Below are 63,715 nucleotides of genomic sequence, written 5' to 3'. Positions count from 1 at the left end.
ATAATAACTCATTAAACATGCAATAAGCACACAGCAAAAACACAGTGCACTCATAACCCTACAGTGTCCTTTAATAGAACAAAACTGCTCTGATACCAATAAATGTAACATCCCAATAAATAGTAATTACCATTAATCAGAACTAATCACATTTACAGTAAATACAGTGCAGTCTTAATACTTATAACAGCTGCTCCAAGAGAAAACAGCACGTACAGCAAATTACAGCGTTCAGAATTCATGATCAATTCAAAGACAGTGCTGAATAATCTATTCTGCAAAACTATATACAGAACTGCCAAAATACAGCACAAAAATCTAATATCTACTACGGAACGAGCCTCTACTGCTCAGCTTTGACTTCAACTTCTACCAAGTTGGCATCCTCCAAATTTTCTTCTTCTAGCATTGATTCCAGGAGTACCTCTCCATCTGCTCACATCCACAACGGATGATCATTGCATTGACAAGACGGACATCCAGATACAGTAGACAACACAAGGAAAATTGCAAGGGTAAGCTTAGGTAATTTAATTCAATACAATCATCATAATTTTTAACATAGTAAATCAATCATACCATTCATACATCATTAGATACATATATCCACGCATACAGTAACTCATGCAAATTCTCATAATTAAAGACTGTCCGGACTGTATGATCCATGTAACCGCAGGCGTTCGTGCACCCGGGTGATGTAGTAACTGGAATTCGCATCAGCTGCCACCCGAGGTTAACCCTTATCAGCCCAAAGTACTATGTAGGACTAGTGCCTCCTGCCATTCCCACGCATGAACTACTCTCCTCTACAGGAGGATGAGCAATCACGGAATATCAGGATGAACAGCCATCAGCGATTTTACCATGGTCATACTACACTACTTCTCATATTCACATCATGGAGACGTTCCTCCTTGAAACGCTCATTCACAATCCAATCCAATAATTCCATTCACACTATCATTCGCACCTTGTTAAACATTCCTCTTATTCAGATTTCCATTCTATGTTCCACTCTCTTAATTTAAACCATGTTTATCGTTTAATCGATCCAGACGAATGTATTACAGTACTCTGATGTCACGTTTCTGAACAAAAGAAACGAACCATTACCCATTCACGGACGTTAAGACAAAGGAGTAATGTAACTGAGATTGAGTTTAAAATATCAGAATAATACTTAGGAAAATTCTAAGTATAAGGACTTGAGGTTAAATGAAAAGGACCATCACGGTTTAAGTGAATCCAAATAAATAATCAGAGTATTAATAAATTCGGAAACGAGCACTGCCAGTCAAAGACCGAACGTTAATTAATAAATTGAACGAACACTATTGACGTTCGCTCACGAAGCAATGATAAGGACGAGCGTTCAGTATAAACCGAACTCTCCTTAGGACGAACGCTAGGTCAATGACCGGGCACCAAATAGAACGAACGCGCATTTGAACGATCGTTCGGTATCAGACCGAACGCTAACGATGACGAACGCTCAATCTAAGATCGAGAGTTCATTTGGACGAACGCTCAGTATAATACTAAGCGCTGCTTATGACGAACGCTGGTAAACAAAACCGAGCGTCCTAACTACACTTCACTTTATTTTCAATTGATGGACACACTAGGCTAAGCCGAACGCTCACACCTAACTCTTGACACCAATAACGCTCGTTCTTAATCAGAGTCCTTTCCAAATGAAAGAATCCTTATTCTAGGTGATGTTCCAGGGAAACCGAACGGTATAAGACCGTTCGATAACGAGCGTACATGATCAATCAGAGAAGATAAGATTTCCAGATTTTTCATTCATATTAACTTCACAGTTTTCATACGAACCATAACTTAGGATTTATCTCCAACATAATTCTCATACATTACAGAATTCATATCATCATCTCATCAATACAGAATTTTCCATTTTCCAGTTCAAACATATCCTCAATACAGTTCAAAACACTTTCATTCCAAACCATACAGAAATTCAATCATATTCAACCTCACACATTTCATTCTCTGCATACAGTTCAAACAACATTAATAATATACATCCAGTGCAACCATGCTCATTCGCGCATACTTAAACATCAATTGTTTCATGCAGTTCAGACATCCAATACATTTCATTGCTTTCATACAAATCAAACAAGTATTAAATTAAATTACTAAAGCTTCCCTTACCTGGTCTAGCAGTGCACTTCCAAATGCTTAAGGTTTTCTCTCGATCAATAACAGCTTTCTACCCAATGAATCACTCCACGACTTTCACTAAATCAGAGATACCAAAAAGGACATCAGATTCAAACCTATAACCCATGCATGCAACCAGGATTTGGTTCGCATGAACTAAAACAGACCAAGTGCAGGGACGAGAACTTACCAGATCAGTTCTCAGTTCTGTTCGGATCAAAATGATGCTCACAGTGCTGAGGAGGTTTCTACGGTGTCTGAAATAGGATTGGAGGAATTGATAGTGAGTTATCTTAGAGAGAAGATGGAACGGTTTAGAGAGAAGTCAGAGATGAAGAAAGGCTAGAGTTTCGTAAGGAAGAAGGTGATTGCATGCAGAGAATGGGAAGAGTTTTCCTGAAAATTCACTTCCTTCCTTCACAGAAACTAACTCCCATTCTCTACACACCACTTGTCTTCCACTAACATTCTCAGAGTGCTCTAACCGTGACACATGGCAGGCGCATGCAGTGTGAAGGTGAGTGGAGTTTTGACGTGGCACAGTGCATTAATTGATGATCAGAGAATGAATTAGTGTGTATTAATTTATCAGGTTCTCACAAACGGCATAACTAATTATATATATAGATTAAAGACTTAATTAATTTTTAAAAGTGTAGATGAGCTATTATTATATTATAAGCTTATATTTGATTTTATATGGAAACCCAGTTTGTTTCATTCATCTATTTTTAAAACTTTAAATATATCAAGTATTAATTTTGAGTTATGTCATTATATTTACTGGATATTTAATAAGTTTATATAAAGAGCGATAAATTTATTGAATATTCAAGAAAAAGAATTATATGCAAAACAATTTCAAAACAATGTTGTTTTAGTTTGGGGTTGTCACGCCCCATTTAATACCTCTGTGTTTCATTAATGCACCCACGCCCCTCCACGTGCTGTGCCATTAATGTGCACTTTCATTCTCTGAATATCTCTGACATGTGTCACATCGGAAGGTTCTGCACTCAATTCTGGAAGCCAGGTGTCAGCACAGGAAGGAACGTCCGTATGAATGGGTAAGAGAATTAAATTTCTCTGAACAACTCTTCCCCCCTCTGCGTACACCTTCTTCTTCCCCAGGAATTTAAAATCTCCATTTTCTCCTCCTTCTCTCTAGAACCTCCACCTTCTCTCTACCATAACTCACTTTCCTCTCCTCCGATTACGTTTCAGAGATCACAGAAACGTTCCCTGCACCAAGAGCTTCAGACTGAACCGAACAACTTACGGTTCTGGTAAGTTTATTTGGACGTTCGTTTCTAGAAGTTCCTGCAAACCCTATTCCGTTGCATGCAAAGGCGTGGACTAAGTCCTTTCTTTTTCTTTGGTTAGTTTAGTTGGAAAGCGTAAGTGAAACGTTGAGGGAGTCTCGGTTAGACGAATCAAGATCCACTCAGTTTAGGACGTTCACTACAATCCGGGTAAGGGAAGCTTTAGTAATTTAATTTAATACTTGTTTGATGTGTATGAAAGCAATGAAGTGTACTGGATGTCTGAAATGCATGAAATATTTGATGTTTAAGTATGCATGAACGAGCATGGTTGCACTGGATGTATATGATGAATATTGTTTGAACTGTATGCTGAGAATGAAACGTATGATTCGGAGTATGATTAAATTTCTGTATGGTTTGGTATGATAATATGAATTTTGTAATGTATGAGATTCATGGTGGAGAGAAATTATAAGTTATGAATCGTATGAAAACTGTAAAGTTATTGTAAAATGAAAAATCTGGAAATTTTCATATTCTCTGCTTGATAATGTACGCTCGTCATCGAAAGGTCTTATACCGTTCGGTTTCCCTTGAAAAGGACTTAGAATAAGAATTCTTTCATTCGGAAAGGATCCTGATGAAGAGCGAGCGTCCTTTGAGTGAAGGGTTAGGTTTGAGCGTTCGGCTCAGCCTAGCGTGTCCAACGGTTGAAATAAATTGAAGTGTAATTAGTAACGCTCGGTTTTATATTCCAGCGTTCGTCATAGGTAGCGCTTAGTCTTATACTGAGCGTTCGTCCAAATGAGCTCTCGGTCTTAGATTGAGCGTTCGTCCTAGTTAGCGTTCGGTCTAATACCGAACGTTCGTTCTAAATAGTGTTCGTTCTAATTAGTGCTCGGTCATTTACCTAGCGTTCGTCCAAAGCAGAGTTCGGTTTTATAACTGAACGCTCGTCCAAATGAGTATGTGGTAAAGGAACGCTCGGTCCTATACCGAACGTTCGTTCATTTCTAAATTATCAACGAGCGGTAATAGCGTTCGTCCCAAATTTGAAATAGCGTTCGTCCTTACTATCTAAATAGAGTTCGTCCAATAGTTCTATTGACGTTCGTCCAAGTCCTCAGTGACGTTCGTCCAAGATTTATTAAAAGCTTATTTTCGCGCTCGGTCATTGACTGACAGTTGTCTCCTGGATTAAAATCTTGTCTAGTTTATTTATCTAAACAACTTGAAATTTCACCTATCCATTGGATTCGTTCAAGTGTTACTGAACTTAGATTTTTCTAAGTATTATTTGGATCGTACTGGAATCAGTTCATTTAACTGATTCGATGGAGTCTTTCTTGGTATAACTCTTAACGTTCGTCCTCGTTATGAAGGGGAGTGAACGTTCGTCTTTTTATGCAAGTGGAACATAGAATGAAAATGTATTTAAGAGGAAGAATTAAGATGTGCGAACACTATAAGAGTTGAAATTATGATTATGGATTTTGAACGAGCGTTCCAGGGAGGAACGACTCTTGGTTGAAAATTGAGATGTGTAAGTATGAACGTGGTAAGCTTAGATGGTGGTTCATCCTGATATTCCGTGAGTGCTCGTTCTCAAGTAGAGAGGAGTATGTCATACGTGGGAATGGCAGGAGGTCTAGTCCATAACTGTAACTTGGACAGAACAGACTAACCTCAAGTGGCTACTGATGAGCATTCCAGTTACCCCACCTGAGTGCACGGACGCCTTAGCTACACAGGTTTCATACAGTCCGGACGGTCGGTCTAGCATCAGGGTTTGGATGGAATTATTGTATGAATTGTATGTACATGTTTGTGAATTTACTTGCTGTATTTGATAAGTATGAAATATATGTTTTACTTAAATTAAATTCAATAAGCTTACCCTTGCACTTTCCTTGCGTTGTCGGTATATGTGTATCCGTCTTGTCCTTGCCATGATCATCCGTGTGGATGTGAGCAGAAGGTGATACTTCCCTGGAGCAAACACTTGAAGAAGAAGTCCTAGCTGAGGAGAATCTCGTTGAAGTGGAAGTGAAGGCCGAGCGGTAAAGACGTTCGGTTTTCAGTTAGTATATTTGGGTAGCGAGCGGCTGTGAGCGAGCGCTCTTTTGGGGATTGTAAATAGTTGAACGTTCGGCCAATATTTTGTAAACCGTTCGTTCTAATTCTTTTGTGAACGCTCGTTATTTTTGTGTGTATATGTAAGGCCGTTCGGCCATTTTTGCACACTGCTCTCTTTAATTGTAAAACTGCTATATAATATTAATACATGTTAATATTCTATTATATAGTTGCTGACTGTATAATTTTGGGATGTTACATTATTGGTATCAGAGCAGTTTTGTTCTATAAAAAGGACGCTGTAGGATATGAGTGCACTGTGCTTTTGCTGTGTGCTTATTATATGTTTGGTGAGTTATTGTTTTTAACTCTTAAACATTTCTAACGTTCGTTTTTCTCTGGCTTAGAGAACAAATGGCGCCTAGACTTCCTCCTCCTCCACCACCCAATGGACTAGATACGTCCGACAGTGCCAGGTTGTTGGAAACTGTGATCGAACGGTTGCAACAACAAAACGCTACACTAATGGAGCAGAACGCAGCTGCTTTAAGAAGTCTTGAGGCCGCACGCGAGAACTCTGAAGCCACTCAGAGACAATTAATGGAACTCATCGCCGCCACAAGGGGCACACCAGGAGCGTCCTCTTCCAATGCCGTTCATCATGCCGAGTGGAGTTTGGAGAGTTTTCTTCAACACCATCCGGCCAAGTTTAGTGGGAAGGGTCTTCCGGATGAGGCAGATCAGTGGCTGCAGGATATGGAACGGATTTACAACGCCAAGAGGTGTCCAGATGAGAATCGTTTGGCTTTCACGGAATATTTGCTTACTGGAGAAGCAAGCCATTGGTGGGCGAGCATGAAGGCTTTATTGACGGACGCTCACAGTCCTATTAACTGGGAAATATTCAGAGGCAAGTTCTATGAGGAGTACTTTCCGGATAGCGTTCGTTTTTCTAAGGAAGTGGAATTTTTGCAATTGGTACAGGGAGGAAAGTCAGTTTCTGAATATACGAACAAGTTTAAACACTTGGTTCGTTTCAACACCATGGCAACCAGTGAAGAGTGGCAATGTAGAAAATTTGAGAATGGGTTGAGGAGCGATCTAAAGGTATTGATCTCCAGTCTTTGCATTCGGTCTTTCCCTGCAATGGTCGAGAGGGCTAAAGTGTTAGAGAAAAATATGGCTGAGGCAGCACAACATAAGAAACAACAAGCGTCAAGGGGACCAGTTCTGTCGAGGCCCAATCTGAACCGGAACAGGACACCGTACGCTCGTCCAGCACAGGATAGTGGGTCTCAAGCTTTGGTAGTTGCTGGACAGTCAGGACAACAGGGGCCGGTTAGATGTTTCCAGTGTGGAGGACCCCATTTCAGGTCGTCATGTCCTCAGTTGATCGGAGGGAAATATTGCACTCGATGTAGAAGGAACGGCCATCTGGAGAATGAGTGTAATATGGGCAGACGCGCAGTGATGAGGCCGCCGAACGCTGGAAGGAATCAACAAGGAAGAGGTGGACGAGCCCAAGCTGTTGGGCGTGTGTATGCGATCACTGGGGCGGAAGCAGCGAGCTCAGGTACGCTCGTCACTGGTACCTGCTTAATTCATGGAATACCTTGCTGTGTGTTATTTGACTCGGGGGCGACACACTCCTTCATCTCGAAGGCGTGCGTTGCTAAGATGGGAATAGCTGAGAGCGAGATGCAGTTTGATCTGGTGGTGTCGACCCCAGCAGCTGGCGAAATCAGGACATCTACTGTGTGCGTTAGATGTCCTATTGAGGTAGAAGGGCATAGATACAAGGTGAATCTCATCTGTTTGCCTCTCAAAGACTTAGAAGTAATTCTGGGAATGGATTGGCTGAATACCAATCGCATTCTCATAGATTGTGGAGCTAAGGAGTTGATTTTCCCGGAAGAAAATGAAGAAGAGTTGGGGGTGACGCTCGGCCAGTTGAAAGAAGACATCATGGAGGGCGCGAGTTGCTTTTTGATCATGACGCATGAAGACCGAGAGGGTGCGAATAAGAGCCTTGAACGTTCGTCCAATAGGTACACTGAAGGACGAACGGTTGTGGACGAATTCCCGGACGTCTTTCCGGATGAAGTGCCAGGACTACCTCCTGTTCGTGAAGTGGAATTCACGATTGATTTGGTAACGACCGCGGCTCCCATATCCGTTCAACCATACAGAATGGCACCTGCTGAATTGGTTGAGCTTAAAACGCAAATTGAAGAATTGATGGACAAGAGGTTCATCCGCCCAAGCGTGTCACCTTGGGGAGCGCCCGTATTGTTGGTGAAGAAGAAGGATGGCAGCTCACGGCTATGCATTGACTATCGTCAATTGAATAAGCTGACCATCAAGAACAAATACCCATTGCCTCGGATTGACGACTTGCTGGACCAATTGCATGGAGCGAGCGTCTTCTCAAAGATAGATTTGAGATCCGGCTATCATCAAATTCGAGTTAAGGAAGAAGACATTCAGAAGACGGCCTTCCGTTCACGCTACGGACATTATGAGTACGTAGTCATGCCGTTCGGTGTGACGAACGCTCCAGCAGTCTTCATGGACTACATGAACAGGATCTTTAGGCCGTACTTGGACAAGTTTGTGGTAGTGTTCATTGATGATATTCTCATCTACTCCAAGAGCTGTGAAGAGCATGAGGAACACTTAAGGGTGGTACTTGGAGTGTTGAGAGAAAAAGAGCTGTACGCTAAGTTGTCTAAATGTGAATTCTGGATGAAGGAAGTGCAGTTCTTGGGTCATGTTGTATCCGCGGGTGGAATTTCAGTTGATCCGGCTAAGGTACGAGCGGTTTTGGAATGGGAGAGTCCACGTTCGGTCACGGAAGTGAGAAGCTTCGTGGGGCTCGCAGGCTACTATAGGCGGTTCATTGAAGGATTTTCTAAGATAGTAGCACCATTGACTCGTCTTACAAGGAAGGATCAACCGTTCGCATGGACTGATTTGTGTGAAGAGCGCTTCCAAGAGTTGAAGAATAAGTTGACGAGCGCTCCAGTTTTGGTGATTCCGGACACTGCCAAACCCTTTGAAGTCTACTGTGATGCGTCTCACCAAGGGTTGGGGTGCGTTCTAATGCAAGAAAGACGAGCGGTGGCGTATGCCTCTCGGCAGTTAAAGATACATGAGAGGAATTATCCAACGCACGATCTAGAGTTGGCAGCGGTCGTCTTTGCATTAAAGATTTGGAGACATTATTTGTATGGATCCGTCTTCCAAGTCTTTAGCGATCATAAGAGCCTCAAGTACCTCTTTGATCAAAAGGAGTTGAATATGAGACAGCGGAGGTGGCTCGAATTCTTAAAGGATTATGAGTTCGAATTGCTTTATCACCCTGGTAAGGCGAACGTTGTGGCGGATGCTCTAAGTAGGAAGGCGTTTCATGTCTCGGTAATGTTGGTTAAAGAGCTAAGTTTAGTGGAGAGTTTTCGAGACCTAAGGTTGCAGTTCGAGTTGGAGCCGAACAGTATTAAATGCTGCACCTTGAGAATATCAAGTGATGTGTTCGACAGAATCTGGATGAAACAACGAGAGGATGAAGAATTGATGAAGATTTTAAGCGCGCTCGGTACGGATCAAGCCAAGCATTTCAACGCTGGAACGGACGGCATGTTACGTTACATGGGACGGACGTGCATTCCCAATGATGGCGAGCTGAAGAGGATTATCTTGGAGGAAGGACATCATAGTCGTCTCAGCATACACCCTGGCATGACTAAGATGTATCAAGACCTTCGACGTTCGTTCTGGTGGCCAGGAATGAAGAATGACGTTGCACGTTTTGTGGCATCTTGTCTGACCTGTCAGCGAGCGAAGGCGGAGCATCAGAGGCCGGGCGGCCTACTGCAACCTTTGGAGATTCCTGAATGGAAGTGGGACAGCATTTCAATGGACTTCGTGACTCACTTGCCTCGCACGGTCAAGAATCACGATTCTATTTGGGTAATAGTGGATCGTCTAACGAAGAGTGCTCACTTCCTACCCATCAACCTGAAGATGTCGTTGACCAACTTGGCCAAGCTCTACATCAAAGAGATCGTTCGCCTGCATGGAGTGCCGTCCAGTATCATCTCTGACCGAGACACAAGATTCACCTCTCGGTTTTGGCAGTCGTTGCAAAGCGAACTGGGCAGCAAACTCCAAATGAGTTCAGCGTACCATCCTCAGACGGACGGTCAATCCGAGAGAACAATCCAGACGCTTGAAGATTTGTTAAGAACGTGCGTACTTGATCACATGGGCGTTTGGGATGAAGTCCTACCATTAGTGGAGTTCACCTACAACAACAGCTTCCAATTAAGCATTGGAATGGCTCCATTCGAGGCTCTTTACGGACGCAAATGCCGCACACCACTTTGCTGGTTCCAAGAAGGAGAAAACATATTGACTGGACCCGAGCTCGTTCAACAAACGACTGAAAAGGTGAAATTAATTCAAGAGAGGTTGAAGACGTCCAGAAGCAGGCAGAAGTCCTACGCAGATAAGAGGAGACGACCCTTGGAGTTCGAAGCTGGCGACCACGTTTTCTTGAGACTGAATCCAACTACTGGAGTAGGCAGGGTGTTACGACCAAAGAAATTATCTCCCAAGTTCGTGGGGCCGTATCAAATTCTAAGGAAGATTGGACCTGTAGCGTACGAGCTAGCTTTGCCTCCTCAATTATCCAACCTTCATCCAGTATTTCATGTCTCGCAACTCCGAAAGTACGTGGCCGATCCCTCGCACATATTGGAACTGGAGAACGTTCGTCTTCGACAAGACCGAACGCTAGAGATGAAACCGATTCGCGTTGAAGACGAACGCACTAAGTTATACAAGGGAAAGGACGTTCGGTTAGTTAAAGTAGTGTGGGACGAAAAGACGGGCGACTCTACCTGGGAAGTGGAAGACGCTATGAAGGATTTATACCCTCACCTCTTCTCCGGTAAGATTTAATTTTCGAGGACGAAAATTTTTGTAGTTAGGGGGATTGTCACGCCCCATTTAATACCTCTGTGTTTCATTAATGCACCCACGCCCCTCCACGTGCTGTGCCATTAATGTGCACTTTCATTCTCTGAATATCTCTGACATGTGTCACATCGGAAGGTTCTGCACTCAATTCTGGAAGCCAGGTGTCAACACAGGAAGGAACGTCCGTATGAATGGGTAAGAGAATTAAATTTCTCTGAACAACTCTTCCCCCCTCTGCGTACACCTTCTTCTTCCCCAGGAATTTAAAATCTCCATTTTCTCCTCCTTCTCTCTAGAACCTCCACCTTCTCTCTACCATAACTCACTTTCCTCTCCTCCGATTACGTTTCAGAGATCACAGAAACGTTCCCTGCACCAAGAGCTTCAGACTGAACCGAACAACTTACGGTTCTGGTAAGTTTATTTGGACGTTCGTTTCTAGAAGTTCCTGCAAACCCTATTCCGTTGCATGCAAAGGCGTGGACTAAGTCCTTTCTTTTTCTTTGGTTAGTTTAGTTGGAAAGCGTAAGTGAAACGTTGAGGGAGTCTCGGTTAGACGAATCAAGATCCACTCAGTTTAGGACGTTCACTACAATCCGGGTAAGGGAAGCTTTAGTAATTTAATTTAATACTTGTTTGATGTGTATGAAAGCAATGAAGTGTACTGGATGTCTGAAATGCATGAAATATTTGATGTTTAAGTATGCATGAACGAGCATGGTTGCACTGGATGTATATGATGAATATTGTTTGAACTGTATGCTGAGAATGAAACGTATGATTCGGAGTATGATTAAATTTCTGTATGGTTTGGTATGATAATATGAATTTTGTAATGTATGAGATTCATGGTGGAGAGAAATTATAAGTTATGAATCGTATGAAAACTGTAAAGTTATTGTAAAATGAAAAATCTGGAAATTTTCATATTCTCTGCTTGATAATGTACGCTCGTCATCGAAAGGTCTTATACCGTTCGGTTTCCCTTGAAAAGGACTTAGAATAAGAATTCTTTCATTCGGAAAGGATCCTGATGAAGAGCGAGCGTCCTTTGAGTGAAGGGTTAGGTTTGAGCGTTCGGCTCAGCCTAGCGTGTCCAACGGTTGAAATAAATTGAAGTGTAATTAGTAACGCTCGGTTTTATATTCCAGCGTTCGTCATAGGTAGCGCTTAGTCTTATACTGAGCGTTCGTCCAAATGAGCTCTCGGTCTTAGATTGAGCGTTCGTCCTAGTTAGCGTTCGGTCTAATACCGAACGTTCGTTCTAAATAGTGTTCGTTCTAATTAGTGCTCGGTCATTTACCTAGCGTTCGTCCAAAGCAGAGTTCGGTTTTATAACTGAACGCTCGTCCAAATGAGTATGTGGTAAAGGAACGCTCGGTCCTATACCGAACGTTCGTTCATTTCTAAATTATCAACGAGCGGTAATAGCGTTCGTCCCAAATTTGAAATAGCGTTCGTCCTTACTATCTAAATAGAGTTCGTCCAATAGTTCTATTGACGTTCGTCCAAGTCCTCAGTGACGTTCGTCCAAGATTTATTAAAAGCTTATTTTCGCGCTCGGTCATTGACTGACAGTTGTCTCCTGGATTAAAATCTTGTCTAGTTTATTTATCTAAACAACTTGAAATTTCACCTATCCATTGGATTCGTTCAAGTGTTACTGAACTTAGATTTTTCTAAGTATTATTTGGATCGTACTGGAATCAGTTCATTTAACTGATTCGATGGAGTCTTTCTTGGTATAACTCTTAACGTTCGTCCTCGTTATGAAGGGGAGTGAACGTTCGTCTTTTTATGCAAGTGGAACATAGAATGAAAATGTATTTAAGAGGAAGAATTAAGATGTGCGAACACTATAAGAGTTGAAATTATGATTATGGATTTTGAACGAGCGTTCCAGGGAGGAACGACTCTTGGTTGAAAATTGAGATGTGTAAGTATGAACGTGGTAAGCTTAGATGGTGGTTCATCCTGATATTCCGTGAGTGCTCGTTCTCAAGTAGAGAGGAGTATGTCATACGTGGGAATGGCAGGAGGTCTAGTCCATAACTGTAACTTGGACAGAACAGACTAACCTCAGGTGGCTACTGATGAGCATTCCAGTTACCCCACCTGAGTGCACGGACGCCTTAGCTACACAGGTTTCATACAGTCCGGACGGTCGGTCTAGCATCAGGGTTTGGATGGAATTATTGTATGAATTGTATGTACATGTTTGTGAATTTACTTGCTGTATTTGATAAGTATGAAATATATGTTTTACTTAAATTAAATTCAATAAGCTTACCCTTGCACTTTCCTTGCGTTGTCGGTATATGTGTATCCGTCTTGTCCTTGCCATGATCATCCGTGTGGATGTGAGCAGAAGGTGATACTTCCCTGGAGCAAACACTTGAAGAAGAAGTCCTAGCTGAGGAGAATCTCGTTGAAGTGGAAGTGAAGGCCGAGCGGTAAAGACGTTCGGTTTTCAGTTAGTATATTTGGGTAGCGAGCGGCTGTGAGCGAGCGCTCTTTTGGGGATTGTAAATAGTTGAACGTTCGGCCAATATTTTGTAAACCGTTCGTTCTAATTCTTTTGTGAACGCTCGTTATTTTTGTGTGTATATGTAAGGCCGTTCGGCCATTTTTGCACACTGCTCTCTTTAATTGTAAAACTGCTATATAATATTAATACATGTTAATATTCTATTATATAGTTGCTGACTGTATAATTTTGGGATGTTACAGGGGTTAAGGTTAAGTTTTTTTTAAAAAGGTTTTCCTGTTCGATCGAACCAAAGTTCTACCTACAAAGAATATTTCAGTGTTTATTTGAATGTCCTATATTAAAAGACAATCATTTATTAATATTGATTATTTATTACCTAAATAATAATAATATGACATAGAATTGTAATTATTTTTAGTGTAAATTTTACTTAATTCAACCAACCGATTTATCACTGTTTATATAGAATTAAAAGACTGTTTTATATAGAATTAAAAGAATTATTGACTGCTCAATGATTAACAAAGACATAAATTTTATTTCTGAATTAATATGTCACCTTAGTAAGAATAAATAGATAAAAAGAACGAAAGTATTATTACTTTTATTTATGGTAATTGACCATCACCGTTCATCATATATATTGAGTAATGATAAAGTAAAGTAATATATTTTAGAGATTTGGTTTGGCTTGGTTTATTGTGGTTTGAATATAGTTTTGATAAAAATAATGAAACAACCTTTTACTGTCTGTGGTTTGAAACCCAGAAGACCAATATGAGGAATTTAAATTCCAGAATGATGATTTTGAAAAGGAAAACTTTATCACTCACTGTGTTCATGTGGGTGTTGAAGATTCCTCATGTGAGTATTGAAGACTATGAATAAAAAAAACATACTTTAAATAAGATGTGTTGAAGGAAGGTGCGATGTGAAGGATGATGGGAGAGTCAGCAGAAAATAACAAATGTAACACATTCTTTCCCAAACATGAACCTTCCAAACTCATTCGTTCACTGTTTATTGAAAATATGAAAATGTTGGGTTAACAGTGAAATATAAGCATGTGTTCACAGTTATTGATGTTGTAGGGTTTATGGTTGTTTCGTGTAACATCCCAATTATATACGTCATGCATATATAATAAAGACGTCATCATGCATAATATAGGAAAGCAGTCAAGAGTTAATCAAGGATTACAGTCATCCTTATTAAATAGTACGGAATTGGCAACTAGAGTATTGGAATTTTCCATGGAAATTACGGAAAATTTAAAACTTAAAATACAACAAATATAATTAAACGAGTCCACGAAATAAGAACTAGTAAATCTAGGTTGCAGCACTGCCGTCTTCATCAAGAGCTGCTCCTAAGGTATCCTCCCCGCCAACTGCTCCCATCCAAGTGGATGATCATCGCCAAAGAAACATACCCAAACAGCACACAACACAAACAATGCAAGGGTGAGCTAGATATAAAAAACATGTTATCATACATAGATTCATATAAAAGAACGATTAAAGCATACTCATTAAATCATAATTCATACACTCACACGACATGTGAAAGTTCATCAATCATAGTAAATTGACATTACAAGACTTGTTACTTTATACCCCGACTTGTTCCTTTATAGACCGACTCGTCCGGACTAGAATGATTACCGAGCTATGGCGGGTCTTGCACTCGTGGTGGCTTTATGAAATTTGGGCACTCCCGCCCTGGCACTACCGCCTTGTGAAACTTTGGGCACTACCGCCCGGTGGAACTTTGGGCACTCCCACCCGGCCACAATCACGAGGTTAATCCGTTATCACTCACCTTGGATCATATGGAAGCATCCAAGACTAGGACCTCCTGCTACTCCTCACCACATGTTCAATCCTCTCTACATGAGAAGAAAGACCATTGGAGTTTCAGGATGACCCCCAAAACTGAGCTACCATGTAATCATTCTATACAACCCCAAAACACCACCATGTATCCTCTCCTTGAGGATCATGGAATTACGTCCATGAATTATACTGCTACTTTAAACCTTATCCCAAGTCATGAATAACCAGATACCTCCAAAATATCACAATAAATCCAACGTATTGCATACATTCACATAAATCCCATCACAGTATATATTTTCCAAACATTTTGCACATAATTCAATTCAAGAGGAATGAACTTAACACCCAACATTTGCATAATACTATTTGGACGAGCACTGCTCACCGAACGAACGCCACTGGACGAACGCCATTGGACGAACGCTATTAACACCATAGACGAACGCTAATTACCAAACACCAGGCCGAACACTGTTTGGACGAACGTTATTAAATCCTACACTATCAGGCCGAACGCTAAGTCCGAGTACAATATTAAATTGCACACCATTTGGCCGAACGCTGAGATTAATACTTAGGACGCACGTTGGGATCGCGTACTTAGGCCGAACACTATTTTACCAATTACCATATTGATTTAAACACTATTGGGACGAACGCTACAATTTCTAATACACTAAGACCGAACGTTCATGATCCAACCTTAAGAATATCAATTTACATTCGAACGTCCCAGATCTAAATTTAGGAATATCAATTTAAAACCGAACGCACACTAACACATCTAAACCGAACGTTCAAGATTAAATCCTAAGAATATCAATCTAACACTGAACGCTTACGAACATCCGTACACCAAAACGGATCACTCAAGATCAAACACTGTTAAATTCAGCATCCTTAGAACGAACGTTTATACTTACTAATACACAAAGGCCGTACGTCTAAGATTCAGACTTAGAATACTAATTATAACGAACGCTCACAATCAGAATTAAACCATTACCGAACGCTCACAGAACAAAACCGAACGCTCCAGATTTAAACTTAAGACTATCAAATTATTACCGAACGTTCACATCACAATTAACCAAGGCCGAACGCTTACTAATACACCAAAACCGAACGTTTAAAGATCCAGACTTAAAAGTATCAACTTAAGGTCGAACGATCAAGATTAAACTTAAGAATCCATATCAAGGACGAACGACTGCAATTTCTAATACCCAATGTCGAACGCTCAAGATCACGTAAATATCAATTTAGGGACGAACGCCTAAAATTTCTAATTCCCTGTATACAGTTGGGACGAACGTCTAATATATCACTGATAACGAACGAACGCTCGTTAACACAAAACCGAACGCTCATGCTATTTTGGCCGACCACTAATTGGTCGAGCCATTTGGACGAACGTCCAATTTGGCTTTCCAAATTGGACGAACGCGCGATCTGCAGAATTCTGCAGAATCGCACCAGATTTCCAGAGAGAACCCAGAAACCCCATTTTCATCCCCTTCTTCCCAGATTTGCTTCAACAACAATATTCTACCATCACTCATACAGATTCATACACGATAAAGTCACTCTAAGTACAAAATTTGTTCATCAACGACACTAAATCATAGATTTCAGTACACACATACATGGTTCATACAATCCAGAGAAAAGGATCTAGCTCCCCTTACCTCTTGAAGACTTCCTTGGAAACCTTGAATCAATCCCTGAGTTCTTCTTCTGCCCTTCTAGTTCTCTGCTACAGTGCCCACCTCTCCTTCTCCTCTCCCAGATTGCAGCAAGCCTCTCACTCCTCCAGAATTTCAGAATCCCCCAAAACCCTTTGAATCCATGGCTTTTACCTTTAAGAAGGAAGAAATGGTGCTCCCCACAGCCACTCCTCAGTGCTATGCCCACCAACGAAGGAGATGATGGTGTTCCTTGGTGGTTGGAGCACTTCCAAGTGGAGTGACTCACCCTCCACCGGCAGCTGCACCATTGCTGAACATGGAGTCCCACCACTATGATAATGCTAAATTTTACCATATTTTAAGCATCAATTTAGTAGCAAAATCAACTCCTTTCTAACTTATAACTTGCTTAATCCTCTTATTTTGTCTTGTTTTCTAAATAATTGTGTTTTTGGCTACTTTGATTTACTTTCATCAATAATCCCTTATTTTGTAGCTAAAAATGAGCTTGGAAGAGTCTCCAACAAATTATAGAACTGGACCAAGAAATGTGCACGCAGACGCTCGTCCAAGGTTTAGGACGTTCGTCCAGCAAAGAGAGAGGACGCTCGTCCAGAGTGGAAGCACGAGAGGACGCTCGTCCATGCAGAAAGGGACGCTCGTCCAAGCCAAGCAGAGTGGACGTTCGTCCAGCAGAGAGGACGCCCGTCCTGGTGGAAGAGGACGCTCGTCCAGACAAGACGCTCGTCCCGAGAGGGTTAATATTACGCTCGTCCAATGCAGGCAGAAGAGGACGCTCGTCCAGAGAGGACGCTCGTTCGGCCAAGCAATCAGAGAACGATCGTCCAGCAGAATTGGACGTTCGTCCGTGCAGACAGAAACGGACGCTCGTCCAGAACGGACAAACGCACGAGTGGGCGCTCGTCTATGCAAAAGAGGACGCTCGTCCAGATTTAGGACGCTCGTCCATTGCAGAGAAGAGGACGCTCGTCCACTTTCAATTTTTCCAGAGAATTTCACGCCCGGGCGTGAGAAATGGGGCGCCCGGGCGTGACTTTCCAGTGAGTTTCGCGCCCGGGCGCGAAACAGAGGGGGCGCCGGGCGCAACTTTTGCTGATGTGGCTATTTAACCCTAAAACGCGAAGGGGAAACGGTCTTTGGTTCGTTGGAGGCGCGATTTCACTGAGAGGAGAGCTTGGAGGGCTGCTAGGGTTCGTGGGAACACTCCCTTCTTCCTCTTGGGTTCTTCATCTTCTTCCATGGCCATTTTGTAAGCTTAAAGGCTCTCCATGGAAATGGAGAGCCAAACCCATCTTGTTGGGATTAGTTGTAGCCTTTGAATTCTTGTGTAATTGTTGAATGATTTGAATATATATATGCCTTTTCTATCAATTGCTAGTATTCTTGTTTCCGATCTTAAAGCTTGCATGTAATGGGGACGTTCATGACTTGATTTTGGGGTTTTATGGATTATGGGGACGTAAGATGAAACCCAGAACTGAAATAGGAGTCCTTGTGGGTCATTGATGTTACCAATAAGGAGTATTGGTAAATCTTGAAGAAATTTGTTTTGATGATGCTACAAGAAGTTTTAGTTGAAGAAGATATTAGAATTAGTTAAAAGCAAGTTGTAGAAATTAAATGTAGTAGGAAATTCTTGTAAACCTTGTAAAACTTGCATTTTTAACCTGCAATAATCGATTATGATTAAGCAATAATCGATTATCACAAGTCATACTTGAATAATCGATTATCACTTCCTATAATCGATTATCACATCTTTGAAAACCTGTAACGGACTTGAATAATCGATTATCACTTACAATAATCGATTATTCATGGCAGTTGGGAGCTGTCCTTTGGCATTCAGTGTACTTGGTATATATTTTGATTTGGAGAAATCAGAAGGTAACGTTGTTGAACAGAAGCTCTTGTAGAATACTGTTTGTCAGAGGAAGTTCTCAGAAGCTATAATTCAAGTTCCCTTGCTTGGTCTCGTGAACAGGAGAGGCTCGTGTGTCGTGTGTCGATAGTCGGAGCAAGCTCTCTTCGAGTTAGCAAGGTGCTCTGCCTGGTCTCGTGAATAGGAGAAGCTCGCGTTTCGTTTGTCGATATTCGGAGCGTTTCTCTTCGAGTTGGCAGAGTGTTCTTCTTCCTGTTCGTTCGTCGAAGGAAGGTTTATTTATCTGCTTTATTCACTATTTGTTGTAATCTGTGAAACCATTTTTAGTGAAAAAGGTTAATCACTATTTATAGTGATTAACGACTGGAAGTAGAATCTTTTGATTCGAACCAGGATAAAAATCCAGTGTATCAATTTTTCTACTCTCTATACTCTTTACCTTTTACGCATGTTAACTGTTTGATTAATTTTCTCTAAGAAAATTGTTTTTCTAAAACGAACCATCAAAACTTGATTTGTGACCGTAACACGCTTTCCGAATATTTTATTCCGCTGCGCAACTCTATAACGGTACCGATTGTTCCAACAATTGATTCTAGGGATGGAAGATGATTCACATGTTGTCTTAGATCCCAGCTCTTTAATGCGGGTTTTGCTTGTTAGATTGTCCAAGGGATTGGAGTTTGATAAGGAAAACCTAGGCTCTTTCACCTAAGGGATTAGGGCTAGAGTGTTTTAGTGGATTGACTTTAGTAAATTGATAGAGAGGAGATGAAATTGGTCATACACAAGAGTGCATTGGTGAAAACTAACCTTAACAATGTCATTTCATACCATTTTTAGTCTTTTCCATTTCCAAGTGCCTTCAATACCAAAGTCCAACCTTGTAATTACTTGTGAAGTTATGTTTCTGCACTTGTTTTGTAAATTGATGTTATGTTATTGAGTCTATATGAGTTGTTAATCGCACAATTCTTTAGTATTACGAGTCTCTTGGGAAAACGATACCCGGTCTTACCGGTTTATTACTTGAACGATTCGGTACACTTGCCGAAATCTCTTAACACACTACCAAAAGGGAGAGAACGTGCGGTCATTACAGGAAGTCTCTCCACTGCTTGTGAACGTGCAGCCGCCCACTTGAAGTCCCTACCCCACCACTAACATTAAAATGAACGTGCAGGTCCTTACATTTCGTGTTGAGGAATGGGTGTAGCAAACTACCTTCTGATGTAGCCAACTACCACCGTCCCACATATCTCATCCTTTTAATGTCCACTATTCAACGACATTGCTTTCCATACATGTCACATCTCTCACACCACACCCACACAATCCTCAATCTTCAATTCTGCTTAATACTTATATTCTTTCGAAGATAACGATAATCTAAAAATGATATTTTAATAATATTTTAACTTTATTTATGTATCATTATATAATTAATTTAAAATTATTTTATAATTAATAATAATAATTATAAATATTAATATAAATCAATTACAGAATGATACATAAATAATATTAAAATATTATGAAAAAATATTATTGAAGTATTATTATCTTTGTCTTAATAATTCCCGATAACATTTTAGATCACTCCTTTCTATAAAATTTGGTTTGAATAGTTATTATATTTTCTTCAAAATATAAATTTTAAATCTAATTTAATTTAAAATAATTGATATTTAAATTTAATTTAATTTTATAAAATCAATATTATTTTGATAGAATAGTTAAAATTAATTACAGTTTAAATATTATTTTCTATTGATGTCGTTTGTAAGGACTTGGATTTGAGTCAGCAAAAAGGGAATGACAAGTGACAAAAGATGAGAGGTTGAGTACTTTAAAATAAAATTACATTAGTTTTGAAACATTGATTTTTAACTCATTCCTCTTGTCTGAGAAACCATTCCTCTTCCTGCAAGCTCTCTCCTCCCCCTATATCTTCTCCATTTCCCTTCTTCACACTGAACCATTAAATTCTCGATTAGGTGCTGCCCCAACGATCACAAAGTTGCGGGTCTTGCTCTTAGTCGATCAATTTCTCTAATCAGAACCGGTAAGAAAACCCCCTTTCTCATGTGCCCTAGGGTTGTAAGCATGTGATTGAACTTGTTGCATGCAACCCATTTCGTTTTCTTCCGTAATCTAGCTTCTATTGGGTTCTAAGATTCGTTTTCTATCATCAATTGATGATTTATAGGTGATTCTAACATTTTGAGAGTGCAAGCAAGTGGTCTAGGGTTCCTACTTGAGCTTGGTTGTCTACACTAGAGGTAAGGGGAGCTAGTTCTACTTTTGATTTTACTGTGTGGAGTGAATGCATGATAAAATTTGTAGTGGTTTGTGGTGGAAGCATGAACTTGGTTCTAGCTAAACTTGAAATGCATGTATGGAAGTGTGTGTTATGTGTATTTGGTGATTGATGTCTATAAACTGTTTGGAATGACTTAGAATGATGGAATTGTGTATGTTGGAACTGTTTTAGCGTGAAAATTCTATGGTAGTGCTGTTAGAAAGGAAATAAAGTGTCTTTAGGGTCAATTTTAGGCCATTTTAGAGGAAGTGAGGTAGGGATTTTGAGTAAATGAAGGCTGCAGTGTTCCTGGACTGTTTGGGCAGCCTAGACAAGTCCATTGTGACTTGTTAGAAACATAAGAGTGGTCGGAAACATGTTCCAAGTAGTAGAATCAAATTTGAGTCCCTAAGTTGTTGAAGTTAGTGTTTTGGAGCTGAAAGTGAACTTTAATCACTTAAAAATGGTAGTAGGAATGCTTAGAATCAGTTGGACAAGTTTAATTAAGTCTAAAACGAGAATTAAGAGTCTAAGAAGTTGAGAAAAGTGGTTAGAAATGGTCAAAGGGAGGTTCTGTTACCATTCTGCAGAATTCTGCATAATTCTGCAGAATTCTGCAGAATGCGCAAACTGACCGTTCGTCCATGTCGGATTTGAACGCTCGGTCATGCCATGTGCTGAGTGACGTTCGGTCAAATGTTGGTTTGATTAGCGTTCGTCCTTGTCTGGGGAGCGTTCGGTCTTAGGGGATGATATTAACAGCGTTCGGTCATTGGTTTAAATAACGATCGCTCAAGTTATGGTTTAGTAACGATCGCTCAGGTGTTGGTTAGTAGCGTTCGTTCAGTTGATGGTTTAATTAGCGTTCGGTCAGAGGTTGAATTAGTAGCGAGCGTCCATAAGTAATAGCGAGCGTTCATGTTGGTGGCGTTCGGCCTTGGTTTAGTTGCGATTGTGAGCGTTCAGCCTTAAGTTTGTATTCTTAGGGTTGAATCTTAAGCGTCCGGTCTTGATATTGGTTAGTGATCGCTAGAGCTCGGTCTTCATGTTTGATCGTTGAGCGTTCGTCCAAACAAAGTCCGCCCAAGGGATTTTGACGTTCGTTCAAACAGTGTCCGACCAATGGGTTTTGGACGTTCGTTCAAACCGTGTCCTCCCAAGGGCTCTTGGCGCTCGTCCAAATAGTGTTCGTCCAGTGGTGATATTTTCTGTTATGTTTTCTCTCATTCCAGTAAGTTATGTTATTTAAATATTTCGGTTACAATTTATGAATGCATCTTCATGTGATCCAGATTGGTTGAAAGTGTATGGTTATAAGTGGTTTATGATGTACATTGTTGATCCAAAAGGAATATCATAAGATTTAAAATGGTAGGATTGAATCGGAAATTTAGATCTCTCGGTGGGATCAGTTAGTGTATTGAATGAATGTAAGAGGCTTCCATATGGGGGGTTATTCCTAACACTCCAACGGTCTTTCATTCTCACTTAGAGAGGATTGACGCGTGTGGTGGGAGTAGTGGGAGGTCCTAGGGTAGACGCTATCACTGGAGGTCTATTCCGCGGTAACGGACTAGCCTTGTGTATGGTCGGGTGGAACCCCTCGGCAATGGCTTTGCAAAGTAGTAGAGGCCATCACAAATGCACAACCCGCCCCAGCTCTACATACATTCTATGTCCGGACGTGTCTAGAGTCTTAACATGATAGGATGCTTGTCTTGATGAATTTTATGAAATAAATGCTTATGTTTATGATGACTAAGGTCACTACAGGAAAAAGCGTTATTATCGACGGTTATTTACCGAGGGCCTTTAGACCTTCGGAAAAATTTTGTGGACATAATATACCGAAGGCATGTAGGCCTTCGGTAATGTCAGTTATAGGTTAAATCAGAAATTTGGGTTTTTTTGCCCCAAATTCTCAAATTTCAGAATTCCCCCTCTCCCCTTCTCTCGTCTCCCCAATTTTAGAGATCCCTCTCTCCCCTTCCCTGTCTTTGCCCTAAGTTGAGGTTGGTCACCGTAAGCCATTGTTGTGTTCCTAACGCGGAGGTGGGTTCGTTGGTGGCTAGGGTTCGTGGCGCTTGCGGTAGGGTGGTGACTCGTGGAAGTTGGCGTTTACGTCAGGAGTGGTGGCGGTCAGTCGATTCAACATTGCGGTTTCACGGTGCACGTTTGGTGGTGTGGATGTTGATGGAGGTTCGTTGGTAGGTGGCGCTCTTTCATTCCCTGCTCTCTATTCCACCACTGCTCGTCGTGCTCAATTGCCACAAGAAAAGGTCGTGTTTTTGTATGATGTGAGATTAGTCTTCAACTTACTGACTAGTTGTACTAATGTAATGTTGTTGTATCCTGTGTTGAGTGCATAATTGCTTGTGGTAGATTGTATATTAGATTTGGGTTGTATGTGAGGATGTTGGCTGGTGCATACTTCATCTTGGGTGTGAATGCTTTAGTAGTGAGTAAATGTTATTTGATGAGTGTTGCCTGTATGTGATATTACAAAGTGCCTTTGTACCTGTCGTGGTGCCTCATTAACCTATTAAGGGTGTCTCTATTGTGCATCCTTCCTGTCTATTCTAGTGGTTATTTATGGGTTAATAGTTAGTGTATTTATGGATTAAAGTTGACTGAAATTAACTAGATGCTATCTTGGGCAGTTTATTTGGAGACTGGTACAATTTTGATTGGTGACTGATGTTTTTTATTTCCTGTTTCTTAGAGATAAGAAATATAAAAGTGAATATGTGTACTATGTTCTACATGTACAATGATGATAGAATGTGGAATGATTGGGTTAAATCGTGTAAAATTGTTGCTGGAGTCATGAAATAGATGTTTTAAATGTGGAAGTGATAAATGCCAAGATTTAATCCATGTGTATTGTAATAATGTGCTTGAAAGTGAAGAGAGCATGGTGCTGTGAGCAATATTGCGTTATTGGAATGTTGTCCTGTCACTTTTAAATGCATTAAATCAATTGATGGATGATAATCAAATGATAAATGTTGTAGTATAGGTAAATAAAACTGAGTTATAGGTAAGTTTGAATAAAGTTGCATGATCGATGTACTGTGTCTCTTTATATGTATAGTTAATATAAGTTGGCTATGGATGCTTTGGTTGTGTGTGATCGGTGCAATCATAAATGTTGTGAGTACTATAATATGACATGAATGGTTAATCTTTGGATTTCATATTAGATGCTACACATCAGTTATTGTGACTGCATGAACTCTGTTGCTGAATAGGATAATGTTGACCATGGAATTTGAAGGTTATTTCATTTGGAAGTGGCAATGAATTTGGGCAAGATTAATAACCTATTGAAAATTATTCCAGTTGTTGAATGGTAGATACTAGGTTTAGAGGTATGTTTGAAAAGTAGTAAGTCGTTGGTGTTAAAAAAAATTTGAATTAGCCTAGATGATGTGGGCCATATGGTGGGATTAATAGGACATTGACAGGGGAGGGATTTTGGTACGTTGGAATTAATAAGGGGTGGGACCCTTTGTGTACTTATGATGATATAGATTTAATGTAATTAATAAAAGGCCTAGGTAAGTACGTAAACAAATGAGGTTGATGATAGAAAACGAATCTTAGAACCCAATAGAAGCTAGATTACGGAAGAAAACGAAATGGGTTGCATGCAACAAGTTCAATCACATGCTTACAACCCTAGGGCACATGAGAAAGGGGGTTTTCTTACCGGTTCTGATTAGAGAAATTGATCGACTAAGAGCAAGACCCGCAACTTTGTGATCGTTGGGGCAGCACCTAATCGAGAATTTAATGGTTCAGTGTGAAGAAGGGAAAGGGAGAAGATATAGGGGGAGGAGAGAGCTTGCAGGAAGAGGAATGGTTTCTCAGACAAGAGGAATGAGTTAAAAATCAATGTTTCAATTTTTATTTTAAAGTACTCAACCTCTCATCTTTTGCCACTTGTCATCCCCTTTTTGCTGACTCAAATCCAAGTCCTTACACAGATTCTGCAAAATCTCACCATTTTGTTTCAATAACTTTAGTAGAAAATATCATTTTTTTTTGGAAGCGAAGAATATAAAGCAAAATAAAACAAAATCCAGCTGCTTATGTCTCATCTTTGTCTCCTTTTTGTCTCTGCCATAGATTGACCTGAGGATGGAATACGTCAGCCCAGAAGGACTTCGACTGGATGGTCGCAGACCCATGGAGGTACAGCTATTATTTTTTTCTTGGGCTTTTTTTTTTCCTCCTTTTTTCTTCACTTAATATTCATTCCAAAAAAGGTTCCTTTAGATCTTTCAAGAATACTCATGAAGCGTATGAAATGCGGAGTATTAATAAATAATAATATCCTACATGAATTCTTACATAGTCATGAATTACTGAAGCTTTATGTTAATTAGTATATATAAGATCTGCAGATAGTTCTGCATATGGGTTATACATAGATGAGCCATGCCATGGGTAATGGAAATGTGTAAGGGCACATTTTGAACTGCAAAAAAACATATAAACAGATTAGAAGCAGTCAATAACCTTAGTTCTGATAAACATTAAAACCTATCACTTAAAAGCTACAAATGTTGTAGTTTGCCAAATGATAAAAGTAAGAAAATGGAGGGTTCTAACCCTAAGGATGTCTAACCAACCTTTTTTAGTGAGATATATGAACTTGGTCCTATGACAAAATGAGCTAATTGAAAGCAGCATTTTAAGGTCTGGCCTATGGAATTCAGTCCTATTTAACAGCTGTGATTTGGACATGATTTTGGGATTCGACTATTTAAAATGAGGAGATGCACTTTAGAGGATAAGGTGAAGTTATTACTATTTATTAAAAATTTAGTATTTAAGAGTGTGATAAAATATATGTACATGTATAAGAAACTATGAAGTTATTAAAATCTCAATGACTATTACTGCAGTTTATCCTCTAAAGTGTTATTCCTTCACTGCAGAGGATCTAAATCTATGATTTTATATTTCTTTCTCTACTGATCTTTTGCCTTTAACTTTTTCTCCTCTCTTTATGGTATATTGTAGATGCGACAAATTCGTGCAGAAATTGGTGCTGTATCCAAAGCAGATGGGTAAATGAATTTTAGCTTTTTAGAAAATTAAGTTGTGATATCATTTGAAGCATTTGACCATAAAGTTTTTTTATTTTGAAAACAGTTCTTCCATGTTTGAGATGGGTAATACAAAAGTTATTGCTGCTGTCTGTGGCCCTAGAGAGGTACTGTTTAATTATTTACCTTGCTAATGAAAATTTGTCTATGTAATTTAAGGATTGTTAACTATCCTTTTTCAGTGTTAGTTGGTTTAGACATTTAAAAAACTTTGATGTTGTAGTTGAGCTTTAGATGATTTGCTGTTTTTCTTTAGTAACTTCTCTGCATTTCAGGTGCAAAATAGAAGCCAAATAACCAACCATGCTCTGGTAGTTTTTCTTTTTCTAAATTTTGTTGTCTGTATTTATATGAATTGTAACAAAAACTTAATTGTTGCTTATGTGCAATGTATGTCTATAGGTTCGGTGTGAGTACAGCATGGCTAATTTTAGCACTGGAGATCGCATGAGGAAATCAAAGGGTGACAGGTTTTGCTCATTTACTTGCTTTTGTTTAACTTCCTATTCTTTTTGACCTTTCACTTATTTTTTATATATTCGTAGTTTTATACTTATCAAAATGGTATTGGAGCATAGACTACTAGGATGATAGTGAATGTTGCATTAGTAGAATCTATCTTAAGAGTGCCTTGTAATTTGTAAATTGGACTTTTTGATCTTTTTACTGAGGTAAGAATTTAATAGCAATGGTGGTAATGCATGTTTAGACTTTTAGAGTATAAATTTTGATTATTAATTAGTAATATATATATTATTAATTAGTAATATATATATATATATATATATATATATATATATATATTGCATTCGTTCATGTGATACAGTATAATTTTTTGTTTAATCTTGCATTCATAATTTTCTATGTAACAACTATCTTGCTATCCACTAACGTATTGTAGTGTTTTTGGGGCTGGCTGCTCCATGCCTTTGATATAGCTGACTACAGGCTCAGCAATGGGTTATGTATCATAAAACAATGAAAAGCTTAACCCCATGCACCCTTTTACTGCCTTTTCTCATTTTTAATCTTTTTTGCAAGCTTTGACTTTTTTGAGTAATCTTTGGCCAAAACTCACTGAATAGTTTTGAATGGCTTAACTATCAATGTTTGCAGATATAAATGTTATCCTGTTTTGCTTTTCCTTCATAGTTTTAATATGGTTCTCATTGTAAGGTTCTCTTACAGAAGGATAATAGGATCACTTCTTATTTTTTACTACGTGATTTGAAGTTCTCATTCTACAGGAGATCAACTGAAATTTCCCTGGTTATTCGGCAAACCATGGAAGCATCTATATTGACACATCTATTGCCTCGATCTCAGGTTTTATTACACATTAAGAACTTATTTTGTCATGTGCTTTGCTTTCCCCTAGTCCTCCCTAATGTTTTACTTATTAAATTTGCAGATAGATATATATGTCCAAGTTCTCCAAGCAGATGGAGGTAACTAAGACTTGATAATGGGATCTTGTGATTCTCTTCTGTCATTGCCATTTTATTTTCTCTCTTTACTCATTTAATATGTACATTAATTTTGGGTGATGTTGACATGTCTTTTATAGGAACTAGATCTGCTTGTATAAATGCTGCAACTTTGGCCCTTGCCGATGCTGGGATCCCTATGCGTGATCTTGTAACATCCTGCAGTGCCGGATACCTTAACAGCACAAGTCTGCTTGGTATATATCTGTATTTACTCTAAATTTGAACTGGCTAAATACAAGTGTGGTATGTCTGTTTTGTTTCTGTCTACTTCTGATGCACGGGCTGCCCTAATTATTAAAGGTTTCTGAATGTGTACAGATTTGAACTATGTAGAAGACAGTGCTGGAGGTCCTGATGTAACCCTAGGAATTCTGCCAAAGTTGGATAAAGTAACACTGCTTCAGGTTAATTCATGTCTTGTTATTTTCTCTGTATCTATTGTGTAGTCAACCAGGTAAATTAGTTCAACAGAAAGGAAAACTTTTTATTGCTCTCTCAGTCATTGGTACTCACGTAGTAAAGAGTCTGGTGGTGTTGAAGCTGTAATTCCTCTTCCTTCAAAAACTGTTCTTGTTATTAGAGATTTTGGAGAGAACAGTAGAGTTTTAACCCTTGATTACTCGAGGGAATAGGTGCATGTTCGGAAATCCCCAAAAGAAGCTTATCTAAGCTCGCCTCAGATTTAACAACTTAATAGTTTGCTGTACACATGAATCTTTTTTCAAATATCAGTTGTTTTTTAATCAACAGATACTTCTTACGAAGGTTCCTGATAGAGTGATTTGCTGTTGTACCCTTTGATGGAGTTATGTCATGACAAATCTTCTTTTTAGTCTGAGTTAATGTTTGATCAAGTGTAACTTAATTTTCACTAGTATCATACTTGGTAACTCTTTATTTGGAATTCCAGTTCAGCATCTTTTACTTTTTTAGTTGCAGATCTTTTGTTGATACTTTAAATTTTGACTGAAGAAATATAGTTGATATATTCTTTCCGCCACCTTATTATAGGATGAAATTCATGTATGGTCCACAAAACAGAGAGGGAGGGTAACTTCATTTGGTGGGGCTGGCATAGATTTTTTCCAATGACAGTTTATCAGTCAGTTTATTGCTCCCATTCTTAGATTGATATTATGGAGTTAAATTTGTTTCGAACACGTGCCACTATGTAAAGGCTGGTTGAGATTGTGAACCTTCAAAGTTTTAATCAGAAATTTACTACTATCATTATTATGAAAAGCATGCAATGCTTTTCTTTTCTCATCCAGCTTATTTCATTCGTTCACTCCCTGCCATATTCCGTAGTTTAGAATGGAAAAGCTCCTAGTTTAATTTTATTTGCACTAATTACTGTTGTTACTGTCTATAGATGGATTCTAAACTACCAATTGACATTTTGGAAAATGTTATGCAACTGGCAATCGAAGGCTGCAAAGCAATAGCAAACTACATTCGAGAAGTAAGAACCTGCTGACACTTTTGTGATTATACTAAGAGGAGTCCAAACAAGTTTTACATTAATTTCACTGCTTAAATCCTGTTTCTTTGTTGGCTGACAGATTTTGCTGGAGAACACAAAGCAACTGGAGTATCGACGAGGTGTATAGTTTTTATAGCAGAAATGATGCTATGATTATTATTACCTGTGGTCACGGTTTTCCAGATTTGTAGGTCCGTTCTTTCAGCATTTGTGCTTTTTTTTGGTTATGGAGGAGAATTCTCTTGTATTTACGTGGAACAATTTTGTTTTTAGCATACGGTGCTGAATAAAACGGAAAATTGTTGTAGAATTCGTTTCTCATTTCTGTCACCTTATCACTATGAATAAAAGGTAGCAAAATTATGATTTATTTTGGGACCACTTTCTGAATTTCCACCAATCCCCCAAAATAAGACGTGTAGAATGGAACTAATGATCTGACACTTCAACGAATGAAGAATTAATGATTGAAGTTAGAATCGAAATAATCATTGGGTTGGTGGAGTGTGTGTACATGGTGATTGCATCCTCAGAAAAAGCAATGACATCAGTATTGACAATTTAATTGCTAACTAATTTCAATGGTTAGTTTCCTAAATTTCCTTTTTGGGTACGATACAGTTTGATAAAGACAGCTTTGGTGTTAAATGTTTGTATTGCAGTTAAAGTCTTGATATAACGAGTTAAACTGATTAATTATGTAAATATAAAAAGTAAATAATTTATAGTAATTTCTAAATCCTGGTAAATATAAAGTAATTTAATTAAGTTAACATTTTTTTATTTCTTTTAAATACGTATGCTAGAGCGGAATACTGAAGTTTTTTGGTAGAGTTGAATACTGTAAGTTTGAAACATCACTAATACAGATTTAGAAGAAAAAAAAGTATTTGAAGTAATAATATTGTATGGAAAAATGTTAATTTTTCTGGGAAAAAAATTTCACAGAAAAAGTTAACCTGAAAGTTAATGATCAAGAGAATTTTAGGATTATTTCTATGGTAAAGGAAAGTATTTTGATGGTTGAGTTTGTTTTCAACTAATACCAGACTTCATTAAAAAATATATTATAAAACTAACTATTTATAAAAATAAGTTTGAAGTTATGAGAATTATGAATGGAGAGTGATATAACGAGAATATAATTGAACACAAAAATTTTACCTCTTAAAAGAAACCACTGGTAAATGATGAAAAAATTAAGATAATTATAAGTGCAGATGAACATATGAAGCTCAGTTGGAAAAAAGTAAATACCGATTCATAGTTTGAATAACCAACCGCAATGTCTCGAATCTCAAGCAGGAGAAGTGCTATTGCTTTTTGACGCACCACTTTTGACCCACTTTATTGAATACAGACATGAATTCAATTACATCACAGTCAACATCAGAATTCTTGACAATGTCATTCAATTGTAAACATCATTTATAATAAAAATATTGACTTCTAGATTACTTTAAAAGCCATTTATAGCATAATTCAGCCAACTAACCATGAAATAAAAACAGTGAGAGTATACAAAATTTATGTGAAGGTTATTGAATTATGCACGTATCACTGTAAAATGGAAAATGCCAAAAAAAGATGCATGATCACATTGTCCACTAATCACTCGTTTTATCTCTGTCATGAGAGGCAGATCATAGCCGTAACCATCCAATATAAGCAAATTGGAACACCAAAGCTAAATTATCCATGCCGTGGAACATATCATCAAATCCATGGAGAGAATAAACTCGGCACCAACTCAACAAATCTAATGCTTAAAGAAGGAGCATCCATAGCAGAACGGAAGGAACCAACTGACTAATGACCTGGTAACACTTGAAAGCCATTCTCACAAAAAACATAGGCCTCTATAAAGCACTATTTCTAGCCTAAGATCATAACAACATAAAACCTGACACTCCTACTGAACAGCACTATTTCTACAACTAGATGCTGCTACATTGCTGGATGTAGTAGCAGCATTAACTCAGACCCATTTTGTACAATTCCTCAAAGACCACTTCTGTCAAGACCAAGACGGTCACTGCAAAAACTTGATGGCACAACTGATAGCTGCAGCCGACCGGTCCATTCCTCTCCCGGCTTCAAGCTCACCGGTTTCTCTATCACCGCCCCGTCAACACAAAGCATCTGTTTGTACTCTTCATCACCAAAATCTACCATGGATTTTGATTTCTTTTCCCATGGATTCCACACAGCTGAACACACCATAAAAGTTAAGATGAAAAGGACTGATTTTATATTTTCTACAACTCGAAACCTTATCTACGTTTGTATTTTGTTTGTGGAAAAAATTTGCTACTTAGAGCTTACCAACATCAGGGAGACCTTCCTTCCTTATAACAAATGTTCGCTTCTTCTCATGATCTAGCACTGCAATTATGTTTGGAGAGCTAAGATAAACTCGATCCGCCTGCCATGAAGGAAGTATGGATATTAAAAACATCTTCATTAGCCTTCATTGTGTCAAAACCAAAAGACTTTAGTAGTGGATACTGTGTGTTATTGACAAAACTGCAGCATAGGCCAGGAATATAGTGCTCTATTTATCTCAACCTGAAGTAATAGCTTAAATTGCAGCATGGAACTATAAATGTCTACATTTTGTTAACATCAATATAACCTAGAAGGGTTTACCTCAGATTCAAATGTTATTGCATCTCCTTGTTCAGTAAATCGTTCTTTTTTGAAAAGGTTGTCTAGGTAGTCCAGTGTCTCCAGACCTTCAATCCTTATCTCACTATAAAAATTGTTAATGTGACGTTAATAATGATCGTCAATCTTAAAATAAAATTTCCTGTTCTAAAACAATCAAAAGAGAGGTAGTTCAAGTAAAAATATGTAAACAAGAATCTATATAGGTAACAAGCATTCCAAACAGTAGTTTGCTTCAAATGCTTACAAATTCTATAGGCTGTGTAAGAACTTTGTACTTTCATTACGACTGATCACTTGTTTACATATTTCCCGATAACTGACATGAATAAAACTCATAATTCCAGTATTCGGAGAAGAATCCACCTAATATATAGAGTATCCATGCTAGTTTCAAATGATTAGAGTGTAAGTTGTTATTAGTTTCTAAAGAAGAGAAACAGTCCTCTAAGATCTGCTTGAATGTTAAAATCCCACAATTTAAAGCATTCAGCAAATGCAGAAACTACACGTTTCAGAACAAAAACCAAATATATTTGTCTACTATAAATATTGAACAAGGAAGTACCATTAGTGCTAATAAAACTCCCATCAAGTGTTCAGCAATCAATTTACTATGGAAAAGAAAAATGATGGTTGGACATCATCCCACACACTCAGAAAAGGGAATGCAGACCAAGTACAACAAAGAATTATCCATACCTAATGTCAGAAACCAATAAGTATGTGTGATCCGCGAATGAGAAACTAAATGGCTTGCCATTTATATTCCTGACTCTAGATATCAAAGTCAGGTCCCCATCTGCTGCAAGAGACACCCGAAGACGGAATTCAAAACTGGTACAATTATTAAACAATCGTTAGATTACTACTGCTTGAAATTTACTGCCAAACACAGGAAAAAGTAATATCGAGTGCATATATGCCAGATTCAAATTATCAAACACATGGAGAGTGGATATCCCTGTTATACTGTCACATCATGCTATTCATACCTGTGTGGCCAGCACTTCATATCTTCTTCAGATGATTTTAGCACCAGGTCAATGAAGGATTTCCCACTGGAGTCATTCCCAGGAAGAGGAGGAGGGTTTTCATCAATTGCCCACATTCTATTTCTTGCAAAACCATGCTGCTCCAGCGATCCACAGTTTCCAAACTGTGAAACAAATTCAGCTCAAGATATGTAAGTATGCATGTTACAAGTTATATAAAATGAACGTGAAAAGGAATAAGCTTGCCTGTGGAAAACACATGGGAATTCCTCCTCGAATTGCTTTTGGAGCCTTGAAAATTGCCTACAGATAATGGAAAAGGAAACAAAACAGTTAGTTATTACTACTTGCCTCTTTAAAAAGTATAATTGATTAAAGTTCTGTGTTCCTACAAAAGCATCAGTTAAGAAGTTGGTTTTGCCGTCAAAGTTTTTCATTATACCAGTATTCAACCCCAGTGGTTCCAAAGGACAAAAGCACTACAATGCACCATTCTTCCCTGTTTTTCTCTTGCATCGATGTGATTGATGGACAGCATAGAATACTATGATTCATCAAAATCCAAACTCTTCTTAAATTTATTGATTATTTGGGCCAATGCCCTTCACATGCCAGTTGCAATATAATGCAGATTATCCTAAAATGAAAATGTTCAGAAAGCAAGATTATGAAATATTGACATGTTTTCCTTATCAGCGCTGACAACTAACAAAATTCATATAATTTAAAATGTACAAATTGATTTTCAATCAAAATTGAAAGACATACCTTGCTGCTTGTGAATAGAAGTTCTTCCCCGTGCTCATTCCGCCATGAAGTGACCTGCGCCCCATGTAAGCTTACCTAATTTCGAGAAAAAACAGTTAATCTAAGTAATCGTAGTAATTAAATTACTCAAACTACAAATATCTTTACAGACCAAGTTATCCACATCAAGAATTCGCATTGGATGTCATAGTTTTTAAAATCATAACTTTACCAAATGTTAAAACCGACACCAGTTTTGCAATGAACAATTTCTCACCCGTGCCGAAGAACCCCTTGGGGTCCGAAGCAGAACTTGATCAATTCCATTCCAGTCCTTTGTAATTTCAGTTGCTGCTCTATAGTCCCATACGGCTGCAGAATGCCCCATTCAAATTAATGCAGATCCTCAATTTCTTCAGCAAAATCCTATTAAGCTTTTCAAATTCGGAACATGCAAATGCCAGAGGATTGAAGGGGTCTCCACCTCACACCTATACCGTAACAAACACGTGAATTAGCCTCCTCGTCAGTTAAATCCAAAATCCCAACACCCAATTTCACTGAAAATTTCTTCTCACTGGTATGATTCAGATCTACGGAACAATAGACCTATTTAAACAAGAATCTGGAATGTGTGATAGAATTCCACGAAAACTCCAGAAAGCCAAGAGCAGAAACATTACACTGAACATTTAGCAATTGAATACCAATCTACCTGGTACACATCCAAACATGTCCTTAAAACTTGTCAGATTCACAGCAGAAAAAGACAATTAAACACTGAAAAAACATAATAACTATCAGTAAATAAATAAATCACGCACGCATACATACATATACATACACACACATACATATATTACAGCTGTAATAAAATTAAAATTTTCTTTAATATAAGCAGAATACAATCACCATAATTTCTTCAGGAAAATTCAAATTAAGGAAGAAAAACCAAACACTAATAAATCTCAAGAGAATACTGAATAATAAATCTCCCATTAACCAAACACTGGTAATAAGTTTACTTACTTCAACAATCCGGAATCAGGAATTCTAAGTCTAAACCGACACCAGGTCTTGGATGCAGAGAGAAGCAGCAGTAGGAGCCAGAATAATGCATGACCTCTGTGAAATGAGTTAAGAAAATTCACACATCCAATGACACGAGGCAGCACATGCTCATCAAGTACATAGATACATACATGACGAAGAAGAAGCGTTCAAAAAGTTGAAAGGTACCCTTTTCTTAGAAGTATGCATTCAAGACCATATGTAACATCCCAAAATACAGTAATTACCATAATTGAGAATTAATTACAATTAACAGTAACATAAACAGTCTTTACATTAAAATAGGATTAAAAGCCGAACGGCATCAGTACAAAAGAACGCGCATAAACGCATACAAGGAAAACCTAAAACGAACGTTCTTAAATGTATAAAACAACGTACGTCAAAATAGAAGAATAGATGATTAAGACGAACGGCCTTACAAAATACTTGACCGAACGTTCAAACTACACTAACATTTACAGTCCTAATCTAACGAGCACTCTAAGGCTCGGCCTTTACTTCAACTTCCACCAGATTAGCTTCATCCAAATTTTCTTCTTCCAGCATTTGTTCAAGGGACGCACCACCATCTGCTCACACCCACAACGGATGATCATTGCATTTTGACAAGACGAATGTACATGGACAGTAGACAACACAATGGAAATGCAAGGGTAAGCTTATAATATTTAATTTATACAATCAACACATACATTTACATTTAAATCCACACATACAACATGTAACTTATCAATTAGCAATCATAGAAATACGTATATAAGACAGACCGTCCGGACTGTATGAACCATGTAGTTACAAGCGTCCTTGCACCCGAGTGGTGTAGTAACTGATCTAATCTCACAGCTGCCACTCGAGGTTAACCCTATCTGTCCAAAGTACTCAAGCGGACTAGGGCCTCCTGCCATTCCCACGCATGACTACCCCCTTCTACTTGAAGAGGAGTATCACGGAATATCAGGATGGACCGCGAGGCTTAACTTATCCAGGTTCATACTTTACCAAATTTCACATTTAACACATCTGAGACGTTCCTCCTTGGAACGCTCGTTCATTTTCCACAATCGTATAATCAGTTAATACAGTATTCGAACACATTGACATTTCATGTTTATAATATTTCCATTCTTTGTTCCACTCTCTGAAAAAGACGGATGTTCAATTTTCAAAAGAAAGAGGACGTACGTTAAAACCGGATTTTAAAAGAACTTCTTAAAATCATAAAGACTTCAGAATAAAAGATCAACTCCAGAATATTTTTAAATACTAAGAAGTCAGATTATCTCAATTTAGATGAATAGACATTAAAGAGAATATTTAAATATATAAGGAACTTTATATTCGAAAGGAAACAGGCTACCAGTCAAAGACCGGACGCGCAAATATAAGTTTTTCAAATGTTTGGACGAACGCTATTTACGTTCGGTAAGGAATTAAAGATGTTGACGAACGTTCGGTTTAAGACCGAACTCTTTATTAAAGCGGACGCTCGGTATATGACCGAGCACAAATCATGACGAACGCTTGGCAAAAGGCCGAGCGCTCTTTAGGACGAACGCTCAATATGGAACCGAGCGCTCTTTAGGACGAACGCTCAATATGGAATCGAGCGCTCTTTAGGACGAACGCTCAATATGGAATCGAGCGCTCTTTAGGACGAACGCTCAGTATAAGACCGAGCGTTACTTATTTATAAAGTTTCAAATATTTATAAACATCTGAGCTGAACGAACGCTCAGACATTCAATTGGGGACGCTCGTTCACGAGCAGAATTCTTTCCAAATGAAGGAATCCCATTCTAAGTTATTTTAAGGAAAACCGAACGGTCTATGACCGTACGATGACGAGCGTCATTTTATCAAAGGGAAGATTTAAAGTTTCAGATTTTTCAACCTTAACAGAATTTTCCAGATTTCTAATTTCTAAACTTTATAACTTTCATTCCAGATTTAATTCACCTTAAATATCATCATCATATAGATCTCAACATTTTAATCATTCCAACTATACAATAACCATACTCCATTCATACGAAATCGAATCAACATGCATTTCAATCAAAATCAACAACATATATAATACATACAAGCAGTGCTCGTTCATGACAGATCAATCAAAACCAGAGATCATATTCAATAACAATGGTCGTCCATACAGCTCAAACATCATATTTTTAATACATGCAATCCAGATTACACAACATGCAAGTATAAATTAAACACATAAGCTTCCCTTACCCGGCTTGGAAATCAGACTTGTCCTAGATGTAAAAATGGCTTCGTCCAACTACGTTTTGCTTAGGTTCTTGACTCTTCCAGAACAAAATCTAACCACAGAATACAGAACACTTAGATTACATGCTTGCATGCACTGGAAACCCTATTTTTCCAGAAACCTAAGGACGAACTACGGGAAGAGGACTTACCAGTTTCAGTCCTTGAAGCTGTTCGGTCCAGTGGATAGCTCTTAGTGCAGCGGACGTTTCTACGGTGCTGAAAACGTGATTGGAGGAGAACCGTAAGGATTACAGTAGAGAGAAGTTTAGGGTTTTTTAGAGAGAAGTTGGAGAAGATGAAAGGGTGAGTTCTGAGGAAGAAGATGAGTGGTGCAGGTGAGAGAAAGAGTTTTCGAAATCTGATTTTATTTAACTCACGTTCGTTTGAACGAACGTCTACCAAGCTGACACCTGCATACCAAACTCTGAATTGGAAGCTTCCAACGTGACAAGTGGCGTGTGTGCATGCAGAGTTTAGTGCGTTTTTAATGCACTGAGGGTGTGACGTGGTGCGTGTTTCAGAGGATGAGGTGGCTCGGTTTCAGTGCACAGCAGGGGGTTTAGCAGATTTGATAGTGTGTTTTAATGAGATAAGCATGAATTATGGGGTGTATTAATTGGATGTGACAAGGAATCATTACTGCTAATTATTTAGGGTTTCACACCATACTTGCAATTGAATCAAGAAAGTTCAAAACTTTCAACAACCCCAAGATTTGAAAAACCAAAAAAACTACAGCAAATGGTAGGTGGCAATGTTGTGTGAAGGCGAGATAAAACTTTTACAGAAGCTTAAGATAAGGAGCAAAAACCGGTCTTGTAAATTCTGTGTCTGTTGGCTGCTGAAGAGATCTAGTTCTTGGACGTGGAAATACGAAAAGTAAATGTACACATGTACAAACCGTTAAAAAATTTAAACATTTTTTAATGACAATTAAACTACATTAATTTTGTGTACAAGATTTAAAACCAGAATAAAATATACACCATTCCAGTACAGGGTTGAAAGCTACTTTTTCTTTGGACTGTGGTGAGTTCTGAGGAAGAAGATGAGTGGTGCAGGTGAGAGAAAGAGTTTTCGAAATCTGATTTTGTTTAACTCACGTTTGTTTGAACGAACGTCTACCAAGCTGACACCTGCATACCAAACTCTGAATTGGAAGCTTCCAACGTGACAAGTGGCGTGTGTGCATGCAGAGTTTAGTGCGTTTTTAATGCACTAAGGGTGTGACGTGGTGCGTGTTTCAGAGGATGAGGTGGCTCGGTTTCAGTGCACAGCAGGGGGTTTAGCAGATTTGATAGTGTGTTTTAATGAGATAAGCATGAATTATGGGGTGTATTAATTGGATGTGACAAGGAATCATTACTGCTAATTATTTAGGGTTTCACACCATACTTGCAATTGAATCAAGAAAGTTCAAAACTTTCAACAACCCCAAGATTTGAAAAACCAAAAAAACTACAGCAAATGGTTGGTGGCAATGTTGTGTGAAGGCGAGATAAAACTTTTACAGAAGCTTAAGATAAGGAGCAAAAACCGGTCTTGTAAATTCTGTGTCTGTTGGCTGCTGAAGAGATCTAGTTCTTGGACGTGGAAATACGAAAAGTAAATGTACACATGTACAAACCGTTAAAAAATTTAAACATTTTTTAATGACAATTAAACTACATTAATTTTGTGTACAAGATTTAAAACCAGAATAAAATATACACCATTCCAGTACAGGGTTGAAAGCTACTTTTTCTTTCAAAAATGATTCTTTGACACGGTTAAAGCAAATTACATTCATTTGACACGCGGTGGGCCCCGAAAACTGTCAACATCATGAAGGATAGTTTGGTCATTTGCTGTGCTGAGTTGGCTTGTAAAAAAGTAAATGAAACGTTGCGTTTCACTTGCTGGCTTAGGATCTGTGTGTGGGATTTCAAATTTCGAAGACGCTCGAGTTAACTTGCTGGCTTAGGATGTGTGGGATTTCAAATTTCAAATGTTCGAGCTAGGGTTAGGATTGAGAGAGAACGAGAGATAACGAGAGAACGAGAGAGATCGAGGGAGAAAACACAAACCCTACTCCATTGCTGCCATCGGAGGCTGGACGTGATAGGAAAAGTTTGTACCAGCGAAGGTGTAGCCGAAGGCAAAGTTCGTACCGGACGTGGTCGATGTGGAGCGCGGAAGGTTTGTCCCCTTTCTTATTTCTCCCCTTTGTACCGTTTGAATAATATAAAGTATGATACTGTTGTTCCTTTGTTCTTTTCTCATAATTTGTCTATCTTTGTTTTTATTTTTGGTATATTATCGGAAACCCTAGACTAAAGGGGGAAATGTCGTGAGAGATAAAATTCTGGATTGGGCAAACCTGTAGGATTATTTACTGTCCTTAGTGTTTTTGGGCTTGGTTTGCTTATTTGCAAAAGGGAATATTGCAATAAATGGATGAAGTGTGAGATGATTAGAAGAAATGGAAAAAGGGTAGTGTCGATGGAGAGCTAGAGAGTGAAAAAGTTCCACGAAATCAGAGGGAATAGTGATTGGAATAGTTTGCAAAATGGCACCCACCCAGCACGGTTATTCTGCTCAGCAGCAGCACGAAATGCAACGCAAACGTTTCTAACTGTCTTGGCGCCAATGCTGGAGCTACTTCCCATGAACTGATTGAAATGATTCCCCTTTTTGTTATAGTCCGAAAACTCCCTGTCCATGCTGCATTCGCTCCCTCTATGTTCCTTAATTATTTTGTGTTTGATGATATTTTTTTTGCGTTAGAAAAAGGGAAATATTGTCATGAGAGTTGAACATCAGTTTAAGGTGTCCTGAATTTTTCATACATTTGCTTCTGGCACCATTTTATTTTTAATTTATGTATTGTATATGTTATGTACCTGCATCCACTGTTTTTTACTGAGAGATAAATTTGCTTTGGAATCCATCACATATATTTTATTTCTATCACTACTAGGTTGCCCTTTCTTGGTCAGTTGTATTAGCATTTTGCATTGTGCCCTGTTTGCCCCTAGATATATTGCGTGATTATGTTGTTTGTGGTTTGTATATGGTGTTTGGCCACTGTTATTTATAACTCCTTGGATTTTATGTAGAGAATGGTTTCATCTAATTTATGAATTTAAATATAGAGTATTCTTTCATAGAGCTAAGTGCTTGATTAACACCAAAAGTTTCTTTGTCCATTTTTTCTGTTTCTAGTGTCCTTGTGGAATCAGCTCTTACGAAATTAATTGTTTTGCATGTATTACCCTATGACAATTGATGCAGGAGTTAGATTTTACAAATGTTGGTGAACTTGAAGATTGCATGATTACCCTATGACAAATGTATGTATTCCCTTCCCCAGAGTATTTAATGCTTTCCTACTATCCACACAATCATTAACCATTATAACTATTTCATGGATAACTGTAATATTTGAAACGTACAATGTATCATTTTGTTGTGTATGTTGTGTAACTGAATCTCTATTAATGGTGTGTTATAATGAATTTAATTATGTCATACAAAATGGTGCCTAAAAGTCAGTTTTCTGTCCAATGGTGACCTGTGTTCAACTGACTGAGTACCTGTGTTGGACTTTCTGTACAAATTCCCAATTTCTCTCGGGTAATCGTTTACAGGGGTCCTGTAAACGATTACCAGCCCCTTTTTTCAGCAGTCTCACTCATTCCTTGCACAGCTTGCTCCTCCAACTCATGAGGGGTCTCCCCACCCTCCTTGGCCTCACATCACATCACCATGCACCACCTCCCACCACTGGAACACCTGCACAAGCCTCAGACAGGTGCAGATTAGCATAAAAGTCAGTTTTTTGGCCAATGGTGACCTGTGTTCACCTTGACTGAGTACCTGTGTTGGACTTTCTGTACAAATTCCCAATTTCTCTCGGGTAATCGTTTACAGGGGTACTGTAAACGATTACCAGCCCCTTTTTTCAGCAGTCTCACTCATTCCTTGCACAGCTTGCTCCTCCAACTCATGAGGGGTCTCCCCACCCTCCTTGGCGTCACATCACATCACCATGCACCACCTCCCACCACTGGAACACCTGCACAAGCCTCAGACAGGTGCAGATTAGCATAAAAGTCAGTTTTTTGGCCAATGGTGACCTGTGTTCACCTGACTGAGTACCTGTGTTGGACTTTCTGTACAAATTGGCAATTGCTCTCGAGTAATCGTTTACAGGGGTCCTGTAAACGATTACCAACCCCTTTTTTCAGCAGTCTCACTCATTCCTTGCACAGCTTGCTCCTCCAACTCATGAGGGGTCTCCCCACCCTCCTTGGCCTCACATCACATCACCATGCACCACCTCCCACCACTGGAACACCTGCACAAGCCTCAGACAGTTGCAGAAGTGCCTAAAAGTCAGTTTTTTTTCCAATGGTGACCTGTGTTCACCTGACTGAGTACCTGTGTTGGACTTTCTGTACAAATTGGCAATTTCTTTCGGGTAATCGTTTACAGGGGTCCTGTAAACGATTACCAGCCCCTTTTTTCAGCAGTCTCACTCATTCCTTGCACAGCTTGCTCCTCCAACTCATGAGGGGTCTCCCCACCCTCCTTGGCCTCACATCACATCACCATCCACCCTCTCCCACCACTGGAACACCTGCACAAGCCTCAGACAGGTGCAGATTAGCATAAAAGTCAGTTTTTTGTCCAATGGTGACCTGTGTTCACCTGACTGAGTACCTGTGTTGGACTTTCTGTACAAATTCCCAATTTCTCTCGGGTAATCGTTTACAGGGGTCCTGTAAACGATTACCAGCCCCTTTTTTCAGCAGTCTCACTCATTCCTTGCACTACTTCGTCCCCCTACTCATCACGGGTCACTCCACGCTTCTTGCGTTCACATCAATCACCAACACCCATCTCCCCACTAAGAAATTTATCAAATCCTTCGCATTAATTACCATTAATTTTAGTGAAAATGGTCTCGTACTGTTCAAATTTTTATTATAATGCTGCGTTGATTTTTCAATCACTAATTTTGTCATTATAACAAACACAAACGCAAAGTAAAAACAATTCATTTCGAAATCCAACCACTATTCTTATTACAAACACATAGTGTACATTGTCAAATAACATTAGGTACATATTTCAACATCTTATACATGTCAAAATTGTCAAATAACATTAGGTACATATTTGAACATCTTATACATGTCAAAATTTGATAATTTCTTAGCAATCCTAGACAATGCCGTATAGATGTAGAGAGAAGGCTTCAACGAACGAGAAGACGGACGACACAGCGAGAGAGAAGACGGACGAGAGACAAGGCTTGAACGAACGAGAAGAAGCAAGGCTTGAACGAAGAGAGAAGGCTTGAACGAACGAGAAGAAGCAAGGCTTGAACGAACGTCTTTTGCACCCTAAACCGCCAAACCCAAATGTTAAAAATTTAATCTAGAAAACCCAAAATACCCCTCGCCCCGGTTCACTTTCTCTGGTTTGTTTTCAATTCACTGAGCCAATGCGCAGACGCCACGTGGCCGTTGTCAAAACTGTGTCAAACTTTTGTTGTCCAGATAACATTTTCCTTTACTGAATATGTTATGTACAACAATACAAGTGTTCAACTTCAATTTCAATGTCAAATATTTTTCGTACAGTTAGTGGTTATCTGTTAAGTTTTATATGGTTATTTGCTCAATAACTTTTGTTCACTGCAAGTTCTGCTAATTTAGTTAATAGCTTATGTACACAAAATGGACATTGGTAATACTAGTGCATAACTAATCCTTCATTATACATAGTAAACAACTTAAAAAACCATAGAACAAAAATTGTTTCATATTCTATCATATTCCAGCAACATCATTACAAGTTATATCCTACTTCATGACTTCTTCATTTGCTATAGCATTCCACAGTTCTTCATTACTGTACTTCTATGCATATTTCCTTCATGTAATACCCAATCACACACCGTTTGTTGTCGAATAAGTTGTAACTGCTCCTGCATTGATATTACAGTAGTGAAATATATGTTGTGTCTGGACTCGATGCCTAACTCTAAGTGAGGCCTGCAAGTATAAATCAAACCATATGTTACTTAATTCAATACAACATTGTGCATATTTAATGGTAAATTAATAAAAATACACCATACTTACCATTTCACTGACTTCTTTGTCCATATCACTATATCCTGCAAATTTAACAAAACAAAATAAAATTGATTGTATAATACTATGTATCTCACTTGACAGTCACATGTTCAAATTAATAAATTGGTTAAATACAGTGTATCAAACTAATGCATGCATAAAGTGGAATCGTGATATTAAAATTTGAACATTGACCACTTACTGTACCAAAAAATACAATGTATCTAACTAATGCATGCATAACTAACCATAACACCACTTATTGCACTTTAAAATGTGGACATTGATATTGTATATAAAAACTGCTACAGATGTACAAAAACCGATTTACAAATAACCACATCCGACTAACAAGATAACCAGCTAATGCAGGGAGAATATTGCAATCTCATTTCGTTTGGGAGTGGAAGAAAAGGTTGCCCTGCAAGCTCACTGGCTTAGCAGGTTGTGAAGGGTCTCGTTGTTTCTAAGGCTCTCATTGTCTCATTGAATATAAAAAACTTCTACGGCAGTACAAAACCAGATTTACAAATAACCACATACGATTAACAACATAACCACTTCCTGCAGCTCGTTACTCAACTCATGCATGCATAAAGGGTCTTAAAAACCAACCTCAGTCAACGACATAGCGACAAAAACAAACTCAAAAGTCTAAAAAACCACCTCCCCAATTTTAAACCGACCCCGTATCACGCCTACACCCTAGGGTCAAAATGAAACTCAAAAGACTCAACCTTTTTACTACTCTGCTTCCTGTCGCACCACACATAAAGCTCCTACATAAAACACGTTACCAGCAAAGCAACCCCAACCCCACCTCCAACATAGAACACATCACCAACAAACCAACCCCACCTCCCATCAACCCAAAAATCAGAGATTGGTCCCCCACAACCCTACATCAATAAACCGATGTACAAAAAAATTACATTGCGACAAAAACTACACAAATCTGTACCGTAAATAGAAAATAAAAAATCAAAAACCTGTACCGTAAAATCCGAACACCAAACGCGCGACACAAATCCAGTTTCTTGATGGAAACGCGCGACACAAATCCGAAGACGAAACGCGCGACACAAATCCGAAGACCAAACCTGGACCGTAAAATCAAACGACTAAGGTGTCTGAAAGATGGGGATTTCGAATCTGAAAACTCAAATGGGGATTTCGAGTTTCTTAAGAAAACTCAAATGGGGATTTCGAATCTCAAAACACAAACCCTAGGTGTTTTTCCACTTTTACCCTCCATCACTTTGCAGTTTTTTTTTTTAAAAAGCTGACGTGGACCGTGTCAAATGAGTGTAAGTGACACGTAGGCGTGTCACCGTATTACTACTCTTTTTCTTTGGACTGTGGTGGACAGAGTCAAGAGTCACATACACAACACACAGCACAACACAATCGAAGGTGATGGATGAATCCATCTCAAGATGTAAACCAATAGAAAAAACAAAAAAAAAACACTTTTGTCTTAAACACAGAACACACAACACAGAGGCATCACATCACTTCAGCATACTATTATAAGGGCATGCGTAGATGTTCGATATTTCTTCCAATGAGGTGTGCAAAATGGATTTGTCACCGCAATCCCGGGCTTATCTTTCAATTTCTCTTTCTTTTTTCTTTTAGCACGGAAACACTGACCATTTTCTTTCTTTTTAATATACTGAGACAGAGCACACAAAAAAAGAAATTGAAATTCCCACAATAAAAATAGGTTTAAAAATAGGATGGTCACTTCTCGCCTTCAAAATTTGCCAAATTGTTTGATCCTGAAGCTTCCTGGGACAAGGTTTGTTCTTTCAGTACATCCTTCATATCCATTCCTGGACGAGAAGGAGAAGGCGTGGCGGTTGAGGAGGTTGATGTAGAGGGCATAGGCGGTTAAACCCGTCATCCCTAATTTCTCATACTTCCCTTCGGTGTGCAAGTTAACCTGTCATCCTCGCCCTGCGACGAAGACACTTCCCTAAAGTCCCTCAAAAACCTGTGAATAGCATCGTTCACGTCTTCCACCCTTATGTTAGTGCCCCACACAAAGGTGGGCCTGGCGTCGTCCATGTCGTAGCCATCGCCGCCGTCAGACGAGGCCGCCGCGTCATATGTTGTGGATGTAGGTGTGACGGGAACGCGCCCACCTCCGCCGACGCCTTAGCGGGAGCGCGGCGCGGTTGGGGTGGCTTCGGAGGAGGCGAATCGAGATCAGCGCTCCGACGGAGTGGCGAATGCGGAGGGAGTGGAGGAGCGGCGGCGGCGGCGCCTACTTCCCGGAGAAGAGAAGGTGTTGCTGATGGGGCTGGAAAGGGAGTCGTCGGGGGAAGAAGGACCTATCAGAAAGGAGGTTTGAATAAATTAACAAATCAGAAAATTCGGAAAATGAAAACCGAAAGACGAGACAGAGAGAGGAGCGGCACGAACCGTTGTTGAAATTCGGAGAAGAATCGGAAGCCATAGAGAACACTTTGTGTTCTATCCTTTGAACCCTTAGCCTTGAACATACACAGAAAACCCTTGATTGAAAATCTTTACCTTGAGTTAAGTAGAAGATCTTGTGTGGTATTGTTAAATGTTCAAGTTTGGGGTTGTTGGGAAAACATGAAAAAGGAAAAGCATTGAGCTAAGAGCTAAAAAGTAAGAATATGCAAAGAAAAAGAAAAGAAAAGAAAAAGAAGTAAAGCTCAATGCAAATGCAAAGGCAAAAGAAAGTTGGGAATGAATAAGATGATTGTGTTGATATGATTCTCTTAACTCAGGGATTTTGTGATCCAGAAAAACCAATTTTCTTGTTAGCCCAGCCACGTTATAAGCCATTGAAAAGTCCTTGTGATGATGCATGCTTGTGAATGTTTTGATTGTGGTAAAATGAAAGGCAAAGTTGATTCATGTGACATTGTGATAGTAGAGTGAATGAGTGAAACACTTTACCTCTTATACACTTGTGTGTTGAGTGAAACACTTTACCTAGTGAGGAAATATTCCATAAGCACATGAACATCCATGCTTAATTGATTGATCATCATGAAAAATAGCATTTGTTGGAATTTAAATGACTTTGTGAACACTAAAGCATGTGCACATCTTGAATTAACTCTTGGTCATAAGTTTGAGTGAAGTTGTTACTTATCTTAGAAAAAGAGGATTTTTGAATGAGTGAACCATCATATGAATTGGTTGGAGATGGAGTTACATTTTGTTTGCTTGAGGACAAGCAAAGTTCTAAGTTTGGGGTTGTGATAACAGTTGAAAAACTGTTATTTTCATGCTTAAAATTGATACTAAAAGCAACCTTTAGACTTAGAAACTAGCTTGAAATCATGCCTTTTATCTATATTTTCAGAAATAAGAGAGCTGGACAGGTTTATGCTTGATTTCAGTGTTTTTGTGCAGGTTTTAAGGTGAATTTAGTGAAAGAAGTGAAGAAGGAGAGAGATGGAATCATAAAAGGAATCAAAGAGTGCAAAAAGAGAAGAAGCCGAAGTCACCGCTCAGCGGCACTTTACCGCTGAGCGGCACTCAAGAGGTCACGTTGGAACCGCTGAGGGCAAAATGGCCGCTGAGGGGAAGAAAAGACGCGCACTCACCGCTGAGCGGTACTTTACCGTGAGCGGCATACTTATGGGCTTGGGCTTGATTTTTTGTAACTTTAGAATAGTATATAAGCCTTAGAACGTCCTAGGGTTAGTATCTTTGGCAGAAACGAGGCAAACACTCTCTCTTTCACTCCTTTGAAGGAGGATCTTGGATGTTCAGGCTACCTCTTCACCTTTATTGGGTTTATTCTTTCATTCTTTCATTGTTCATCTAGGTTCACCATGAATATGGTGAACTAAACCTTGTATGTTTGTTGGGGAATCAATGTAATCTCTTGAAGCTCTCATATATGGAATTTATGCTTGCATCTTTTAATTAAGACTTATGCTTTCTTCATCATTAGTTAGGGTTTTTCCTCTTGCTTAATGCTTGCATAGTTTAACTCATTCAATGCTGATTATTGGTTTTGTCGATACGGGCACGTACGGGGAAGTCTAGATCCGGGGAATTTCTCCCAATATTATATTGGTTGTCGTTAAGCTCCTGCACTTATGAACTAATCATTAGGAATGCTAGGAATTGTATGAACTCGTGATTAGGGAGAAGCCATCTAGAATGGTACTTTAGAGAGTGGCATTAACAATGATGATTTGAATGTTGAATTCCTAAAATGTATGAGAGTGGATGAGATGAAATTGACCCCCAACAACATATTCATTCATATATTTCATTGAAAGTGTTTATCTTTGTCTTTGCCATTGATCAAACTTCATGCATACATGTTTATTTTCTGTCTTGCATATTAAAATCCAAATATTTCGTTTGTAAGTCCTAGCTAATCAACAAATCACATAACTAAACTAGGCCGTGAGTCCTTTGGGAAGAACGATACTTGGTCTTACCAAGTTTATTACTTGAACGATTCGGTCATACTTGCCGATTGTGAAACAAGTTTGTGACATCATATTTTGGTGCTCATAAATTTGTCCATCAAGTTTTTGGCGCCGTTGCCGGGGACTCGTGGTTTAACTGGTTAATTTGTGTGATTATTGATTATCTTTGACTTTAATTTTGAATTTCTGTTTTTATTTTTTCTGTTTTATTTTATTTTATCTTTTTAGATTAGATTTTATTTTATCTTTTTAGATTAGATTTTATCTTTTTAGATTAGATTAGATTAGATTTGATTTTATTTTATTTGATTAGATTTTATTTTATTTTATCTTTTAGATTAGGTTAGATTTTATTAGGTTAGATTTTATTTTATCTTTTAGATTAGGTTAGATTTTATTTTATTTTATTCTATCTTATTCTATCTTCTGAATCTTATATCTTCTGAATCTTTATCTTTTCTATATCTTTTTGTGCTAACAAATCTTTTCTAGGGTTTTGTTTTCTTGTGTATGCAGGAAGCAATTCGAACTAGAAGTAAGAAAACAACAGAACCACTTCTTGAAGGTCTAGACGAGAGTAGAAGGAGGAGAAGAATCAGAACGTCTAGAGAACTTTTCCCTTCTCCAGAAACTCTCTTACAATCATCACCACAAGGTTCTGTTCATAGCACAGGGAGTATGAAGAACAACAATAATGCTAGAAGAACTCTTGCAGATTACACTAATCTTGCTGGACCTCAGCACTTCAACAGCATAGCTAGACCTAGAGTCAATGCAGCCAACATGGAGGTCAAACCAGCACTGATTCAACTGGTGAAGAGTAATCAATTTAATGGGTTATCTCATGAAAGCCTATATGAGCACCTTACTACCTTTAATGAGATTTGCAACACAGTCAAGATTAATGGGGTGGCAGACGAAGCTATCAAACTTAGCTTGTTTCCTTTCTCATTGGGAGGCAATGCTAAGCTTTGGTTGAACTCTTTTCCAGAAGAAAGTTTCACAGAGTGGGAAGCAGTGATTACAAAGTTTTTAAACAAATACTTCCCACAATCTAAAGTGACTAAAGGCAAGCAAGAGATTTCTTCATTCAAGCAGGGCATGGAAGAATCACTGGGACATGCATGGGACAGGTATAAAAGCTTGTTACGTAAAACTCCCACGCATGGCTTTGAAGATCAAGAAGTAGTCCTAACTTTCCTTGGAGGGCTTGGTTCACAAACCAAGATGATGCTGGACGCCTCAGCTGGAGGCAATATCAAATGGAAGACTCTAGAGGAAGCAACTGAAATTATTGAAAACATGGCTACAAGTGATAATGAGCTACACAGTGAGAGAGGAACTCCTATGCAACAGAAAGGGGTTCTTCAATTACAAACACATGATGCCTTGCTAGCACAGAATAAAATTCTAACTCAACAGCTGGAGACTCTGACGAAAACTTTGGCTCAATTACCTAAAGAGTTGAAATCTGCTGCACAGATACAAACCCAGTTGTGCGAATTATGTGGAGGTGATCATGTCAATGGTCAGTGTGCTTTTCCAGTGGAAGCCGTGGAGGATGTTAATTTCATGGCTAATCAGTTTCCATACCGTCAAGGGAACTACAATCAGGGGTGGAAACCACATCCAAGCATTGGCCAAGGACAAACTCGGCAGGCTAATCAATATAAGCAGCAGCAGCAGCAACCAACCTTGTGGCAACAGTTATCTATGCTTAATGAAAGATCAACAAGGTTGGAAGAAACTCTTCAGCAATTCATACAGAAAACTGAATCTTCTCAAAAGAGCACTGAAGCTGCTATAAAGAATTTTGAGATTCAGATGGGTCAGATTACCAAGCAATTGGAAGAAAGACCAACTAGAAATTTTGGGGCTAATACTGAGGTTAACCCCAGAGAAGAGTGCAAAGTGGTAAAGAGTGTGAATGAAGAGATAGTTGAGTTAGAAGAAGAAGAAACAGAAGAAAGAAGAGAAGTAGAAAGAAAGGACACTTTTCCTTTTCCAACAAATCAAGAGAAACCAATGGACTTCACAAATTTATTCAGAATGGTTGATAATGAAGCACCTTGGGAACAAATTCTACAGAAAATTGCAGTTTACACAAAGCCTGATGAAGGAACCTCTACAAAGAAGAGACGAGAGAGGATGAGGAAGAAAGTGTATAACTGTTAAGAAAGAGTCATTCCCACCAAAAGCAGCAGATCCAGGTAGGTTTTCTATCCCTTGTACTATAGGGAAGAAAAAGGTAAAGAAAGCTCTCCTTGATTTAGGCTCAAGTGTTAACTTGATGCCTTATGCTTTACTGGAGCAAATTGGCAATGTTAAAATGAAACCTGTAAAGGTTAATTTAGTAATGGCCGATGGGTCTTCAAAGGAGCCATGTGGGATTGCGGAAGACATTGTAGTTTGTGTTGGCAAATTTCAGTTTTTGGCAGACTTTGTGGTGATGAAGATGGAGACCGAAAAAATACCTATCATACTTGGAAGACCGTTTATGAAAACGGCCAGGGCCATCATAGATGTAAATGAAGGTATAGTGGTGCTCCAAGACAGAGAGGAGAGAGTGGTGGTGGATGTTTTCAAAGATGAAACACAAGCAAAGGAGGAAGAGGCTAGTTATAAAGCTGCATTTCGAGATGCACCCATGACTAGAGGTCAAGATGAAAATCTTGAGGTTTCAGGTAAACATTGTTTGTTGTTTCAGGTACCCAAGGAAGAAGAAACTGGAAGAGGAGAAGAGATTCCTATAGACTGGAAGAAAAGAGGACCCAGACTTGGCACACCTGTGAGACTCAAGAACAAGTTGTGGGTTGTGAAGGGCTTTAAAGAAAAGGAGATGATAGAGATAGAGTCTCCTTATTCTAGAAGAACCAAAACAATCCAAAGGAAGCAGTTGAGAAGTTGGTGGAAAGACACCATCAACTATACAGAAGATGGAACTTGAACTTTACTGGGTCAAGCTAATGACGTTAAAAGAGCGCTTGCTGGGAGGCAACCCAGTGGATTTAAAAACTTTTGATTTGGTTTTGTAACTTTTAATCTGTGGACATTATTTTTGTGAATATTTTGTTGGATCCAGCATCTACTGAAGGATGCTAGGTGGTTAAGTATCTACTGAAGGATACTAGGTTTGTAACACCTACTGATGGGTGTTGGTGAGAAAATTTTGCACCTACTGATGGGTGCTGGTAAGTTTGAAACACCTACTGATGGGTGATGGTGGATTTTGGGTCAGGCTCGTGACGTTAAACAAGCGCTACCTGGGAGGCAACCCAGTTGATTGATTGTTTTTGTTTGTTTTATTTTAGTTAGGGTTTGCATAAGTATTTTAAACATTGAATTGCAGGGAACCAGTGAAGGGCATGTCTAGGAGGCACATAGGTTAAGAAAAGAAGGAGAAGAGCACTTCATGAAAGTGCCGCTGAGCGGCAATGATGAGAGGGTCGCACCTCCCAACAAAAGTTGTGCATAAAAGAATGCAGTATAGTACTAGGAAGTGACTCCTAGGTCATCTCTCAAGGACCAATTTTGGTTCAGTCTCAGATCAAACATGTAGTGGGGGGTTTTGAAAGTGTTCTTGGGATTGGAAATAAACTAAATTAAAACTGGAAATTAAATACGACCAAACATAATTGAAAACATTGACAGAAATGAACAAGGCATGAAAATAGAATGATCCTACATATAGAACGGTTCTACATTGAGACCGAACGATCTAAACACAGCAAAACCAGAATAACTACAGAATTCATCGGATTGAAAACAAAACGCTGGAACAGTAAACACGCAGAACACGTAACAACATCTTAATTGAAATGTACCAATTGAACTTAAACATTAAACGCAAAAGTAAAAGCATCAGTAAAAGCAAACCGAGATTGAAACAACACTTGAAAACAAGATGAAGAGTAAAACACAATGACAGAATGTAGCGATGCAGAAAATAATGAACAGTAAATTACAACAGATAATAAAAATAAAAACACTTAATTAAAAATGAAGTCCATCAAGGATTCAACACTTAAATTAAAATAAAATGCATGAACAGTAAAGAAATCAACAATTGCAATCGGAGATGATATATCTATTAAAAATGTGTGACAGTAACATAAATTCAATGCAAAAGTGCTTTGGAGCTATCCTAAAATTCATCACCGAATGCACCTCTGCAGCCGTGACCCCACACCTTTCACCTAATCAATTTCTTAATTTCCTAAAGAAAAGAAATTCCAAAAGCTTAGCTACTTTCAGCTCACATTCCCGTGCTTCCACCTGTGCCTCATACATTGCTTCACCAAGCTACTCTTCTTTTCTAAAAGCTTCAACCACCGTGCACACCATTTCTCCCAGGACCCAACTAAATCAGCCGTGACACCACTCTACCTCTAGCCGTAGCCTTCCATTGCAAAAATAAAAATCTCCGTACTTGGTTGCGGCTGGTTTAGTTGGGTCCTGGGAGAAATGGTGTGCACGGTGGTTGAAGCTTTTAGAAAAGAAGAGTAGCTTGGTGAAGCAATGTATGAGGCACAGGTGGAAGCACGGGAATGTGAGCTGAAAGTAGCTAAGCTTTTGGAATTTCTTTTCTTTAGGAAATTAAGAAATTGATTAGGTGAAAGGTGTGGGGTCACGGCTGCAGAGGTGCATTCGGTGATGAATTTTAGGATAGCTCCAAAGCACTTTTGCATTGAATTTATGTTACTGTCACACATTTTTAATAGATATATCATCTCCGATTGCAATTGTTGATTTCTTTACTGTTCATGCATTTTATTTTAATTTAAGTGTTGAATCCTTGATGGACTTCATTTTTAATTAAGTGTTTTTATTTTTATTATCTGTTGTAATTTACTGTTCATTATTTTCTGCATCGCTACATTCTGTCATTGTGTTTTACTCTTCATCTTGTTTTCAAGTGTTGTTTCAATCTCGGTTTGCTTTTACTGATGCTTTTACTTTTGCGTTTAATGTTTAAGTTCAATTGGTACATTTCAATTAAGATGTTGTTACGTGTTCTGCGTGTTTACTGTTCCAGCGTTTTGTTTTCAATCCGATGAATTCTGTAGTTATTCTGGTTTTGCTGTGTTTAGATCGTTCGGTCTCAATGTAGAACCGTTCTATATGTAGGATCATTCTATTTTCATGCCTTGTTCATTTCTGTCAATGTTTTCAATTATGTTTGGTCGTATTTAATTTCCAGTTTTAATTTAGTTTATTTCCAATCCCAAGAACACTTTCAAAACCCCCCACTACATGTTTGATCTGAGACTGAACCAAAATTGGTCCTTGAGAGATGACCTAGGAGTCACTTCCTAGTACTATACTGCATTCTTTTATGCACAACTTTTGTTGGGAGGTGCGACCCTCTCATCAAAATGGCAGCGCCATTTTGATGAGAGGGTCGCACCTCCCAACAAAAGTTGTGCATAAAAGAATGCAGTATAGACTAGGAAGTGACTCCTAGGTCGTCTCTCAAGGACCAAATTTGGTTCAAGTCTCAGGTCAAACACTGAAAAAGGGGGGGTTTTGTGATTTTTCTGGTTGCGGTAAAATTAAATTAAGCTGGAAATTAAATAAACACGACCGAATATAATTGAAAGCATTAAGGTGCATGAAAGCATTTAAAGAAAACGATTCAATAAATAAATATGCAAACACAATTCAAATTATAAAAATGCAACACTTGAGCTAAAACATTAAATGCACAATATTGTCATCTATCCTACACATTCACCACCAAAAAGAAGAAAAGCATTTAAACATACAATATAAAATCTTCTAAAGTTTATCTATCATTCACGTGATTCATCCCAAGCAAAAAGTGAATTGGAATTACTTCTACCATGTAAACCGTGCCTCGTTCAAGGTGTACACAATTTTTTAAGGTCAAATTGAATGCATCATGCCATAGCTTCCCATCATTCTCGGTGCAGCACCTCTGGACGACTTCTCTGCACACACCCAATATTGAAACACTACTTCTTTCTCCTAATCTATTCTTCACTTCACATTCCCGTGTGCACTAAAGTTTTAAAGCAAGCCACATAATAAAATGAAAATAAGGCCTCTGCTGGTAACGTCCCATCACCCATCACCGTGCACACCTACTAAGCTAAATCTACAAAGTATCAATTCCCAAATTGCAAATGGTTAGCCCTTCTTCATGAACGTGTCAGCTGCAGCTCTTCTTCCAGCTCCACGTCCGTGCCATTATTTGAAGAAAGAAAAACTCAATTCACGCTGCTTCTTCCCATCTCCACGTCACACCTTTCACTCCAGCCCTTCTCTTTTCTCCATCACCGTGCTCTCTTCCAGCTTAACAGCGTCCGTTTTGGAGCTTTTTCTTCCAGGACTTTCAACATCCACCTACTCCCATCTTTTTCTTATTACCGTGCACACCAGCCATGACACCTCAACGTGCTTCTACTGCATCCAACGGTGACAAACGTGCTTCCATCACATGCGTGCCAGCTCCTGGAATCAACCGTGCTCACCAACACCTCTTCACTCCAGGAAAAATAAAAGAACCAGCTTGCTTCCTTAGCTCCACATCCGTGCACACCATTCTTCCAATCAACATTCTCCTTCTCGGTCACTGCTCCAGCGGCTGGCTCCTAGCACCTCTAGCACCGTTTGCTTCCAGCAGTAACATTATTTAACTCTCAACGCTGTTTGCAGCTTCTTCCGTTCAACCAAACCGTTTAATAATGAAGCACTATGAGCCAAAATGAAATTAAATGGCAACTTGAGAACGAAACTCATGCACAAGTCAAAGAAAAAAATTAAATTCCATAAAAGCTTCCTTCGCAACAGTGTTTTTCAGCCAAAGAAAAATTCTCCAGCAAAATAAAAACCCGAGAGAGACCCCAAAGAGAACCAAGACCGAGAGTGTAAAGAAACTAAAAACAGTGGCCAAAACCAAGTGCAAGTGGCGGCCGTTCCTTAGGCCGTGAGTTCCCTTTTTAATAAGGGTGGGGTCCACGCAAAACCCTAAGATGCCAAGCCATCTTTCTCTACTATTTGGGTCTAATCTAGTTTACAAAAAATTATCCCAAAATGTAAAAGTTAATACAGAAATTCTAAACTACTGAATTACAATTTAATTAATTCAAAATTGTCTGTGTGGAAAGTCTTGAATTTATTCGGCATTCTTCCTGATGTCCCAAAATGTATTTCCGAAATTTTCCTGCACTTCAAAAATGCACTTAATCAGCTCAGAAAACCCAAATTAGCACAATTACAAATTTCCGACCAAATTAAGCAAAATTCGGAAAAACGGGGAAATAACAAACAATTAAACACAATTCCCTGGTTTATTCAAGTGCAATAAACTAAATATAATTCAAGAAATAACGACTCATCAGCAACTTACCGCTGAGCGGTACTCTCGCAGATGGGCTTTAGTTTCCCCTTAGCGGGACCCGAGCCCATTAGGGTATTTTTATACCCTAAGCTGCGCATAAGCTTATATTTTTCAAACTCTTCTCTGCACACACACTCCTACATACCTTTTCAAAGGTTTTCTACAACTTTTCCCTCATCCCTCTTTAGAAAATCTCCCTTCCACTCACTTGCTCACTAGTTTTCCATCTAAGTTTGGGGTTGGGAGAGAGCATCATTGAAGGGGCTGATTTCTTCAGTGTGGTTTACTAATGCTTAACAATGTATCTTTTGGTTTTGTGAATTATGTTTGATGCAGGGATGGTGTAACATCCCAATAAATAGTAATTACTATTAATCAGAACTAATCACATTTACAGAAATTACAGTGCAGTCTTAATATTTACAACAGCTGCTCAAAATAAAAACCGAACGTACAAAGTTATACAGCGTTCAGTTTTCTAACTACCAGGCTTCAAAAATCTGGACGAACGGCCTTACAAAATAAATAACCGAACGTCTCAAAATACAGCACATAAACGCTAGCAATTTCTAAAGAACGAACACTCTACTGTTCAGCTTTAACCTCTACTTCTACCAAGTTGGCATCCTCCAAATTTTCTTCTTCCAGCATTGCTTCAAGGGGTGCCTCACCATCTGCTCACATCCACAACGGATGATCATTGCATTGACAAGACGGACATACAAAAACAGTAGACAACACAAGGAAATTGCAAGGGTAAGCTTAGGTAATTTAATTCATACCACCAACATAAACTTTAACTTATAAAATCAATCGTACAAATCAATAACAGTACATACACAAAGCATATTATAACTCATCCAAATTCTCATAAATGACGACTGTCCGGACTGTATGAAGCCATGTATCTACAGGCGTTCTTGCACCCGGGTGGTGTAGTAACTGGGATGCCCTCAACAGCTGCCACCCGAGGTTAACCCTATCAGTCCAAAGTACTCAGTAGGACTAGGGCCTCCTGTCATTCCCACGCATGACCTACTCCCCTCTACATGAGGATGAGCACTCACGGAATATCAGGATGAACAGCCATCAGCAGCTTTACCATGGTCATACTACATAACTTCTAACATTCACATCATGGAGACGTTCCTCCTTGGAACGCTCATTCACAATTCACTTCAATAAAGTTCATTCAAATACCATTCGCACATATTAACCAGTTCTCTTATTCACATTTTCATTCTATGTTCCACTCTCTTAATTTAAAGAACGTCCATCTGTAACATCCCAAAATATAGTAATACCATAATTCAGAATTAATTACAATTAACAGTGAACAGTAAACAGTCTTAATATTAACAGGAAACCAAGGTTCAAAGCCTAACGGCTGGTGTACAAATAACGAGCGTATCCAAGTGCAGAGAAAATAAAGCAGAACGACTTAAGGTTTCAGAGTTACAAATTACAGCTTTCAAAAATAACGAGCACTAATAACGAACGGTTTTACAAGATGATAACCGAACGTCCCAAAATGAGCTAATATATATATACAGTACTAAACTAAAGAGCACTCTAAGGCTCGGCTTTAACTTCAACTTCCACCAGATTTGCATCCTCCAAATTTTCTTCTTCCAGCATGACTTCAAGGGATGCATCACCATCTGCTCACATCCACAACGGATGATCATTGCATTATGACAAGACGAAAGTACATGGACAGTAGACAACACAAATGGAAAACGCAAGGGTAAGCTTATACTGTTTAATTAATACAACACACATACAGTTCGTAATTCGATTCACACATACATCAAGTAACTTAATCATGTAATTTAACATAGAAAGATATATATAAGACGGACCGTCCGGACTGTATGAACCATGTAGTTACAGGCGTCCTTGCACCCAAGTGGTGTAGTAGCCGGGATATACCTAATCAGCTTCCACTTGAGGTAAATCCTTCGCCCCTGCTAAGTGAGGGATACGAAAGACCTCCTGCCATTCCCACACATGACTACCCCCTTCTACGTGAAGATGAGCATCACGGAATATCAGGATGGACCAAGCCAGCATTAACTAACCACAGTCATACTTTACCAATTCAATATTCAATCATATAAGAGACGTTCCTCCCTGGAACGCTCATCCAATATCCATAATCATAGATTCAATCCATATAGTGTTCACACTGTAATTCAATATGATGTAACATCAATTTCATCTTTAACTGTAAGAGAATAACAGAACGAACGTACAGTCCACTGAACACTCAGGACGAACGTCCAAATAACTTCACTGGATACTCAGGAAAAATACTTAGAACGAACGTAATTTCTGTGGATTCTGTTAAATGAACCGACTCGATTTGAAGTGTACTGGTACTTAGAAAATAATCATGATAGAAACTTGAACCAGATTTAATGTACAAGGAGGGTCAAAAACACTTAGAATTATTTTTCAAGAGATTTACATATGAATCCAATTCCAGGAATGGAACGAACGCAAAGAAAAATGAATATTTAAATACTTTGAACGAACGCTATTTTATCAATTGAATATTCACTTAGTACGAACGCGAGGTAAGAGACCTAGCGAGATTCAGAACGGACGCTCGTGATAAGACCGAGCGCTTATTGAGAACGGACGCTCGACATAAGGCCGAACGCTACGAATGACGAACGCTCGACATAAGGCCGAACGCTTATGAAAAACGAACGCTCGACATAAGGACGAGCGCTATCAAAGACGAACGTTCAACATAAAGTCGAACGCTAATTAGGACGAACGCCTCAGTATAAGACCGAGCGTTACTTATTCATAAAGTTTTAAATATTTAAATATTGCTGAGCTAGACGAACACTCAGACATTCAATTTGGGACGCTCGTTCATGAGCAGAATTCTTTCCAAATGAAAGAATCCCAATCTAAGTTACTTTACTGAAATGCCGAACGGTTTAAGACCGTACAGGGACGAACGTCATTTATCAGTGGAAAAGAATGAAATTTCAGATTTCTCAACCTTAGCAAAATTTTCCAGATTTCCAATTTATAACTTTATAACTTTCATTCCAGATTTAATTCACCTTAAACATCATCATCATACAGATTTCAACATTTGAATCATTCCAACTATACAATCACCATACTCCATTTATACATAATCAGATCAACATGCATTTAATCAAAATCAAAAACAACATATATAATACATACAAGCAGTATTTGTTCATGACAGATTAAACCAACATCAGAAATCATATCAGATATCAGTAACCGTTCATAACAGCTCAAACATCAGACTTTACATACATGCAACTCATATCACAAAAATCAAGCAGTATGAATTAAACTTATAAGCTTCCCTTACCCGGATCAATGAAGGAAACGTTCTAACACAAGATTTTTGGTTCGTCCAGCTAACGGTATTCTACTCTCAATGCTTCTTGACTCTTCTTAAACAATCTAATCCACAGAAACATGAAATCCTTTAGACTACTCTTTTGCATGCAACCAAAGAAACTTGGTTTTCCAGAAAACCTAAGGACGAGCTACTGGAGAAAGGCTTACCAGTTTCGGTTCTTGAAACTGTTCGGTCCAGTGGATAGCTCCCAGCTCAACGAACGTGCCTACGGTGCTGTAACGTGATCGGAGAAGAGGTGTGAGATTTACAATAGAGAGAAATTGGGAGTTCTAGAGAGAAGTTGGAGAAGATGAAGGGTTGAGTTTTCGTGAGGAAGTGGGTGAATGCAGAGAGTGAGAGGAAGTGTTTTCAGAGAAATCATTTTCTCCCCCCCCCCCCACGTCAAACGGTCATGCACTCACTTACTGCCACCTGTTTCCCACTACAGATTTCCTAAGGTTCTAAAATGACACATGGCAGACTTGCATGCGGTGCAAAGTGGGTTTTTAATTTCCCTGAGCAGTGATGTGGCGTGTATTAATGGTGATGTGACAGGGATTTGTAGTGCTGACTTTCTAGGGTCTCACACCATCTTTTAATAAACAAAGACGAACGAATTACAGTACACTGCAACCTCGTTCCTGAACAAAAGAAACGAACCCTCATCCATTCACGGACGTTAAGAACACTTAATAATTTAATTGAGATTAAGACTAAAAGGTCAGAATAATACTTAGGAAAATTCTAAGTATAAAGACTTGAGGTTAAATAAAAAGGACAAACACATTTTAAATATATTCAAAGAATAATCAGAGCATTATTAAATTCGGAAACGAACACTGCCAGTCAATGACCGAACGTTAATTCAGAATTTTGAACGAACGCTAGTTACGTTCGCTCACGAAGCAATAATAAGGACGAGCGTTCAGTATAAACCGAACCCTCCTTAGGACGTACGCCAGGTCAATGACCGAGCACCAAAATAGAACGAACGCGCATTTGAACGAACGTTCAGTATCAGACCGAACGCTAACTAGGACGAACGCTCAATCTAAGACCGAGAGCTCATTTGGACGAACGCTCAGTCTAATACTAAGCGCTGCTTATGACGAACACTGGTAACAAAACCGAGCGTCCTAAATACTCTTCAATTTATTTTAAATGGTTGGACACTCTAAGCTGAGCCGAACGCTCAAAACTAGCTCTACACACAAATAACGCTCGTTCTCAATCAGAATCCTCTCCAAATGAAAGAATTCTTATTCTAAGTTATTTTCCAGGGAAACCGAACGGTATAAGACCGTTCGATGACGAGCGTACATCATCAATCAGAAAAGATCAGATTTCCAGATTTTTCATTCACATTAACTTCAAAATTTTCATACGATCCATAACTTAGAATTTATCTTTAACACAAATCTCATACATTACAGAATTCATATTATCATTTCATCAATACAGAATCTTCCATTTTCCAGTTTCAAACGTATCATCATCAACATCCAGTTCCAAGTATTATCATTCCAAATCATACAGAAATTCAATCATATTCCAAATCATACATCTCATTCTCTGCATACGGTTCAAACAACATTCATAATATACATCCAGGGCAACCATGCTTATTCAGGCACACTCAAAATTCATATATTTCATACATTTTAGACAACCAGTACACTTCATTACTGTCATAGACATCAAACCAGTATTAAATTAAATTACTAAAGCTTCCCTTACCTGGTCTAGCAGTGAACTCCCTAAACGATTGCTTGCTAACTCGCCCAAATACAGTTTCCTACCCGCAACGTGCTTCCCAAGTGTTTCACTAAATCTATCTACAAGAAATGTGGAAGAACTCAGATTTTATTCCAACATGCAGCAGTACCAGCGTCTGCATGCAACTCAGAACGGAGCGTTTTAGGGTTTGGAAGCTTACCGGTTTAGATCTTACTTCTGTTCGGTGTAAAACGCTGCTCACGGTGCAGGGAAGGTTTCTACGGTATCTGAAATGGATTTGGAGTAGATGATGGTGAGTGATCTTAGAGAGAAGATGAAAGAGTTTAGAGAGAATGCGGAGAAGATGAAGGGTTGAGTTCGTGGAGAAGAAGGTGAATGCAGAGTGTGAGAGGAAGTGGTTTTCAGAGAAATTATTTTCTTCCCCCACGTCAAACGGTCATGCACCCTCAGATTGCCATCTGTAACCCACTACTAATTTCCGAAGGTTCTAAAACGACACTTGGCAGGCGTGTGTCAGGGTGTGCGTGTGTTCCCAGTGCAAGCAGAGAGTATGTAAGTGGGTTTTAATTGTCTGAACAGTGACGTGGACTGCACTGCAGATAGGTTTTTAATACTTTAAAATTTGATTTGATTTAAGTTGCAGTGTTAATTATCTAGGGTCTTACATTCTCCCTATCTACAAAAATTTTCGTCCTCGAAAATTTAGAATTTACCTGTGAATAGGTGTGGATACAAGTCCTTTATGGCGCTCTCCACTTCCCACGTTGAGTCACCAGTTTTAGCGTCCCACACCACCTTCACTAAACGAACGTCCTTTCCCTTGTGTAGCTTGGTGCGAGTGTCTTCAATGCGAACTGGTTGTAGCTCCAACGTTCGGTCTTGGCGCAGTTGAATGTTCTCCAGCTCCAAAACATGAGAAGGATTGGCTATATACTTTCTGAGTTGAGATACATGGAAGACCGGATGCAGATTTGATAATTGAGGAGGCAACGCAAGTTCATAAGCTACTGGTCCAATCTTCTTTAAATTCTGATACGGTCCTATGAACTTGGGAGACAGCTTCTTTGGACGAACAATTCTTCCTACCCCAGTGATCGGATTCAGTCTCAAGAAGACATGATCACCTGCAGCGAACTCCAATGATCTTCTTCTCCTATCCGCATATGATTTCTGCCTGCTCAGGGACGTCTTCAATCTATATTGGATCAACTTAACCTTCTCGGTTGTTTGCTGGATGAGCTCAGGTCCAGTTAGCACGTTCTCTCCCTCCTGAAACCAGCAAAGTGGCGTTCTGCACTTCTTCCCATAGAGAGCTTCAAACGGCGCCATTCCAATGCTGGCCTGGAAGCTGTTGTTGTCGTAGGTGAACTCTACTAACAGTAAGACTTCATCCCAAACGCCCATGTGATCTAGAACACACGTCCTCGTAAATCAAGGGATACTAAAGGGTATACGGGAATACATAGTCCTTGCTTGCAATTCTTCCACTTCTCTCGTAATGTCGTCATTCTTCTCGTTCCAGACCACTCTCACCCATCTGATGGACTTTCTCTTGAAACACTTGGTTGGGGTATCTCCCATACGTACTGGTTGGATCTATACAATTTGGTATCCCTAAATATGAGCATCTTCTAGCTCTAGCACATTATACGAGTTTCCATTATACTTCCAGAGTGGTGATGCGTGAAAACTAGATGATTAGTTAATTGAGAAGGCAATGGTATCTTCATAAGCTACAGTCCCAATGCGTCTACAATCCAAGAACCTTCGGTAGCAGCTTCCTGGGACAAGCGACTTCGTCCCACACTCATGTCTTTAGCGATTCTTCAGTGTTGACTGGTTTCAACTATAACGAACGGTTACGTTTGGGTAAGGACTAAATGTTTATGGGAAGATAATAAATTACAGGGGAATCCTGAAATAAGGAACCAGTAGATGACTTTGAAAGGTTAACGGATTGGTAACATAATACCGAACGAGAGAAATTATCATTAGGAAGAGTCACAAGTTTTTCAAGAGGAAAAGAATTAATTTTGAAGTATTTTACTATTGAATTAGAGTGTGAGACGGATAAACAGAAGCAACAGAGGAGAGAAAACATGAAAGATTAATCTGAATATCCCGGAATAAATTGATTATCGAAAACTAAGACAGTATATATATATAAATAGCAAATTCAAGTAAAGGCATAAGTGCCGAACGTTAAAGAACGAACGAACCCTAGCAGTAGAAGGACCCGAACGTCCGTTCATAGCCGAACGCTAAAAAAATGTTTGGCCACAATTGGTCAAACGATTAATCACCAGAAACAAAATGAATAAAATTTAAAAGTTTTATTCCAACTGACAGTTACTGTTTGAAGAATTGAGTATAGGTCGAGTGATTGAAAGAGAGTATCAAATGTATCAGGTTTAGGCAGAGAACTGATTTTCTTGATCATTTGGAGAAACGAGACTTCATCTGGCCCCTAATTGAGTCAAAGTAGGCGTTCGTACGAATATGTGAACGTCAGAATCGATCTACTTACCTACTGTGGAGTTAAACCCATCATTATCGTTTAAGTTCTCCAACAGATGATCATAAAGCAAAATTTATTGGTCAGTCTACCCTTAGTACTCTAATAGTACCTCAACCTTATGACCGATCGATAAAGGCAATTGGCTTAAGTTCTAAGTAACCCTATCTTGTTGTCGTGCGGTCTCAGAAGTTCTGCCTTTACGTTTTGACATGCTACACTATAACACATAAACCTAGCTACTTCTGCTTATAAATCCCGTTACTAAATTGATCGTGATGACCTAGCAAGAATCCATCTCCCAAATCACTATAAAGAACAAAATTCTTTTAGCTGAATTTTCAAGACACCGCCCATTCGTACTTAAAATCTACTCATTATTCACTTTCGATCGGTTCAGCCGAACGCTCACTTTATACTTCCAACCGATGCTCCTAATAACGTTCGTATCATCACTTATAATGTTAAGTGCCTGAATCTCTGAACTAACCCAACTCTCGGTCTGTCACTGCTTACACGGTCTAGTATTGGCACTTTGCTCATCCAGTACTTCACACTTCAAACAATTCTACACACAACTCTTCTTATCCTTAACACTCCTAGCAATGCTCTCAAATGCTTCATTCTGATTCATCCTTATTGTATACTAGTAAAACGTGCGTACTACATAACGAAACGTTCCACTTACTTAACTGATCCTTGGGTTTCATCCACTCTGCAAAAGCTACTTTGTAAAAAGTTACTGATGTTAATCTAACACCTAGCATAAGTGTGAAAGAGACTCAAATTTTTCTCTGAGTAGATGGCCGTGATGCCGCTTCAGGAAAACTCACCAATCCAAGCATTTATTACTGTTCGGTTACCTTATTGCTACTGACCGGTCTAACTTAAAAGAAACCGAACGTCGGTACACCATTCTCGTGAAGTATTCTCCTAAGTTAGTCAATTCTAGAAAATTACACTCTCACTAAATACGCATCTATCTCACAATCGGATATTAAAACTAATCCAATTGCTGACATTTACATTATCAGACCGAACCGCTTCCTTATCACAATAAATAAAACGGTGTACAGTAGGGCAGTTCATATCGCAAGAAAGTGCAGGTGATGATCGTACCTGAGTTCGTTGCTTCAGCGTCCGTTAAGACATATACTCATCCCACTTGTGCTCGGCCACCTCTTCCTGGTTGACCTCTTCCAGCATTTGGTGGCCCTAACCCTGCTCGTCCCCCCATGCTGCACTCGTTCTTGACATGTCCGCGTCCCCCACATTGAAGGCAATATTTCGATTCCACCAGTTGAGGACACGATGATCGGAGGAGTGGTCCTCCACACTTGAAACATTTCACGGTCTTTTTCTGCCCAAACCAACCGTCCGTCCCCAACGATTGTGACTGAGACCCCCTAGAAATAGATGGCAATAATGGACGAACGTAAGGATTCATCCTTGGGTTAGTATTATTCCTAGTGATTTCTATGATCTCCATCAGCTGTCTTTGGGTAGCTTCAGAGTGTGCCCTCGCAGCCTCCAGACTCTGCAAGGCGACCGTGTTTTGC

General features: G+C 39.0%; 4 protein-coding genes and 2 long non-coding RNA genes across 8 annotated transcripts; 3 read left to right on the top strand and 3 right to left on the bottom strand.

Annotated features, from left to right (window-relative positions):
* The first annotated feature begins 5,945 nt into the window (after window positions 1-5,945).
* On the top strand, window positions 5,946-9,424 carry LOC148199038 (uncharacterized). The gene is made up of 4 exons (XM_088112040.1): window positions 5,946-7,344; window positions 7,537-7,780; window positions 8,117-9,267; window positions 9,366-9,424. The coding sequence occupies exons 1-4, from the start codon at window positions 5,946-5,948 to the stop codon at window positions 9,422-9,424; spliced, it is 2,853 nt and encodes a 950-aa protein (XP_087968166.1).
* A 13,167-nt stretch (window positions 9,425-22,591) lies between these two features.
* On the top strand, window positions 22,592-25,854 carry LOC148199037 (uncharacterized). The gene is made up of 3 exons (XR_015785664.1): window positions 22,592-23,012; window positions 24,865-24,930; window positions 25,765-25,854. It is a non-coding gene; the product is annotated as an uncharacterized LOC148199037 (long non-coding RNA).
* Window positions 25,855-25,912: 58 nt separating this feature from the next.
* LOC148199036 (exosome complex component RRP41 homolog) lies at window positions 25,913-29,119 on the top strand. The gene is made up of 9 exons (XM_088112038.1): window positions 25,913-25,957; window positions 26,126-26,161; window positions 26,253-26,320; window positions 27,098-27,176; window positions 27,262-27,298; window positions 27,418-27,534; window positions 27,659-27,744; window positions 28,713-28,802; window positions 28,903-29,119. The coding sequence occupies exons 1-9, from the start codon at window positions 25,913-25,915 to the stop codon at window positions 28,948-28,950; spliced, it is 606 nt and encodes a 201-aa protein (XP_087968164.1). The 3' UTR covers window positions 28,951-29,119.
* Window positions 29,120-30,342: 1,223 nt separating this feature from the next.
* On the bottom strand, window positions 30,343-34,496 carry LOC148199035 (putative glucose-6-phosphate 1-epimerase). Of its 3 annotated transcripts, none has more exons than XM_088112546.1 (9): window positions 34,262-34,496; window positions 33,510-34,012; window positions 33,254-33,328; window positions 32,732-32,788; window positions 32,486-32,649; window positions 32,193-32,327; window positions 31,473-31,575; window positions 31,149-31,248; window positions 30,343-31,033 (listed from the first exon to the last, which is right to left on the bottom strand). In XM_088112546.1, exons 2-9 carry the CDS (start codon window positions 33,618-33,620, stop codon window positions 30,825-30,827), a joined length of 954 nt encoding a protein of 317 aa, XP_087968672.1. In that variant the 5' UTR covers window positions 33,621-34,012; window positions 34,262-34,496; the 3' UTR covers window positions 30,343-30,824. The 3 variants fall into 3 exon arrangements, with proteins under 3 accessions (XP_087968672.1, XP_087968671.1, XP_087968673.1); XM_088112545.1 differs by having other exon boundaries at window positions 33,510-33,947; XM_088112547.1 differs by lacking the exons at window positions 33,510-34,012; window positions 34,262-34,496 and adding an exon at window positions 32,878-33,122.
* Window positions 34,497-44,312: 9,816 nt separating this feature from the next.
* On the bottom strand, window positions 44,313-45,172 carry LOC148199034 (uncharacterized). Its single transcript, XR_015786307.1, has 2 exons — window positions 45,136-45,172; window positions 44,313-45,044 (listed from the first exon to the last, which is right to left on the bottom strand). It is a non-coding gene; the product is annotated as an uncharacterized LOC148199034 (long non-coding RNA).
* Window positions 45,173-55,766: 10,594 nt separating this feature from the next.
* LOC148199033 (uncharacterized) lies at window positions 55,767-61,452 on the bottom strand. The gene is made up of 4 exons (XM_088112033.1): window positions 61,379-61,452; window positions 60,355-60,815; window positions 59,642-59,739; window positions 55,767-55,781 (listed from the first exon to the last, which is right to left on the bottom strand). Exons 1-4 carry the CDS (start codon window positions 61,450-61,452, stop codon window positions 55,767-55,769), a joined length of 648 nt encoding a protein of 215 aa, XP_087968159.1.
* Window positions 61,453-63,715: the final 2,263 nt, after the last annotated feature.

The sequence above is a fragment of the Vigna umbellata genome, chromosome 4 (assembly GCF_029865625.1).
Source record: "Vigna umbellata cultivar VRB3 chromosome 4, Vumbellata_1.0, whole genome shotgun sequence".
Classification (NCBI taxonomy): Eukaryota; Viridiplantae; Streptophyta; class Magnoliopsida; order Fabales; family Fabaceae; genus Vigna; species Vigna umbellata.
Note: the sequence above shows the minus strand (reverse complement) of the source record. Positions and strands in the feature narration are given on the sequence as shown.

Excerpts from the sequence above, each read along its gene's own strand:
- LOC148199038 (XM_088112040.1), top strand. The coding sequence starts at position 5,946 with ATGGCGCCTAGACTTCCTCCTCCTCCACCACCCAATGGACTAGATACG. Across the intron at positions 7,345-7,536 it reads ATACAAGGTGAATCTCATCT|ACCGAGAGGGTGCGAATAAG; the intron begins GTTTGCCTCTCA and ends TGACGCATGAAG. Across the intron at positions 9,268-9,365 it reads TCGTCTCAGCATACACCCTG|CGAGCGAAGGCGGAGCATCA; the intron begins GCATGACTAAGA and ends CTGACCTGTCAG.
- LOC148199036 (XM_088112038.1), top strand. The coding sequence starts at position 25,913 with ATGGGTAATACAAAAGTTATTGCTGCTGTCTGTGGCCCTAGAGAG. Across the intron at positions 27,535-27,658 it reads TAACAGCACAAGTCTGCTTG|ATTTGAACTATGTAGAAGAC; the intron begins GTATATATCTGT and ends GAATGTGTACAG. Across the intron at positions 28,803-28,902 it reads TAGCAAACTACATTCGAGAA|ATTTTGCTGGAGAACACAAA; the intron begins GTAAGAACCTGC and ends GTTGGCTGACAG.
- LOC148199035 (XM_088112546.1), bottom strand. The coding sequence starts at position 33,620 with ATGGGGCATTCTGCAGCCGTATGGGACTATAGAGCAGCAACTGAAATT. Across the intron at positions 32,789-33,253 it reads TTCTATTCACAAGCAGCAAG|GCAATTTTCAAGGCTCCAAA; the intron begins GTATGTCTTTCA and ends CATTATCTGTAG. Across the intron at positions 32,650-32,731 it reads TTCCCATGTGTTTTCCACAG|TTTGGAAACTGTGGATCGCT; the intron begins GCAAGCTTATTC and ends TTTGTTTCACAG.
- LOC148199033 (XM_088112033.1), bottom strand. The coding sequence starts at position 61,452 with ATGAGTGTGGGACGAAGTCGCTTGTCCCAGGAAGCTGCTACCGAAGGT. Across the intron at positions 60,816-61,378 it reads ATTGTAGACGCATTGGGACT|GCAGAAATCATATGCGGATA; the intron begins GTAGCTTATGAA and ends GTCCCTGAGCAG. Across the intron at positions 59,740-60,354 it reads GTATCCACACCTATTCACAG|ATAGATTTAGTGAAACACTT; the intron begins GTAAATTCTAAA and ends CATTTCTTGTAG.